This window comes from Mirounga leonina, unplaced genomic scaffold (genome assembly GCF_011800145.1).
Source record: "Mirounga leonina isolate KUSES-001 unplaced genomic scaffold, KU_Mleo_1.0 Mir_108, whole genome shotgun sequence".
NCBI classification, from domain to species: domain Eukaryota; kingdom Metazoa; phylum Chordata; class Mammalia; order Carnivora; family Phocidae; genus Mirounga; species Mirounga leonina.
This window is the reverse complement of record NW_023270237.1, coordinates 268,791-340,879: the sequence shown is the minus strand read 5'-3', so window position 1 is coordinate 340,879 and position 72,089 is coordinate 268,791. Positions and strand designations below refer to the sequence as shown.

The 72,089-nt window shown below is 38.1% G+C and overlaps 1 protein-coding gene and 1 pseudogene across 2 annotated transcripts; one reads left to right on the top strand and one right to left on the bottom strand.

The window, feature by feature from the left end:
• Positions 1-41,521: 41,521 nt before the first annotated feature.
• Positions 41,522-51,151, top strand: LOC118019325 (annotated as a pseudogene).
• Positions 51,152-52,998: 1,847 nt separating this feature from the next.
• LOC118019416 (transcription factor A, mitochondrial) lies at positions 52,999-69,807 on the bottom strand. Of its 2 annotated transcripts, XM_035018572.1 has the most exons (7): positions 69,559-69,807; positions 68,511-68,629; positions 66,982-67,052; positions 66,420-66,569; positions 62,741-62,836; positions 56,677-56,733; positions 52,999-56,182 (listed from the first exon to the last, which is right to left on the bottom strand). In XM_035018572.1, exons 1-7 carry the CDS (start codon positions 69,657-69,659, stop codon positions 56,036-56,038), a joined length of 741 nt encoding a protein of 246 aa, XP_034874463.1. In that variant the 5' UTR covers positions 69,660-69,807; the 3' UTR covers positions 52,999-56,035. The 2 variants fall into 2 exon arrangements, with proteins under 2 accessions (XP_034874463.1, XP_034874474.1); XM_035018583.1 differs by lacking the exons at positions 52,999-56,182; positions 56,677-56,733 and adding an exon at positions 58,376-58,795.
• Between the last annotated feature and the right edge of the window lie 2,282 nt (positions 69,808-72,089).

Below are 72,089 nucleotides of genomic sequence, written 5' to 3'. Positions count from 1 at the left end.
ACATGGTGGAGAGTTTTTATCAAGAAAGTGCTGTATTTAGTCAAATCCTTTTTCTGCATCTATTGAGAGGATCATATGATTCTTGTCCTTTCTTTATTAATGGGGTGTATTACATTGATTGATTTGCAGATGTTGAACCATGCTTGCAGCCCAGAAATAAATCCCACTTGGTCATGGTGAATAATCCTTCCAATGTACTGTTGGATCCTATTAGCTAGTATCTTGGTGAGATTTTAACATCCTTGTTCATCAGGGATATTGGTCTGTAATTCTCCTTTTTGATGGGGTCTTTGTCTGGTTTTGGGATCAAGGTAATGCTGGCTTCATAGAATGAGTTTGGAAGTTTTCCTTCCATGTCTATTTTTTGAAACAGTTTCAGAAGAATAGGTATTAATTCTTCTTTAAATGTTTGGTAGAATTCCGCTGGGAGGCTATCTGGTCCTGGACTCTTGTTTGTTGCTAGATTTTTGATTACTGTTTTAATTTCTTTGCTGGTTATGGGCCTGTTCAGGTTTTCTATTTCTTCCTGGTTCAGTTTTGGTAGTTTATATGTCTCTAGTAATGCATCCATTTCTTCCAGATTACCTAATTTGTTGGCATACAGTTACTCATAATATGTTCTTATAATTGTTTGTATTTCTTTAGTGTTGGTTGTGACCTCTCTTCTTTCATTCATGATTTTATTAATTTGGGTCCTTTCTCTTTTCTTTTTGATAAGTCTGGCTAGGGGTTTATTGAACTTATTAATTCTTCAAAGAACTAGTCCCTAGTTTTGTTGATCCGTTCTACTGCTCTTTGGGTTTCTATTTCATTAATTTCTGCTCTAATCTTTATTATTTCTCTTCACCTGCTGGATTTAGGTTTTATTTGCTGTTCTTTCTCCAGCTCCTTTAGGTGTAAGGTTATGTTGTGTATTTGAGACTTTTGTTTCCTTTTTTTTTTAAGATTTTATTTATTTATTTATTAGAGAGCAAGCGAGAAACAACATGAGAGGGGAGCGGGTCAGAGGGAAATGCAGGCTCCCCACTGAGCCAGGAGCTCGATGTGGGACTCGATCCCAGGACCCTGGGATCATGACCTGAGCCGAAGGCAGTCGCTTAACCAACTGAGCCACCCAGGCACCCAAGACTTTTGTTTCTTGAGAAAGGCTTGTATTGCTCCATACTTCCCTCTTATGACTGCCTTTGTTGTATCCCAAAGGTTTTGAACTTTTGTGTTTCCATTTTCATTTGTTTCCATGAATTTTTTAAATTTTTAATTTTTTAAATTCTTCTTTAATTTTCCATTCATTCTTTAGCAGGATGCTCTTTAACTTCCATGCATTTGTGTTCCTTCCAAATTTTCTCTTGTGATTGAGTTCAAGTTTTAAAGCATTGTGGTTTGAAAATATACAGGGAATAATCCCAATATTTTGGCACTGGTTGAGACCTGATTTGTGACCCAGTATGTGATCTCTTCTGGAGAATGTTCCATATGCATTCAAGAAGAATGTGTATTCTGCTGCTTTAGGATGAAATGCTCTTAATATATCTGTGAAGTCCATTTGTTCCAGTGTGTCATTCAAAGCCCTTGTTAATCTTCTTAGATGATCTGTCTATTGCTCTGAGTGGGGTGTTAAAGTCCCCTACTATTATTGTATTATTATCAATATATTTCTTTAATTTTGTTATTCATTGGTATACATAATTGGCTGTTCCTGTGTTAGGGCCATAAATATTTACAATTGTTAGATCGTCTTGTTAGATAGACCCTTTTATTATGATATAGTGTCCTTCTTCATCTCTTATTACAGTCTTTGGTTTAAAATCTAATTTCTCTGATATAAGGATTGCTACTCCAGCTTTCTTTTGATGTCCATTAGCATGATAAATTGTTCTCCACCCCCTCACTTTCAATCTGGAGGTGTCTTTGGGTCTAAAATGAGTCTCTTGTAGATATCAGATGGATGGGTCTTGCTTTTTTATCCAATCTGATACCCTGTGTCTTTTGATTGGAGCATTTAGTCCATTTACACTCAGAGTAATTATTGAGAGATGAATTTAGTGCCATTGTATTACTTGTAAAGTCACAGTTTCTATATATTGTCTCTGTTCCTTTCTGGCCTTTGTTACTTTTGGGCTCATTCTTTGCTTAAAGGATCTCCTTTAATATTTCTTGCAGGGCTGGTTTAGTGATCACAAATTCTTTTAGTTTCTGTTTGTCCTGAAAGCTCTTTATCTCTTCTCCATTCTGAATGACAACCTTGTTGGATAAAGTATTCTTGGCTGCCTGTTTTTCTCATTTAGTACCCTGAATATAACAAGCTAGCCATTTCTGGCCTGCCAGGTCTGTGGATGGCAGCCGTATGTTTCTACCCTTGTAGGTTAAGTACCTCTTGTCCCAAGCTGCTTTCAGGATTTTCTCTTTATCTCTGAAATTTGCAAGCTTCACTATTATACGTTGAGGTTTTGGCCTGTTTTTTTGTTTGTTTGTTTGTTTTTGAGGGCGTTCTCTGTGCCTCCTAGACCTGAATGCCTGATTCCTTCCCCAGATTAGGGAAGTTCTCAGCTATAATTTGTTCAAATAAACCTTCTGCCCCCCTCCTCTTCCTCTGGGACCCCTATTCTAATATTGTTCACTTTATGGTATTGCTGATCTCTAATCCTCCCCTCATGATTCAGTAGTTGTTTATCTCTCTTCTTCTCAGCTTCCTTATTATTCATCATTTTGTCTTCTATAGCACTGACTCTCTCTTCTGCTTCATTTATCCTAGCAGTTAGAGCCCCCATTTTTTTATTATATCTCAGTAATAACCTTTTTGATTTCAACCTGATTAGATTTTAGTTCTTTTATTTCTCCAGTAAGGGATTCTCTAGCATCTTTATGCCTTTTTCAAGCTCAGCTAGTATCTTTATTGTCATTGTTTTGAATTCTAGTTCCAACATCTTACTTATACCCATATTGATTAAATCCCTGGCAGTGAGTACTACCTCCTTTTTCCCTTTTGGGGTGAGTTCTTCCATCTTGTCATTATGTCCAGAAAAGAATAAATGAGAGAGAAAAATACAAAAATAGCAACAAGGACACCAGAAAAATATAAAGAAATCAGAAGAGAACAAAAACAAACAAAAAAAGAATTAAATCAAATAAGAAGTTGAACAGAACAGAAGAATAAAGTAGACCTTGGGTGTATTTGGGTCTGTTTGTTAGAAGAAGATAGATCCCAAAATACGAAAGAAAGAAAAACTTTATATATATATTTATATAATAAATACATAAAAATTATATATTATATAATAAATAAAATTGAATACAATGAAAGGAAGCCAAAAATGAAAAAAATATATAAAACATAAATGTAAAAATGAAAATTAAGAACGACCTAAAAAATAATTGATAAAATAAGAAAATCGCTGAAAAGGTAAAAAAATATAAAACTGAAAGATTAAGGAATAATTAGAAAAAAACACAAATTTTTTTTTGTGCTGTTTTCCCAAGAGCTGGAGTTTTGCAGCTCTGTATGATCAGTAAACTTGGTATTAGGTGGATGTTCCTGCTGGTCTTCTGTGGGGGGAAGGGGATTAGGGCCCTGTTACGCTCATTCTCAGGTGGCTTTACCCGGCAGAATTGAACTGCCCTTGCCAGGGGGCCAAGCTCAGCGTAAGTGGCTCTGGATTGTTCTGTGTGGCTTATTTGCTGCCTGAAGTCTTTCTGTACCAATGTAGGGGATGAAAATGGTGGCACCCTGATCTCTAGCTCCAGAGCTGAAAGTTCATGCCCCCCTCTTGCCTCCCTGGTTTCTTTCTGAACTCTGTGTTCACCCAGCCTGTGACCAAGCATTTTTATCTCAGGTTCACCATCTTGTTTCAAATCTCCAAACTTTACAGGCTCCTGTATCACACACCCATACCCAGGGGGTTCTTGCCTTTTGCTGTGCCCCTGCTTGGAGAGCTGTTGCCCGATCTGTCAGTGGCTCACAGTTTATGGCAACATTGAGGAGAAAGCTGGAGCCCGGACTCACTGTTTGCAGCCAGCTTCCCTGCTCCAATACTTGGGAACTCTGCCACACTCAGGCACCCCCATTCTTTTTGTGACCCCAGGTTTATCTTTTGGGGTCCCTTGGTTTATCTTCTGATATATCACCTCAGATTCACATCTCCACACCTCCTACCTTGCAAAAGTGGTCGCTTTTCTATTTGTAGAATTGTAGCAATTCTTTTCTTAGATCTCCAATTGATTTTGCAGGTGTCAGAATGATTTGATAACTATCTAGCTGAATTCCAGGGACCAGATGAAATTAGGGTCCCCTACTCCTCCTCTATCTTAACTCTCTCCAGTAGTGAAATTCTAGATGATTTTCTTCTACTTTTTATAGTGTTGTTACATGTGTAAGCAAAGTAAGATAAAAATGCTTGGTGACAGGCAGGAATATCCATCTAATACCAAGTTTACTAATCAGAAACTAAAAGAATTTGTGATCACTAAACCAGCCCTGCAAGAAATATTAAAGGAGATCCTTTAAGCAAAGAATGAGCCCAAAAGTAACAAAGGCCAGAAAGGAACAGAGACAATATATAGAAACTGTGATTTTACAGGTAATACAGTGGTACTAAATTCATCTCTCAATAATTACTCTGAGTGTAAATGGACTAAATGCTCCAATCAAAAGACACAGGGTATCAGATTGGATAAAAATGCAAGACCCATCCATCTGATGTCTACAAGAGACTCATTTTAGACCCAAAGACACCCCAGATTGAAAGTGAGGGGATGGAGAGCAATTTATCATGTTAAGGGACATCAAAAGAAAGCTGGAGTAGCAATCCTTATATCAGAGAAATTAGATATTAAACCAAAGACTGTAATAAGAGATGAAGAAGGACACTATATCATAATAAAAGATTTTATTATAACTATCCTCAAGAATGTGGAAGAAAACATGTTCATAATGTATGAAAAAGTAGAAAATCCTCCAGCAGAGAAATAGTAACTATTTTTTTAAATGGGAATTGTAGAATGAAAAAATATCTGAAAATTAAAAACAAGAGATTTTTCTCAGGAATAGATGGAATGACAAAACAAAATAAAGAGCCTAGAAGCAGACCCATGAAAGTGTAGATACTTGATATATAACTGAACTGACATTGAAGATCAGTGGGTAAAAAATATTCAGCAATTTATATGGGATAAATGGATATTCACACACACACACACACACACACACACACACACACAGAATGGATACTCTCACACCACATGTGAAATCAATCCTAGTCTAAAGACTTAAATGTAAAAGGCAAAACTTTAAAAATTTTAGAGAATAATGTAGTAGAAAATGTTCATGACCTTTGGGCAGGCAAGGAATTCTTAAGAAACAAAAAATACTAAAGATAAAATTATAAACTGACAAATTTGAAAGTATTTAAAAATTTTTAAAGCTAGATACAACAGAGTGTGTACAGAGTACACTACCATTTTCATAAGAAAGAAGAGAAAATAAGGTGTATATATAGTTATTGTTGAAAAAGAAGTAGAGAAAAGATAACCAACAATAGATGAAAATGATTATATGGAGCACAGTGGTTAGGAACTGGGTAGAGAGTGAAGAAATAGGAATCTGGACTTCTTTGAGTAAATATATATGCTAACAATTAGTAATTAATAATATATTTTATTATATATTGTTAATAATATGCAGTAAATATATATATTCACCTATAAACATGTAAATATGATAAGTATTTTTAAGGTTAAATAAAAATGGCTTTTTAAAACCCAAACTCTAAAATTGAATACAAACAGAAACATATGACTCTACCTATAAGTCAAATTGATAGAACACTTAACCACACAGGGAATATAATTAATTCAAGTAAATTTTAAACAGAATTCCCTGACCATTCACACTTAGTATGATAGAATGTAAGGATAAAAAAATTTTATCCTTAAAAAATAAAAAAAAAATTAAAAAGATAAATTTTAAATTCTATTTAGTTTTGTTTTGAATAAGGGTACTGGTTGTATTGCTCTAAAACTGTTTTGTGTACAGTATAGAATAGAGCAAATAAGTAAATATTGTTTGTGGTGTTGCTTGGGAAGCTGGGTTTTCATGATGAAAAAAAAGACATACCAAAATGGAATGGGAGAAAATAAGAAATAACCCTGTGATTTTGGATCTGAATTAGAAGTATCAGCAAGAATTCAGGATTTTTTTTTTCTTAAGAAATTTCTTGGGAGCTAGAAACAATGAGGCCCCAGTAACAATGAGCACACCTAGAGCCCATATGTTATATTCTAAATCTCATTCTCAACCAAAAGGAACAGAACTACTGGAAAAAAATGACTGATACTGAACCTAGGACAAGGAATATACAAAATAAACCTGAAACATCACACGGTGCCAGAAAGCAAGTGTGCTTAAAGACTAGTGGATTCCTGTTGTTAACAGCAATAGAGCTGTTTTCCAAATGAAAAATTATTTGCAACACTAATATGTGAAGGGGACAAAAGCAAAACTGGGTAGGGAGCTCAGATCCCTGGTCATTCACCCTCCGTCTTAATTCCCATCCTTATTTAGTGGCAGCCTCTGAGACCCATATTTTGAGAACCACTGGTCTGTTGAAAAGAGTCTATATGTAAATGTCTGGAGACCTGGATTCTAATCTAAATTTGGCCAAACACTAGCCACATAGTCTTAGGTAAATATTTAGTCTTTCTGGGCCATATTTGCTTATATGTAAAGCATGGATAAAGCTACTAATTTACCATTTCACACTTGTGAGAATCAAAGAAGAAGATAATTGTGAAAATTCTTTGAAAGGTTAAATATAATGGTTCTACACTTGTGTGATTTATTACACCCCATGGGGCATTTAGACAAATTTTTGTACACCATTGGACAGCTGTCATTCTTAGCTGTTGCCAAATAGCAGTGTAGCAGTAACAGATTTTAATACATATCAGGGGAAGATGGAGGTTCCCCTCCAGCCTTCCTTTCCTCACAGATTTACTAGTCACATATGTCAGGCACCTGACAGCACAAATACAGAAATGAAAGATTAAGATCTCTAAGCGTTCACTGTCTAATAAAGGAAAAGTAGCATAAATAAAATACTTGAATGTAGTATGAAGACAATGATGGAAACACTTATATTACATTTGCAACCAGAAGACAATGCAATTAGCCATGCCAGGATTCAGGTAGAGAGGAGTGGCAGGGAACAAACACTGCATAGAAGTGAAGGTGCCAAAATAGTAAATCAGCTGGCAAAAAGTAATGAGCACTAACTTGAAAGTAAATATGGCAGACTACAAACATGCACTTACTTTCAATCACCCTTGAAACTGCACTAAAGTGGCAATGTGCACCTGGCAGTATAGCAAAAGTATAGAAGATAAATCAAGATGGGTTTAAACCAGCAAATCAAGGAGACTTTAACAGTTAAAAAAAAATGATCAATATAATTTGTCATATTAAGAAGTTAAGGAGGAAAAATCATACAATCAGTTCAGTTGAGGCAGAAAAAACATTTGATAAAATTCAACTTTCTTTTGTGATTAAAAAGAAAAAGTTCAGCAAACTTAAAATAGAAGGAATCTTTTTTATAAAAAAATAATAAATAAAAATAAATCTTAACCCACAAGTAAACATAATTTTTAATGCAGAGACACTGAAAATTATCCTTTTGATATAAGGAACAAAATAAGGATGTTGTTGTCCCACTTCTTGTCAACATTGCCCTAAGGGTCCTAGCTAAAACTATAAAGCAAAATGAAGAAATATAATATATAAGGGTTAAACACAAAATATGTATCATTATATGCAAGTTATATGATTGTGTTCCTAGAAATACAAAAATAATCTACTGATAAATAATTCAGTTTAGCAAGGTTGCTAGATGCAACATCAATATAAAATTTTTTATTTCTACATATGAGCAACAAACATTTCAAAACAAAAGTTGGGCGCTTGGGTGGCTCAGTCGGTTAAGCGGCTGCCTTCGGCTCAGGTCATGATCCCGGAGTCCCGGATCGAGTCCCACATCGGGCTCCTTGCTCAGCGGGAGGCCTGCTTCTCCCTCTCCCTCTGCCTGTCTGCCGCTCCCCCTGCTTATGCTCTCTCTCTCACTATCTCTGTCTCTGCGTCAAATAAAAATAAATAAAATCTTTAAAAAACAAAAGTTAAAATAATATGCCATTTATGATATTATCAAAATATTAAGTAACTAGGAATAATTATAGCCTAAGATTTGTAAGGCTCGTATGGGAAAAGACTGCAAAATTTTAATAAAGAAAATTAAAGAAGACTTAAACAAATAAAGAGACTATGTACATGGATTGGGATATTATTAAGAGAACAGTTCTCCACAAATTTATCTAGAATTTCAATGCAACTGAATAAAAATCTCAATAGGTTTGGAGGAATACTAACAAGCCAATTCTAAAATATATATAAAATTTAAAAAAACAAGCCAATTCTAGAATATATATAAAATTTTAAAAACCTAGTATACCCAAGAAAAAATTATGGTAAGGACATTGGCTCTACAAAAAATAGAGACATTAAACTATAACACTTAAGAGACAGTGGTGGTGCAAGAATAGGCCAATAGATAAATTGAATAAAAGATATGTGCTCCAGAAACTGATCTACACATATATGGATACTTGACTTATGACAAAGGTAGTAGTGTAGTTAGAAGTGGGTGGGATGGGGGGTGGGGAGATGGGTTAGCCTGGTGACGCGTACTGAATGGAGTACTGGGTGTTATACGCAAACAATGAATCATGGAACACTACATCAAAAACTAATGATGTAATGTATGGTGATTAACATAACATAATAAAAAAAAGAAGTGGGTGGGCTTTTCAATACACAATGACAGGAACGTTGAGTATCATTTTGGGGAAAAATGATATTGGAACATTTACCATGCAATGAAATCAAAATCAATTCCACTTGGCTCATGCCACTAAGTAGGAAAGGCAAAAGAATAAACCCTTTTAGAAGATAATATAGAAGAATATTTTCAGAACTTCAGGGTAAGAAAATAGTCCCAAACAAAACACAAAAAAGGATAAGGTTAAGGGCGCCTGGTGGCTCGGTCAGTTAAGTGTCTGCCTTCAGCTCAGGTCATGATCCCTGGGTGCTGGGATCAAGCCCCACATTGGGCTCCCTGCTCAGTGGGGAATCTGCTTCTCCCTCTCCCTCTGCCTTTCTCCTCTGCTCATGTTCCCTCTCTCTCTCTACCTCTCTATCTTTCTCTCTCTCTCAAATAAATAAATAAAATCTTTTTTTTTAAAGGATAAGGTCAATATTAAGAAAAATATTAATAAATTTGACAAAATTTAAATACTTCTGCTCATGAACATACACCACTAAAAGAAACAATGACACCCCAGGAGTAATAAATGCCCCTAGTATCTAGACTGTAATCTCTTTATACTATTTCTCCAAAAAGAGAACCAGAGCACCGTTTAGAAATAGCAATTCCACATCTGTAACACAGAATGTACAGGATGAATCAGAGACATCTTGTCCAGCCTGAAAGCAAGAAAGTTATCAATGGCTACTAGTGTCACACTGAAAGAACACAGGAGCCAAGTAGAAGGGGGCTCATACTGACCAAAGATGGGACAACTTAAGCATCTCAAAAAATAATGGCTCCAATGAATTGAAGTATATCAAATATATACAAATCCATGTGTTCATAATGATACTCCAAAAATAAAAACTCATTGATTGCTTTAGAAGTTGCTACAGCATGAAATCCTTATCCTAAAAATGATAAATGAAAGGAAAGAGACTGCTTTCCCTGTACACTGTACTGTAAGCTAACAAAATAAGTGACCAAGGTAATTTATTCTTTATAAATTAACCACAGGTAGTAAATGCAAGAATGATAGTATTAGAAAATTACCAGTTTACAACCCCTAATGAAATGGTTCATCAAGGCAACATTAATGGTTCAGAAATCTTAAGTGAAATGTTGAAGGCGAACTTCTTAATGGATAAATCGTGTTGACACTATCTCAACTCAAATCTAAGCACGACTAAGAGTGGGAAAAGCAGGCATTATATGCCCCCAGACATGATGGAGAGGAACTATATAGTATTACACCTATATACTAAAACCAAAGATTTGGAAATTGACACTTAAAAGGATTACCACTTATAACAGCAACAAAATTATGAAATACGGTGATCTTGGGTTAAACAAAGATTTCTTAGACATCATGCTAAAAAGACAATTCATAACAAATTCATAAATTGGACTTCAACAAAATTTAAAATTTTTGCTCTTTAAAAAATGCCATTTTTCTTTAAATGGAAGAATGAAAATTATATTAAAGAATGAGAATGAAAAGACAAGCCACATACTGGGAAAAATCTTTTGCAAAGCACAAATCTGATAAAGGATTCGTATCCAAAGTATCCTTTGAATACTCAAAACTCAACTATAAGAGAAAAAACAAGACATTAAAAATTAGGTGAAAGATTTAATCAGATACTTCACCAAAGAAGACATATAGAGGGCACATGAAAATAAGTTCAATTATCATTGGTCATTAGGGAAATGCAAATTAAAAACACAATGACGTACTACTACATACCTACTAGAATGGCTAAAATTTAAAAGACTGACTTCATGAGTGTGGGTGGGGATGTAGAAAACCTGAAACAACTGCTGGTAGGAATATAAAATGGCACAACCACTTTGATAAAGTAATGAACACGGGGTGTTATATGCAAATAATGAATCATTGAACACTACATCAAAAACTAATGATGTACTATATGGTGACTAGTATAACACAATAAAAAAAATGAATAAAAATTTTTGGCAGTTTCCTTAAAAGTTAAACATATACCACTCCTGCCAATATGTTATTCTGGTGGCAGAATGGTGGATTAACCTGTACCTGGCAAAATGGAGCCTGAGGCCATGAGTAGATACACCAACCCAATGAACCTGGCTGTCTTCCCCCATCTGACATGGTGTTGTTGGCCACTGGCATGTTTTTCACCGACTGGTTCTCTGTTTATGAGGTTACCACCACTAGGTGCACTTGGGATATCTACAAAGAGCTCCTTATCTCCTTGGTAGCCTTGCTCTTCATGGGCTTTGGAGTCCTCTTCCGCCCAAGAGTTCCAACAAGGTGGCTTCCCTGAGTCCCTGTTTTTGTAAAATTAATTTTTTTACTATTGCTGGAAGTGTCCCACCTGCTGCTCATAATAGAGGCAGATGTGTGACCTCCCCCCAAAAAAGTTAAATATATACCTATAATTTTATCCAGCCATTTAATTCCTAGGTATTTACTCAAGAGAAAGGGAGACACATGTCCACATAGACTTGCACATGAATTTTTATAGCAGCTTTATTTTTAAGAGCCAAAAGGTGGAAACAACTCAGATTCATCAGCAGATGAATAGACAGACAAATTGTGGTAGAGCCATACAATGGAATAGTGCTCAGCAATAACAGGGAAGGAACTGGTGACAGAACAACTTGAATGAATCTTAAATTACTTATGCTGAATGAAAGAGTGCACACTGTATGATTCCAGTTACATAAAATTCTAGAAAATTCATACTCATTTATAGAGATACATAGAATATCAGTGGTCGCTTAGGGAAGAGTAAGATGGAAGGATTACTAAGGATCATAAGGCTAGTCACAGGTCCATTGCATGGTGTCAGAGCACCAGTAAAATGATGAGAGCATAAAAGTGGGGGAGGGGCCATCAGCAGTGATGGGATATTGATTGCATAAGAGGGATTGATCAGTTAGGTAAATCTGTTAAGGATAATGGGAATCAGTTTCCTAACTGTTGGGAGAAAAGGAGTAAAAGTGTGGAAAGAAGGAAAACTAGAATGAACCCTGCAGTATTGAAATAAAATTAGTTATTGAAGATTCATAGTTTTTAACTCATAGATTGATAGAGAAGTAAATCTGGATGTAAATGTGTACTGTTATGTGTGAATATTATATATGTATGATATATATACATATATACACACATTTATACATGTAAATATATGCATACACACACATATATTCTCTAGCTATGTCCATTAAGAGAATATGAGAGTAGCAATACCTTCAAAAACAATGAGCACACCTAGTAGCCAGATCTTATTTTCTAAATATCCACTAAGTGGAATCATAGAATTAAGTTTCTTGGAAAAATAGTTGGTTCCGGGATAGGAGCAGGAAAAGTAGAATATGATCCTGGAATATTGTTTCTTCCTGTGGCAGAAAATAAGGAATGGCTTAAAGAATGACAGTGACATGTCAAAAGGGCAAAGAACTGTCTTGTAGGGGATACCACTGGTCAAACCTGGATGATTCGAGCATCACAGTAAATAATATATTAAAGCACTATAATCCTTTGTGGGGTTTTTTTTGGTTTTTGCTTTTTTTAAAGATTTTTAAATTTATTTGACAGAGAGAGACACAGCGAGAGAGGGAACACAAGCAGGGGGAGGGTCAGAGGGAGAAGCAGGCTTCCCGCCAAGCAGGGAGCCCGATGCGGGGCTCGATCCCAGGACCCTGGGATCATGCCTGAGCCAAAGGCAGACGCTTAATGACTGAGCCACCCAGGTGCCCCTAAAGCACTATAATCCTTTGAATAAAATTGGAAACCATGCTCAAAATCAACATAAATTTAAAGATAAAGTTTCATGAGATGTTTAAATGAGGTACTTCAATATTATACAAGAATCTCCCCACAAAGTATCTATTGATTATAAAGGACGAAAGAGTAAATTTTCAGCTGAAAGCCTAGCAAACTTAATGACCTTAATAAAGTGATCAAAATAAACAACATCAATAATGGCACAAATAGAAATTATGTACCACCTGGTAGAATGCAATGAAAAGAACATAACATTACTTTTATAGTTTTCTTGCCAGAGATACATAAAGTAAATCTAATTAAGGATAAATGTCAGATAAGCTTAAGTGGAGGGACATTCTACAGAATAACTGACCTATAATCTGTAAAAGTTTCATGGTCATGAAAGCCAAGGAAAACTGGATGAACTATTTTGAATTTAATTGAAGGAGACTAAAGAGAGAGGACAAATAATGCAGTGTAGTGATTCTGAACTCCAGCTTTTTGAATTTTGGAATTGCAAATTAGGGATTAGCTATAAAAGACATTATTGGGACAATTTACAAAACTTGGAGTCTAAGGGTTAGATGGTATGGTACCAACCTAATTTCCTGCTTTTGATAGTTGTATTGAGGTTATACAACAGAATGTTCTTGTTTATAAGAAATACATACTAAAGAATCCCAGAAGTAAGGGACATTATGGAGAATTATATAGGACATATTAGCGATTTACTGTCAGTGCAGAAAAAAATTGTGTACTATATTTTCAACTTTTCTATAAATTTGAGTTTATTTCAAAACATCTTTAAATGGAAAAAGAAAGCCACAAAATATATACATAATATGTGATTTCATTTATCTGAAGTTCAAAAACAGACAAAAATACTTGTTTAGGGATGTGTAATTTGGTGGCAAACTAAAATGAATACCAAGGAAATTAATACATAAAAGTTAGGCTTAATGGTTACCACCAAAAGCATGGAAGAGGGTGATGATTGGGAAGGGAAGCCTGGAGCTTCTTGGGTGCTGGCCATCTTGTATTGTTTGACCTGGGTGATAGATAAACAGATATTCATTTTACAAATATTCATTATTTGTAATTTTATAAATATTCATTAAACTGTACATTTTTCTTTTATGCACTTTTCTGTAAGTTCGTTGTATTTCACGGTATAAAATTTTGAAAAGGAAATTTAATAAAGAAATAAAAATGAGACAATCACTTATATGAACACCTTAGAGAGGGATATATTTCAAATTTTAGATTTTTTCCAGATTTTAGAAATATGGTGGATATGGTATATATTCTATAACTCCCCAAGTAGGTCACTTACACACATCAAAATCTCTGCAGCAAAGCATCTAAATAATCATACCAGCTAGCATAAGTAAGAACTATAGGTAGCCAGATATGTTCAGGTCAGATGTTGCTGTCAAACGAATTTGCTGCCAACATAAAACTGTTTTGTTTTTGGTTTTGATCTTCCAAGCTCTTTGGATTTTGTAATTGCAAGTTAGGGATTGTGGATGTGTATTTACTTCAAAAAAATGTGCAGAAAGGGAATAGCAACCATTGTATTCTACACAGTTCAGCTGTGAGAAGCATTTATATACTAATAATGACATAAACAATGAATATTATTCAACTAAGAACAACGGTATAAACATATTGGGAAGACTGTCCTGGGAGTACACATTAATAATATAATTTTCATTTCCTGAAGATTAGCAATTTGTATGTATGTAAAGAGAGCTAAATGCCTATCTTCCCTACATAGACATTGTTTAAAACTGAAAAATCAAGAGGCAGCAATACAGGCATTATTTAGCAACATGGAGTTAAATACCAAGACATTCTTTAAAACAAGGTAAAAATGATTGATTCTAGGTTTTAGAAAATGGGAGAGTGGTAGGAGAGAATCATGTCTGCTACTTTTCATAAACCTCAATGATTTACTTGACTCTGTAAATTCTGTGAAATAAGTAAGTTTTTTTTTTTTTTAAGATTTTATTTATTTATTCATGACAGACAGACAGAGAGAGAGAGAGGGGGGCAGAGGGAGAAGCAGGCTCCCGAGGAGCAGGGAGCCCGATGTGGAACTCGATCCCAGGACCCTGAGATCATGACCTGAGCCTAAGGCAGACGCTTAACCATCTGAGCCACCCAGGCGCCCCAAGTAAGTTTTTTTTAAGTGATTGTTAAGTACCTATTATGTGCAGGGTATTGTACCTAAGTAAATTACAAAAACCATTCTCAAAGTAGTCTATCTGGGGTCAGCCATGTATCCATAAATAAAATGACCAGGACTACCAGATGTATATGACAAGAGTCAGTGGAGGTTTAGCCAACAGGAGTTCAGAAGCGGGCAGAGAAGGTTTACTGGAAGGTGTGCGCTAGAGCTGACATTTAAAAATGAGTAGAATCAATACTTGTGCTTATGCTATACCCTTGCTGACAAAAGGGCTTCCCCTCTAGTCTGGGATTTGGATATCTGAAATGAAGACTTGGGGAAATGATATTGTTGATGGGGCCTTCTATTGGCAAAAAAAACCAAAAAATAATAATAATAAATGAAAATGCCATTAAAAATAAACCAAAGGGGGGGCGCCTGGGTGGCTCGGTTGGTTAAGCGACTGCCTTCGGCTCAGGTCATGATCCTGGAGTCCCGGGATCGAGTCCCGCATCGGGCTCCCTGCTCGGCAGGGAGTCTGCTTCTCCCTCTGACCCTCCTCCCTCTCATGCTCTCTGTCTCTCATTCTCTCTGTCTCAAATAAATAAATAAAATCTTTAAAAAAAAATAAATAAACCAAAGGGAAGTCAAAGAACCACAACACAACAAAACAAAAGTATTTCTTTCTAACATAAACTCCAGAAATAGGTGGTTTCTACTTCATTCTACTAGAGCAGTGGTTCTCAACTGGGGGCTATTTTGTTGCCCAGAGTACATCTGACAGTGTCTAAAGATGTTTTTCACTGGAGAAGTGCTATTGGCATCAAGTGGGCAAAGGCCAGGGATGCTGCCAGACATCCTACAATGCACAGGACAGTGCCCACAACAGAGAATTATCCCATGCAAAATGCCTGCAGTGCTGAGACTGAGGAGCCCTGTTCTAGATCATCCAATCCTGTCTTCTGTGCAGTGGTGGCCTTAGGAAGAGGGGAACAGGAATTGGCACATGTATTATACCTTAAAAGATTCCAGGAAAGGGGCATGTGGGCGGCTCAGTCGGTTAAGCATCTGCCTTCATCTAGGGTCATGATCCCAGGGTTCTGGGATCGAGTCCTGCATTGGGCTCCCTGCTCAGCGGGGAGCCAGCTTCTCCTTCTGCCTGCCGCTCCCCCTGCTCATGATCTCTCTCTCCCAAACAAATAAATAAAATCTTAAAAAGAAAAAAAGATTCCAGGAAAACCTCCTAAGCATACTTGCTTCCAGGGGCTGTTTACTGGTACTCTAAAATTTGCCATTAAAAAGCATTCCTTTGGGTTAAAACATTGCATATCCAGAAGTCCCCAATTAAAAGGAAGAAGTAACCTACTAAAGCAGCTATATCAAATTAGTTTCATCTTAACATTAAATCTGATCAATTGGAAGGGGTTACCAAGAATATTATGTTAAAAAAGGATTCTGAAGACTCTTCTGGGTTCTGTATAGAAAAGGACCATGGTTGACTCATGTAAACAGACACAGGAAAATGAGTAGGGACATGTCCTGCATATTTGCCTTTAACATCTTCTATTGAGTTCAATTACCAGATCTATTTTTCAGCTTTGTAGGGAGTCATTGGAGAAATAAAAGAAATTTTTGATTGTAGGATTGAAGATGAGTATAGTAGACAGACTAAGGACCCCATAAAGATATCCATACCCTAATCTCCAGAACCTGTGAATGTGCTATGCTACACAGAATGACAGAGTGAAGACTGAAGATGGAATTAAGGTTGCTAATTGGCTGACCTCAAAATAGAATATCATTGTGGGTTATTCATGTAGACCCAATGTGATCACCAGGATGAAAAGTGAAAGTAAAAGGAGGAAAGTAAGAATCAAAGTGAAGTGTGATGACAAAAGCAGTCAGAGATATATGATATGAGAAAGGCTCAACCAGCCACTGCTGGCTTTGATGAAGGAAGGTGGCCACAGGCAATGAGGGAAGCTTCTAGAAACTAGAAAAGCCAAGAAAATTGATTCTCTCCTAGAGCCTCCAGGAAAGGAATGCAGCCCTGCTGACACCTCAATTTTAACCCAATGACACCATTTCAGACTTCTGACCTTCAGGACTGTCCAATAAAAAGTTTGTGCTGTTTTAAGCCCTAAGATTGTGGTAACTTGTCTGAAACAAAAGTAAACTAATGTAGTGGAGACACATTTGCAGGAAAATGTCAGAACTAATGTAATGGGGAAGCATAAAATTTGGAAGAAATTATCATTAGCAATATTGGGCCAAGTAGGGGGCGCCTGGGTGGCTCAGTTGGTTAAGCGACTGCCTTCAGCTCAGGTTATGATCCTGGAGTCCCGGGATCGAGTCCCACATCGGGCTCCTTGTTCAGCGGGGGTCTGCTTCTCCCTCTGACCCTCTTCCCTCTCGTGCTCTCTGTCTCTCATTCTCTCTCTCTCAAATAAATAAATAAAATCTTTAAAAAAAAAAAAATTGGGCCAAAGTAGGGCTCCAGTGTGGTGAACTTTAGGCCTCTGGAGGGCAACAGAAAGTTCAGAGGACTGGCAGATAGGAGTGATAGATCCCTGAGGGAAATGGTCCTGGGAGAAAACAGTCTAGGACAAACCTGACTTACTTAATTGTGATCCTAAACACAAACCCTGGAGTTGGGTCCCCAGGGAAAGATAGAGGGGGTTTTCCTTGTGGAGTCTGGCAGAAAGATCCCTGAAGGAGGAGTGGAGACTTGCTGAAAAGCCCAAGGGAATCAGTCACTTTATTGTTCCCATCAGGTACTAGTTTTTTGTTTTTCTTTTTAAAGATTGTATTTATTTATTTGACAGAGAGAGACACAGCGAGAGAGGGAACACAAGCAGGGGGAGTGGGAGAGGGAAAAGCAGGCTTCCCACAGAGCAGGGAGCCCGATGTGGGGCTCGATCCCAGGACCCTGGGATCATGACCTGAGCCGAAGGCTGACGCTTAACGACTGAGCCACCCAGGCGCCCCCAGGTACTAGTTTTATTAACATCAGCCTGGCCAGCATCTTACCTGAATTAACGAGAGGGACAGCCTTCCCAACTAGCTCATGAGTTGCAAATCTGGGACATTTTTGAGGTTTGACTCCAAGCTATTCTGGCAATCCTTGAATAATCGCCATCTCCACTCAAAGCAATGCATGTTTTATTTGGGTAAAAACTCTTAGCCAGAGTCCTTTATTACTCTCAGTTATGTGATTGATTACCTTAAACCACACTAGCAGTAGAATAAAGCACCAAAAACAGAAAAATCTGCTTACACAGTCTTTTGGATCTGAAAACCAAGTGGAAACATTAATACCTTAAAGCTGAAAGCAGTTACTGGATAAAACTCCTAAGGAACCTTGAACAACCTATTGAACCAAAACAACATCCTGTCCCACAAATGCTTTCAATTCATGTTGTGAAATAAAACAGACATCATGTTTCTACCCTTAGAACATAAAACACGGTATTGAGCTTCCAGTGCTATGAAACAGTTATACAATTTCCAAAAGTAGAATAAGTCTTTAGTTCTGTTGGAAAATAATTATGGCTTCATGTTTGTTATTTTCAGGTTGAACCTATTGCCAGATAATTATTTCAAAATGAATCTCTTTTCCAATCCTCTGGAAAAGAATGTTTGGTATGTTTTGACTGGTCAGTGTGCCATCATGCATTTTATGAGCTTTTTGTTTAATCTGATGTTAATGTATTCTTTTCAAAAGTGAAAGACTATGCCCAGAGGTGACAGTAGTAACACCTGAATTGCTCAACACATATTTACTTGGTTTTATACGCCAGAGGAAGGAAAGCAACTCTGTCCTCTTTTTTTTTTTAATCATATTCTTCTATAAAGCCTTCCCTGAATGAGTAGCTTGAAAACACCATGCACCATGCATCATAACTCTCAGTGTACACATTCAATATCTGAATGAGTAATAACCTGTTTAATATCTTCCCTGTTATATTGTAAGCTCCAAGAGGGCAAGGACCATGTAGGTCTTTTTTTTTTTTTTTTTAAGAAATAACATTTTATTAAGTACCTATTATATACCAGGTACTTTTCATTTACCCCATTTAATCCTCATGATTTTCAACGATCTTATTCTATGTCCTACTCCTAGTGCCTAATACTGCGCTTGCTACACAGTAAATTCTATTTTTTTTTTTTTAGATTTTATTTATTTATTTGAGAGAGAGAGAATGAGAGACAGAGAGCACGAGAGGGAGGAGGGTCAGAGGGAGAAGCAGACTCCCCACTGAGCAGGGAGCCCGATGCGGGACTCGATCCCGGGACTCCAGGATCATGACCTGAGCCGAAGGCAGTCGCTTAACCAACTGAGCCACCCAGGCGCCCAGTAAATTCTATTTAAACATATTTTGAGTTAATAAATAAGTGAACAAGCAATCACTTCCTTCCCTAAGAGTTGAGAAGTTTAATCCCAAGACATCTAGGTGCTTTCAAAATAGCACTTTCTAGACAAATATAAATGACATGGAAATTTTCTAAACATACTATTTGTTGAGGAAACATTTCTTTATTTGTTCTGCCACACTATGAAAACACTTATCCGGCAACCTCTTCAGCATGTTTACATTTTGTATGTCCTTAGTACTTTTTCTTTTCTAACTTTTTGTTTTATTTCTATCTTATCAAATCAGATTGTATATATGTTTTTACTTTGCATGCTCCTAGATTCCCTCTCTGCCTGCTCTAGTTTTTGGATGCTTCAAGTAAAGCACCTCAGCTCTGTCCTACTTCAGGTTCAGCATTAAATACTGGCATTAGACCATTTCAGTCCCTGGATAAGTGGAGATCAGATGCTCTTTGATTTTAACAGAGAAATTGGATCCCAATGAAGAAACTCAGGGATTAGATATGAAATAGCAGAAAAATGGCCAAATTTGACCTTAAATTCTGTTCTCTCCCTTGTAGGTTTCTTCTTCCAGTCAAATAACTATGGGAAAGTAGGTAAATTTCCAAGGGGATGGCTTATTGGTTTATGTTCTCAGGGCCTCCAGGGAAAAGTATCAGCGTGTGTGATGTCATCAGAGGTGGGGAAAAGGTGAGTCTAAGCAGAATTTTACCTATACTCAAAGTTGTTTCTCATCTTGTACCACATTTCAACTCTTTCCTTCCTCCAATCTTCAAAAATGTGGATTTTGGTAACTCTGTCAACCTTGCCCCTTATTGAAAAAAAAAAAAAAATTTACCATTTAGTGACCGGAAAATAATCTGTTAAAAAATGTACAAGTGACAATGCCAAAAACATGAGCATGTAAGAGTTCACAACTTTGCCCCTCTGTGACTGTGTGCTTACTTCTAGGGCTTCTGTGAAATCAATCAGATCAATGGATAGAAAGATCTGAACATTGGAAGATAACAGACAACCTGAGGATATATATTTTTTTTAATCTTAAAGGAGAAAAAACATTTACTTTGTTGTGGGAGCTAAAAAAAAAAAAAAAAAAAAAGAAGGTAGATGGGGAGAAGACCAGAACTCAGTGTATACAGGGATGAGAAAAGACCCCAACTAGCCAGAGGAATGTTGAAAATGAAAACCAGGGGCACCTGGGTGGCTCAGTCGGTTAAGCCGCTGCCTTCAGCTCAGGTCATGGTCCCAGGGTCCTGGGATTGAGCCCCGCATCAGGCTCCCTGCTCGGCGGGGAGCCTGCTTCTCCCTCTGCCTCTGCCTGCCTCTCTGCCTACTTGTTCTCTCTCTCTCTCTCTGTCAAATTAATTAATTAATTAATTAATTAAAAAAAAAGAAAATGAAAACCAAAGCTGGTGGCATCACAATTCTGGACTTCAAGCTATATTACAAAGCTGTGATCATCAAGACAGTATGGTATTGGCACAAAAATAGATGCATAGATCAATAGAACAGAATAGAGAACCCAGAAATGGACCCTCAACTCTATGGTCCATTAATCTTTGAAAAAGCAGGAAAGAATATCCAATGGAAAAAAGACAGTCTCTTCAACAAATGGTGTTGGGAAAATTGGACAGCCACATGCAGAAAAATGAAACTGGACCATTCTCTTACACCATACACAAAGATAAACTCAAAATGGATGAAAGACCTAAACATGAGACAGGAATCCATCAAAATCCTAGAGGAGAACACAAGCAGCAATCTCTTTGATTTCAGCTGCAACAACTCTTCCTAGACATGTCTCCAAAGGCAAGGGAAACAAAAACAAAAATGAACTATTGGGACTTCATCAAGATAAAAAGGTTCTGCATAGCAAAGGAAATAGTCAACAAAACTAAAAGGCAACCTACAGAATGGGAGAAGATATTTGCAAATGTCTTATCAGATAAAGGGCTAGTATCAAAGATCTATAAAGAACTTATCAAAGTCAATACCCAGAAATAATCTAGTCAAGAAATAGGCAGAAGACATGAACAGACATTTCTCCCAAGAAGACATGCAAATGGCCAACAGACACATGAAAAATGCTCCACATCACTTGCCATCAGGGAAATACAAATCAAAACCACCTCATACCAATGAGATACCACCTCACACCAGTCAAAATGGCTAAAATTAACAAGACAGGAAACAAAAATGTTGGCAAGGATGCAGAGAAAGGGGAAGTTTACTAACTTTTCTCTTTCCCACTGGAAACTTCCCCAAAATGACCAATTTCTACCAGTTTTGTTTATACTTCCTGAACCAGGACAAAGATTCAGTCCCTCACCCCCACAGCATTTATAGGCATTACTGCGGCCAGTTTTTTGGCCTCCTTTCATTTCTCTTGAGAAGAAAGCCCTGAATTCCAACCTCTGTTGATGGCTTTCATCCCGGGCCACACAACTGGCAAAACTCTGAGTCGTAAGACCTCCCAAAAACATGCTTAGGAATCTGAAACAGGTACCACTGATGATTCTAGTAGCAGAGGCCTTGTGTTTCATTTGCCACCATTACTGAAACAATTCTTTAGATGTGACTTTCAAGCCCTCATTTGATCTTTTTTCCATTGACATATTTACCCCAGTGCTCTCCTCCTCTTCTCAGGCTTTGGCTCTTGACATCTTTGCTAGCACTGATATCAACACAACGGGTGTGTTTATGTCTCCCCCCCACTGCCAGGCTCACTGATGTGGTGAGTGGAGCTCTGGGAAGTGGAGCCGAGGGGGCTGAGTCATCAGTCAGCCTCTCCTGTCTGCCTTGGTCTGACCAAAATGACAGAGGCTCCTCTCACTACAGTATCACTGGGAGACCACAGCCAAAAGGAGGTGGAGGTCTTCTCTCATTGGACTCTAACCACTTTAAGAAAGGATACATTTTTGGCACAGCAATGGAGAGATGTTAGTAAAGAAATCTCAGTGCAGCTTCCGCTTTCCTTTGTCCTTCAGGCTACAGCTTAAATGTGACCCTTTCTAAATGGGTAAACCATTTTGGAAAGCAACTAAAGTTAAACATATACATATACATAATCTGTGACCCAGCATTTCCACTTCTGACTACATATGTATAGGAATGTATATAACATGTTCACATTATATATTCATGTTATATACCATATATTATATATGCATATAAGTAATATAAATCCATTCTTGTGTTTACCAGAAGACATGTATAAGAATGTTCATAGCAGCACTATTTTAAATAGCTAAGGACAGAAATTACCTCAGTACCCCTCAACAGTTTAATGGATAAATTGTGGTATATTTACACAAGAGAATACTATAAAGGAATGAGAATTTTGAAAGCTATAACTATTTACAATATGGATGAATACCACCAAACATAATATTGAACAAAATAAAGCAGATTGAAAAATAGTAAATATTGTATGGTTTCATTTATATAAAGTTAAAATAGGCAAAGTTAATATATACTCTTAAAAGTCAAGACAGAAGTTACCACTGGGGGCTATGACTAGATAGGAGCATGAAGGGGTCTTCTGTGGCACTGGTAATTTTAGATTTCTTATCTAGGTGCTACTTACCTTGATTTGTTTAAATTGTGAAGGAGTTATCAACTTTTCTCTTTGCATGTTATACTTCAATTAAAAGCTCTTTAAAAAGTCATCTTCTCATACATGCTATGACATGGATGAACCCTGAAGACATGTTAAGTTAAATATGCCAGTCACAGAAGGACAAATATTATATGATTCCACTTTTATGAGGTACCTAGAATAGGCAAATTCATAGAAACAGAAAGTAGAATACCAGTTACCAGGGACTGAGAGGAAGGATAAATGGGGAGTTATTTTTTTAGTGGGTATAGAGTTTTATCTGTGATGATGAAAAAGTTCTGGAGATGGAAGGTGGTGATGGTTGTACAATAACGTGAGTGTATTTGATGCCAATGACCTGTACATTTTAAAATGGTTAAATGGTAAATCTTATGTGTATTTTACCACAATAAAAACAAAAGTCTTTTGGGCACCTGGGTGGCTCAGTCAGTTAAGCTCCATATTCAGCTCAGGTCATGATCCCAGGGCCCTGGGATCGAGCCCTGCAACAGGCTCCCTGCTCAGCAGGGAGTCTGCTTCTCCCTCTGCCTCCCCCACCCGCCGCGCTTGTGCTCTCTCTCTCTTGCTCTCAAATAAATAAAATCTTTTTTAAAAAGTCTTTTTCTCATTGCAGGCTTTCCTGATCACCTCACATAAAGAACCACATTCCCAATCATTCCTATCATGAAATTGTTTTATTTCCACCACAGCATTTTGACTACTTGCTACTATCTCATTCTTCATCTATTCTCAATATCCTATTGTCAATATCTACTAGAATGTAAGCTCCATAAAGATAGATATCTGTATTGTTCAACTCTATCTCCCAGCTCTTACACTAGTACTTAACATAGTAGGTTCTCAATAAATGTTTAATGAATCAACAGATTTTCTGGGTGATCTGAAACTAATTATGAAACACTTCTTCAAATATTTTATTTATTTTTCATTCATTCTACAGATTTTATTATTTAAATATTCATTAAGCATTTATGTACATATTGAGGGGATTTAAAAGTGAAATGAGGCAGCATGTTCCTACAGAAATAAAGGTAGCTGTTGCAAGTAAAATGCATTCCCAGTCTTTAGCTATCTCTCAGGTAAAGGCTAGATGATAATAGCACATAGATTTCAACTCAATGTCACAGATCAGATTGTTTAGTATTAGTTGTTCCAAAGTTTGTTGAAAAAGATTCTGAGGCCCTATATGGACTCAGCAGAGAAAGAAAAGTCCTAAAAAAATTAGTGATATCTACAATGAGAACTTAGAAGGAGAATGATGGCATTGGTATCATGGATTTTGTCACATTTGGGCTTGTTGATCTCTTTCAAGGGTGTTATAGCTGTCAATCAGGGATCAGGTTGAGCCTGAACTAACAAATGACTTCTAAATTTTTTCTCCAAACTGGGAGTCTATGAATCTAATAATGAGTCAGATTTGGGAAGTTATGGTTAGGGAGCATCTGATCCACAGTTCCTTAGAGTCCTATACAATATAGCATCTGATCAAGGAACCCACTAAAAGTAGGGGAGAGAGGAGGTAGGGTAGTGGGCCAAGACATAAGATCCACTGGCTATACCGCCCAGGAGCTGCCAATTAGTTAGCATAATGAAATGACCTGATGAAGTACTAACTTATAGGTAGTACTCTGTAGTACTCTGCAGAGATGGGGTACCATCCTCCAGGTTGAGGTACACACACTGAATCAGAGTCCTATATACAGTGCTGTGTACTCAATAGGAAAAATTCATGGGTCCAGGAACCAAGGAGTGGCCCCACTTAACATCATTTGCAATGACCCATTAGAGGATTTTATGTTTTAGTCCCAATTCTGGGATTTGAGGAATTAGAGGTCCTGGTTCCAAAAGAGACATAGCAAGATATCCATTAATCTATAAGACACAGCTGCCATCTGGCCACTTTGGACTCCTTACATCTAGGATCAACAAGCAAGAACAGGAGTCACTGCCTTAAATAGGTTAGGGGTTAGTAGGAGGTAGGGCTACTGGGCTACAACTGGGATGGTGGACTAGGTGTGGAACTCTGGCGATCCATTGGGGCACTTCCTGTTACTCCCTCGTCCAAATATAACTGTGAATGGACAAGTGCAGCCATCCTGACCTGAGAAGAATACAGTTCCCTAGGGCTCAGACTCCTCAGGAATTAGCTTTTGGGAAAAACCAAAACAGAAAAGCCACTGAGGCCAGAGAACTAGTAGCTGAGGGAGAGGGGGATTTAGAATGGTCCCTGGAGAGGACAGACAATGCATATCAGTTGGAGTCTATAACATTCCCATTAGGAAAAGAGACTCATTAGAACCCTGGAGGAGCTGCTGCCAAGAAGCATGAGGGGTAGACCGTGGCAGCCATGGATGTTTACCGCTCAGAACTTCCCTTCAAGAAAGAACTTGCCAGCAGCCTCGGCTATTAATGCTTTCAGGATCCACCTTAATTTTTAAGATAAAGCCACATTCTTCTAAGGCATCCCCCAGCCAACAACAGCGTAGCAGAAACACTAGTGCTGAGCCATCAATACATACTCTAATACTCAACCTTTGCGTTAGAGTTCCCCATCAGGTTGGCTGATGTTTTGTCAGATCTGAGGCTCTTCATACCCAAACCTGCTTTCTCCTCATCTCCCTTCGCAGGTGTCAGAGCTACATCAGAGTCTGAAGGTTCTCCCTGCCAAATCCCACGTCTTTCCCCTTTTGCCTTTGATAGATATTACCTCCTGATAGACCTCTTGCACTCCCAACTTTGTCTCAGGGTCTGCTTACTCTAGGACCCAACTGACACAAATGTTTTCAAGTATAAACTCTAAATTTAACACCACAAGGGCAACCACTGCAAATTACAAGCTTTCATTCACGGGGGGGGCGGGGGGGAGCTTATTTATAAGCATCAAAAACTCTATGTGGTGAGCTCCAGGTATGCATGTATGTATGTATTTATCATAAACAATTCTTTTGAGAAAAACAGGAAGGGCCATCCAGAAATAAAATCATAGTTGAAACCTACTGAATAGTTACTATGTTCCAAACTCTTGACATGCAATTTTCCACATATTCCTCACAATGCCTTATGAAGTGGGTAGTATTTTTATTATTCCCTTTTACAAATGAAAGCAAATAGAGATTAGTTTGATTGCCCAGTGACATAAAATTAGTAAGTTAAAGAATCAGAATTTGTACCAAGGAAAACCTAAGCTATTAATTCCTATACCATTTCAGTTATCCAGAGTTGATTTATATTGTTTATAACTAAAGAATCCTAACAGATAGGAACATTGATCCAGGGGGCAAATTGTAGGGTATTGACCATAAGGGAATTATGCACCCAGAGAAACAAATTTAGCTCCATCTAAAAGTATCATCTATGCTTCTGAACTAAGTAGCCTCAATATCTATTCCTAAAAAGATTGGTTACTTTTTTTGCTAGTATGAGTTTGCCAATTCCTGTGATGTTTTCAGAAATTCCTTTTGAAATGTCCAGTTTTGCACATAACCACAGGAAAAAATGGGATATGGTCCTAGTCTGCTGACAGTAGATGCAGCATGAGGGAGATTATTAGCCTCCCCCTGGAAGAGAGCTCTCAGGGTAGCAAAAAGAATAGTTTCTATGGACAAGGAAGACAGCATGGCTTCCTTATGCAATGAAATTTCAGTGGTGGTGTATTGTTGTTGTTGTTTTTCAAGAGGGATTGATTGCTTGGAAATCTCTGATTCTTTCTCTAATTCTTATAGTAATCTCAGCCCTGTAGTTATAAGAGTTAGGGATTCTTGCAGCATGCTGGTCATAAAAAATTAAGGAATTTCAGTTTGTGTCTCCTTGAAAATCAAGCTATGAGGTTGATCTTCTAGATTGTAGGTTGGATTTGTAGTCTTGTCAGTTATCTTATATGAAAAATATGGACATTTATTATTAAAGAGTCCATTTACTAGAGATTACTCAATATGCCAACAATGAGTAACAACGTCATTAAGAGTTGTTGGCATACTGGGGATTCATGTAAAGGGCTCTTAGAGTTTAAATACCCCAAGAGCAGCTATTGAAAAGCATGAGCAAATAGAATGTGTCTTGTTTAGGATCTATCCTCTGAGGTCAAATGGGTTTATATACTTCTCATGCTAGTGTGTGAATAGTGTCAGAGAACACAACCAAACTATGCCTCATCCAAAAGAAAGATATCTAGAATGGCTGAGAAAGTTGGCAGGCATCGTTAGATCTGTGGATTCCTCAAGCCAGTTATATCAGAATCCATCAGCCATGTGCCTCTGGGGGGCCAGGGAAGCTATACTATACTAATGTTAGTGTGGTTAGCTCCTGATAACCCTTTCCAAAGAATCTCACAGTCATCTGCATAAATGCTTATTGAATGATGGCTGTGAGCTTAATTGCCAACATGCAATCCAAGAGATCGCCACTGCATATCCATTATGTTAGTGGCAGCAGTAGAATCACACTAACTTACTTTAGAAGAGGGGCAAGGCACATGGGAAGAAGTAATTTGTTATTCCCTAGATTTCACGGTGGTGTTTCAGTTCTGTTTACCTGATGGCTACAAAGATCACAGACATACGGATCATGGTGCTGTACCTTTTGCTTACCTCCAGTTAATGTATCATTCAGGGGTCAGTTTTAGAAAACAGAAACCACTTTAACTATTTTAAGTAGAAAGGGATGTAAGAAATGCAGAGAATTGGGTGCATATAAAGTATTGGAAAAGATGGGGAAACAAATTTGAGGCAGGGCCTCCAGGAATGGCTCCCAGAAGACAGAACTGGCCTAACAAGGAACCAGCTACCGTGCCATAATCAAAAAGGTAGGGAATCAGGAAACTACCCTGGAACTCAGTCTAAATAGCAATCTGGGAATCACAATGCCCCACTGCTGTAGCTATTGTCTCTGAAGTCACACTGCTCCTGCTTGATTGGCATCAGCAAAAACTTGATGTCCAGCATCCCGTGCCTTGAGCTCCACAGAGCTAGTGACTAGATATTGTGATACTACTACGGAAAGCCCAACCCCTCCATACCATGCTTGCCTACAGAAAACAGACACAGCACTCCTCCATATACATATCTGTCTTCCAAATGCCCCACAAGTGCATCTGATTGGCCAAATTTAAATTACATTTGCAAACCTAACTCTACAAGGAATCAGGAGATAGAGTTTTTGGGTTTCCAGCCTATGTGGTACACACAGGCATCCTAAAAGGAGGGGGAAGGGATGAACTTCAGCCAGCTAGGTCTATTGGTGGAGAAAGGAGAGGGTAGTGAGTACTGAAAAGCCACAGGTGAAGGCATTTGCTGTCCTACAAAGAACAGAAAGGGAATCAGGAAAGAAGAGAAAAAGCATAGCTCAATAGAGCATTCAGGTAGGTTTGATGTGGAGAATTTTTTCTGTCTTTCTGGAATCCCTATCAAATGCTGCCCTCTGATGTTTGTAGAATAAACTACTTTTGAGAAACCTTGAAATGGAACCTGATGATAGAAAATGTATCTAGCTGTAGTTTTCTGGGATGAATAACTAGAGATGTCTGAACTTCTTGGAAACTGGGAGAAACCCACTGGACACCAAACTACTTCCAAATGATTTGGCCACTTGACATTCAAATCAAGTTTTGCCAAGGTGTTGCTGACTCAAGCCTCTAGGTATAAGTTATTTTTTCCACTATAATCAGAATGGGGAAACTATTCCTTGTGGTTTATGCAATGATTGAGAAAGCAGATGATCAATTAATTTATGAATGATTTACACAAATTATGGATCAAAGTGAAGACTTCCAATAAAATAACTTAATTCATTGCCAGTATCATTAATTTGACATTTCTTGGTTTATAATCTATCTTTACAAGGTCTTCCCAACCATAATTAGGAAAAGAATGACATCACTGGCTTTCAGAATTTCATATTCCAGTAGGAATAAGTGTATGTCAGCAGATCAAAACAAAGTTCTGAATAAAGTATTATTCATTGCAATGAAAAAATGAAGGCCACTATATTTAAAATTACTAAATCCGCAGTTATCAATTGTAATCCAAAACACCTGTGAGAATCATGGATTAAATAATAAAATCCATGGATCAGGGGCTGTCCCTTGGACATATCAAGCATGCTCCTACTTCTGTGCCTTTACTTTCTCCCTGCTTGGAGCATGCTTTCTTCCAGTATTGCATCCATAGAAGTGTGGTTCTTTTGTCTTCCTTCCAAACTGCTAAAGTGGTAAGGTCCAGGGTCCATGCTCAAAGGAAGTAGGTTGTCATAAACTCCTTCTCTTCTCTCTTCTTTCCTCATGGCTATCTTGTGGTAAACCAGAACTATGGTTTAGTTGTCTATATTGGGGTTGGGGGTCAAAAGCACATTTACCTATCAAGCCTTACTAAGTTTTCCTTTGCTAACCTTCCTTCCTTATATGCCTTTCTTGGCTATTCTTTAGTAAGATTTATTTTTTTAAAGATTTTATTTATTTATTTATTTGACAGGGAGAGAGGGAAAGAGCACAAGCAGGGGGAGCAACAGAGGCAGAGGGAGAAGCAGACTCCCCACTGAGCAGGGAGCCCAATGCGATCCCAGGACCCTGGGATCATGACCTGAGCAGAAGGCAGACTCTTAACCGACTGAGCCACCCAGGTGCCCCTTTAGTAAGATTTAAATATTCATGGGTCTCTGGCCAAAATAATTTCTAGTATCATCTCACTCTCGCTCTGATTTCTAATTGGATCCAGGCTAGAAGAGCCAAGGAGATTAATGAGAAAAGACCATCATGGCTGGAGTTGTAGCACTTTTTTCTGAGAACTATTTCCACTCCAAGACCACCATCTCTGAGAACCTCTAAATATTTGGGAACTTTTTAACAAACAGTAAGAAACCATCCAAGTTTGAGGCTAGAGCAGAACTAAAATATGAAAAGCTGGAGATGCTCAGCATAAACCACTTCTAATATTGCTTCATGTAGATAAACCTTTAGTTTCCAGGTGCCAGAGCTGTCCCCATTCTCACTTCTCTCTTTAGTCCTCTGACACTAAGGGAAAGAATTTGTTTGCAAACAAGTCACTGCAGAGATCAGAGCCCTCCGCATAGCCTGGGGGACATGCATCATGCTCTTCCTACTCCATTGTTTGCTTTCCCACTGGGGAAAAGTGGACTGAAGGATGCAGGGATGAAAGGCTGCAGAAAACAACAAGCTTGAAGCTGTGTGGGGTCAGGGCTGTGTGTAATTAGTCATTAGGGGGCCCTGATCTGCTGATCTGCTTCAAAGCTTTGGAATTTGACTTAAGGGATGTCATCCTGCTGGGCTCACAGAAGAAATTCCCAGGGGCTAGAGGTAAGGTCTGGTCACAAAAGTGAGATCATAGACGGAGAAACACTTAAGAGTTTGTAGAGCTGTTGTTATGATAATAACAACAGTAAGGACAAAGACCCTCCCTAGATTGTCAAATCCCCCATGTTGAGTAATTTAGTCATAGTACAATAAAATAATGTGGCTTCGAGAGCAAAATAAATGTGGGATAGAGAAACAATGTCAATGTTCACAAACAGAAGACAGATTAAACAAATTATGGTAATAAGGAGTCATTAAAAAGTTATGCACTGCCCACATATTGCTAGGGGTATGTAATTGGCACGACCTCTGTGGAAGGCAACTTGGTACCACAGATCAAAATTATAAATGCATATACTTCCAATCCAGCATTTCCACTTTAAGGAATTTATCTTAGATATATTCACAGAGGTGCTAAATGACATGTACATACATGTACAAGACTATTTATGGCAGCATTTTTTATAACAGCAAAAGTTTAGAAACAATCGATCATTAGAGAACCTGTTAAAAAAAATTATGGTATAGCCATTCAGTGGAATACAGCACAGGCTTAAAAAAGAAGAAGAAAGGAGAAGGAGAAGGAGAAGGAGAAGGAGAAGGAGGAGGAGGAGGAGGAGGAGGAGGAGGAGAAGGAGAAGAAGAAGAAAAGAAGGAGAAGGAGGAGGAGGAGGAGGAGGAGGAGGAGGAGGAGAAGGAGAAGGAGAAGGAGAAGAAGAAGAAAAGAAGGAGAAGGAGAAGGAGAAGGAGAAGAAGCAGCAGTTCTCAGGGCACCTGGCTCAGTCAGTAGAGCATGCAACTCTTGACTCAGGGTTGTGAGTGAGCCCCACGTTGGGTGTAGAGATTACTTAAAAATAAAATCTTTTTTTTTTTAAAGAAGCAGTTCTCTATGTCCTGATATACTGCTAATGTAAAACAATAATAATAACAACAAAATCAAGAATGGTGTGTATATTACACTGCTGTTTGAGGTTAACAAAATGAATGAGAGAGCCTGGGAAGAGTATTTACTGGATGAAAGAGCAAGAGTCTTGCTTCAGTCTCTATTGCCTTCAACATTAGCCAGCTGGGTACTGAGCAGTTCCTGTACGGGGCAGCCTGAGCTGAGGAAGCACATGTATGTACTCCAATGAAGTAGATTTTAAATTTTAGTGGGCATAAGAATCATCTGGGTTACTTGCAGAAAATGAAGAGTCAAGTGGTCTATCCTCAGAGATTGTGACCCTGTAGGTCTGGGATTGGGTACTGGAATTGGCGGGGGTTTTGTTTTATAAGTAGACTATTTTTAGAGCAGTTTTAGATTCATAGCAAAATTGAGAGGAAGGTACGGAGATTTCCCAAATACCTCATGCCCCCACATATGCACAGCCGCCTCCATTATCAACATCCCCCACCATAATGGTGCATTTATTACAACTGATAAGCCTACATTAACACATTATTATCACTCAAAGTCCATAGTTTACATTACAGCTCACTCTTGTACATTCTATGGGTTTGGACAAATGTATAATGCCATATATCTACCATTATAGTATCATACAGAGTAGTTTCATTGTCCTAAAAATCCTCTATGGCTGCACCTAATCTTCCCTCCCTCCCCACCTACCCCTGGAAACCACTGATCTTTTTACTGTTTCCATAATTTTGCCTTTTCCAGAATCTCATTCATGTAGTTGGAATCATACAGTATGTAGTCTTTTCAGATTAGTTTCTTTCACTTTAGTAATATGCATTTAAGTTTCCTCCATGTCTTTTCATGGCTTAATAGTTCATTTCTTTTTAGTGCTAAATAATATTCCATTGTCTGGATGTACCACAGTTTATTTATCCATTCACCTACTGAAGGGCATCTTGATTGCTTCCAGGTTTTAACAATTATGAATAAAGTTGCTATGAACACCTATATGCAGGTTTTTGTGTGGACATAAGTTTTCAACTCCTTTGGGTAAATATGATTAATGGATTGTATGGTTAAGAGTATGTTTAGTTTTGTAAGAAACTGTCAAATTGTCTTCCAAAGTGGCTGTACCATTTTTCATTCCCATCAGCAATGAATGGGAGTTCCTGCTGTCCCACATCCTCGCCAACATTTGGTGTTATCCATGTTCTGGATTTTGTTCATCCTAATAGGTATGTAGTGGCATCTTATTGTTGTTTTAATTTGCATTTCCTTGCTGACATAGGATGAGGAGCACAAACCATCTGCAAATCTCCTCTGGCCCATTTGTTATCTTTTTTATTGAGCACAAGAGGCCACTCTGGGGTGCCTGGGTGGCTCAGTTGGTTAAGCAACTGCCGTCGGCTCAGGTCATGATCCTGGAGTCCCTGGATCAAGTCCCGCATCAGGCTCCCTGCTCAGCAAGGAGCCTGCTTCTCCCTCTAACCATCCCCCCTCTCATGTACTCTCTCTCTCTCATTCTCACTCTCTCAAATAAATAAATAAATCTTAAAAAAAAAAAAAAAAAGAGGCCACTCTGATGCAGCAGATCCTTGGTCCAGTCTTTGAGAAACAGTGCTAGAGCAACCACAGAACTCACATCTGGGGTGAACTAAAGTCTTCTCAATGAGCGGAGGTCAGATCCAGGATCTATGAGAGGGGAATCCATACCAGTCAGCCTCAAGTTCAACCTCAAAAGAGCCCTGAAATTCAGCTCCTGTTCATGGGAGAGCTCCTGTTCACAGAAGTAAGAGGTCCCTCCACAAATACTCATATTTCGGTCCTTTTGAGCTTGAGGCTCTCTATATCATTTTTTAATAACTATAATGGAACTGCAATAAAGGTCATTGCTAGTCACCCAGAGTTATTCACAGATGGAAAGCTGGATTTATGAGCACAAAACAATTGGCTGCCCAGTTGATGACTTAAGAATGTTTTATCTAAGGGCATCTGGGTGGTTCAGTCGGTTTAGTGTCTGCCTTTGACTCAGGTCATGATCCCAGGGTCCTGGGATCTAGCTCTGCGTCGGGCTCCCTGCTCAGCGGGGAGCCTGCTTCTCCCTCTCCCTCTGCCTGCCGCTCCCCCTGCTTGTGCTCTCTGTCAAATAAATAAATAAAATCGTTTTTTTAAAAAAAGAGTGTTTTTGGGGCGCCTGGGTGGCTCAGTCGTTAAGCGTCTGCCTTCAGATCGGGTCATGATCCCAGGGTCCTGGGATCGAGCCCCGCATCGGGCTCCCTGCTCAGTGGGAAGCCTGCTTCTCCCTCTCCCACTCCCCCTGCTTGTGTTCCCTCTCTCGCTGTGTCTCTCTCTGTCAAATAAATAAAATCTTTAAAAAAAAATAAGTGTTTTATCTACTTCAATTTATATGGTGACACTTTTCTTCTCAGAGAACAACATGAGATAGATATCCTTTAAATAATAATTCATACCATTTTATACAATTCTATGTATTGTATATACTACATATTATATAGTTTAATTATACAATACATGAGTATTATAACTTCACTGGTTTGTCAATTATCTTTATTTCTTGTAGTCTATTTAGCCATTAGTTGTCTTTTGCCACTTATTTTTCATTTACTTCTTTTGTTATTTTTAGATGTGATCCGGGTAAAGTAGAAGTACAGATACATGTGCAACATTCACACAATTTTCTTATACCACTATTTATTATTCTTTTCATCAGCTCTGCAACATTTTTCAAACCCATCAATATTGTTTCATTTGCAATTTAAAAAGTTTAAATTACTCAAGAAATTTCTAAATTTATATTTTATTCAAGAAAGTACAGCATAATCTTTGTTACATATCAGATGGGTGAGAACTTAGGCACTGCATTTTCCCCAAATTTTGTCCTATTGTAAGATACATCTCCTGATATGTAGTGCTTACTATGTAAGGTACTATTCTAAATGCAGTATAAACATAACAAATTTGATCTTCAAACAAGACTATAAGGGAAGTGTTATTCCCACTGTGCATGTTGATTCTCAATATTACTGTCAAAGTTAGACTTCTGACCCTAACTGAAATTCATCATGAATTGCAATTTCCCTATCCTACCTAGATTCTAAGAAAACCTGAATGCTCTGTGGCTTCCTTGGTGCTCTCAGAAGAGAGTTTCCCCTGCATATTGTACTGCTCCAGGTCAATCCCGGCAATTGCAAGGTGTCTTGATAGTTCCTATTGGAACTGGGGTTCTTGCTTGCACCCTGCCCTTCTTGACATATTTCCCAGTCTTTGCATAACAAACCCTCTCTTTTTATCTACCCTAGCCTCTGCCTGCTTCCCGAGGCATTACTTGCTTCTACTTGTCTGAGCAATGTCTGTTGTCCGCATTCCCTCTGAACATAGCACATTTCACCTTCACCCCATCCTTAATTGATTGGGCCACTGGACTGGACATCCTAGAGACTACTGTCTTCTTGATCTACTTCAGAGTTCAGCAGGCACTTTAATTGCTGAAAATAACCCCACAACTGGGCCAGTTTCTTCTGACTCAGTTCTGACTTTCTACTTCCATTTGTTGGGTTTGGGTGCTTAATATATGTAGTATAAAAATCTACTTAAGCTTTGACACTTTTGTATCAAAAGTAGACATTCTTCTGATTTAGAAATGATAGAGGCTCTGAGAAACTAGATTTCAGTGATGTGACTGAAAACATAAATCTGTCATGTTATACAAGGAAGGGAATGTAACAGAATCCCCATGGGGAGGTAAACATCCTTCCCCTACCCTTCCTGCTTCACAGTTGTCTCCTACTTCTTTACATCTGGTCTACTCTTTCAGTTTATGTAAAGAACCATCTATTTAGAGGATGTAAGAGTTTTGTTCCCCCAGATAATGGTTCTATACTTCAGGTTGGGCAAGTGAATACATCTATACAACCATCCTAAATTAACTTTCCCTCAAATTTGTTTTTCCTCCTAAGTCTGGCATTCTCATTGTAAGGAAGAAGAGTGAGTGCTAAGCTTTAAAGAATTCTGCCTCATATTCAAGACCCTATATCATGACTGGAGTTAGTTCACCAGTGACTACACTTAGTACTCTTGAATTCCATAGTATTTATAACCTGCTAGTTTTGTCTCAAAAATCACTGAATCGACCTCCTTGAATTGTAAGTTTTTTTGTTTTTGCTTTTGTGTCTGACAGGGTACCCTTATAAAAATCCCTAGAAGGGTTTAAAATGTTTAATGAGGGATCTTGTTGACTCAAATATACACTAACTTGGAAAGTCTTCAGTTTTAAATCCACTTTCATTCATCTTATTCAACATTTAATGAGTGCTGAGTATATTCCAGGCACAGTTCTAGGTACAACAGAGAACAAAACAAAATTTCTGCCCTCATGGAGTTTACATCCTAAATGGCAATAAACACTAAACATAATGAGTAAATTATATACTTAGAAGATGTTAAGGTCTACAGAATAAAGAAAAAGAGTAGAGTAGAAGAGACCAGAGTATAGTGAGGGAGATATAGGTTGCCATTTTAAAGAGTGTTCAGAATGGTCTTCATTAAAAAGATGATATTTGAAGAAAGACTTAAAGGAAGTTATGGAGAGAAGCATGTCCAAGAAATGGACATATGGTCTGGTAGGTGAGAAGTGGATGGAATGAGATGCGTTAGGGATAGAATAGGTCATATACGGGGGACAGGGATGAATCTACAACAGCCCTATTAGCTTTGGTTCAAAAATGAGAGAACAGACTTTTATTACTTTGAGTAGAGATTTATTCTTCTGTATATTCCCAATAAGATTTTACTTTTTAATATTTATAAAAACTTAAAACATATTTTATCAACTATATTGATATATAAACTGTACAAGTCAATGAATTTTAATAAATTACACCTGTGTACTCACCACCACATGCAAGTTAGAGAATATTTCCATTATCCCTATGAGTTTCCCTATAATGCTTTGCAGTCCATCCCTCTCTTCACTGCTAGCCCCAGTCAGCTACCAGTCAGCTTTGTGTCACTATAAATTGGTTTGCATTTTCTACAATTTTTATATAAATGGAATCATACAGTATATACTATTTTATGTCTGGCTTAACGTGACACTTTCCTTTTTTTTTTTTTTTTAAGATTTTATTTATTTATTTTAGAGGAAGGGGCAGAGGGAGAAGGAGAAAGAGAATCTCAAGCAGACTCCATGCTGAGTGCAGAGCCCAAAGCAGGGCTTGATCTCACAACCCTGAGATCATGACTTGAGCCAAAACCAAGAGTCAGATGCTCAACTGACTAAGTCACCGAGGCACCCCAACACGATGCTTTTCAAATTCATCCACGCTAATGCATATATAAGTATTTCTCATTCCTTTTTATTGCTGTGCATTCCAATGTATAAATATACCTTATTGACTTCCAGGGAAGATGGCGGAATAGGATGACCTAGACTCACCTTATCCCACAGATAAAACTAGAGAACACTCACAGCAGTATAAATAACTCAGAAAATGACCAGAAAACTGGCAGAATAAGCTCCACAACTAAATATAGAGAGGAGGCCACACTGAAAAGGGTAGGAAGGACAGAAACATGGATGGTCAGGAGCTAAATGGTGTCACAGGGCGGTCTGTGGCAGGTGGGGGAGGGGGAAAACTGCAGGCATGGAAGTGAGTTCTTACAACCAGTGGGACTTAAACCCTGAAATAAAAAAAATAAAAAAAAAATCAGCTGGTTCAGATCTGGGAGAGCAAGGAGGATGAGAGGAAACTGAGTCCCCACCCTTAAAGAGACAGTACAACAAACAGTCCCTAGAGATACAGCACAGAAGCAGCGATTTGAAAGGTGCCTGGGGCATAGGGGCGGGAGAGTCACTTACTCAGAGAGTGTCTGGAGGCGCAGAAATCACTGAGGAAGTCCTCCAGGAACAAAGGAACTGACAGGCGCCATTTCCCTCTCCCTGTCCCCTACCTAACTTTTTTTTTTTTTAAAGATTTATTTATTTATTTGAGAGAGTGAGAATGAGAGAGAGCACATGAGAAGGGGGAGGGTCAGAGGGAGAAGCAGGTTCCTCGCCGAGCAGGGAGCCCGATGCGGGACTCGATCCAGGGACTCCAGGATCATGACCTGAGCCGAAGGCAGTCGCCTAACCTACTGAGCCACCCAGGCACCCCCTACCTAACTTCCTAACACTGCCACCCTGCCCTGCCACCCAGCCTCAGTCCACTGTGGCAGGGCCCCTTCCCCAGAGGAACCAGGAGCGCAAAGATCACCAGCACCGCCACCCTGCCAGTCTGCTGCCTGCACTGTGCTTCTGTGGAGACTAATGGCCCCTTCAGCGCCAGTGCTGCAGGGCCCCGGCCATGGCCCACAAAGCTTGCTGGCATCACCACCCCACCCGCAACCCCAGCCCTGCCCTGTGCATCCGGGGAACCACCCTCTCCAAGATGCTCTCGGCCAGAGCCCATACAGGGCAATGCGGCAGGTCTGGCAGCGTGCAAGCAGCGCCTACAGTGGCCAGCACCGCTCCAAAGTGACTCCTGCCTCAGAGAGAGGGAAAGAAAACCACACACACACCTGTCAGATAGAGGCCTCAGCAGTGGGCTGGAGGCAGACAACTGGTCTGTCTATAGGCTCCACCCACCAGTGAAAGCTTCTCAGGGTACAACATAGGGAAAATGCCCTGCATCTTGGGCAAACACCTGGTACGACTCAACTCAAGCCCAAGGAGTCCCCAGACTGGCCCATAACACCACAGGGAAACCATTACAGATAACTGCACTGAAGGAAAAAGCAGCTTAGCCATAATAGCAGGGCATGTGCAACACACACAGGCGATCTTCCGAAAGCACCAGGTTCTGATGAACATGAGATCCTACACAGCAGGGCACACAGGACCTCATCTTCAAAAGGCCACTACTCTCCAGTGTAGGAGACAGAGCTGATCGTCCTAACACACAGAAACAGACACAGAACGTTAGACAAAATGAGGATACAGAGGAACATGTCCCAAATGTTGATTTCTATACACAAATAATGAAACAACAGAAAGAGAAATTTAAAATACAATCTCATTTATAATTACGCCAAAAATAACAAAGTACCCAGGAATATACTTAACCAAAGAGATGTAGGCGCCCGGCTAGCTCAGTCAGTAGAGCATGAGACTCTTAACCAAAGAGATGAAAGACCTACACTTTGAAAACTAAAACATTTGAAAGAAATTGAAGACACAAGGAAATGGAAAGACATTCCATGCTCATGGATTGGAAGAACAAATAATTTTAAAATGTCTATGCTAACCAAAGCAATCCACACATTTAATGCAATCCCTATCAAAATACCAACAGCATTTTTCACAGAACTAGAACAAACAATCCTAAAATTTGTCTGGAACCACAAAAGACCCTGAATAGCCAAAGCAATCTTGAAAAAGAAAAGCAAAGCTGGAAATGTCACAATTCCGGACTTCAAGCTATATTACAAAGCTGTAGGGAACAAAACACTACGGTACTAGCACAAAAACAGACATATAGATGAATGCAACAGAACAGAAAACCCAGAAATGAATCCACAATTATATGGTCAGTTAAACTTTGACAAAGGAGGAAAGAATATGCAATGGGAAAAAGTCTCTTCAACAAATGTTGTTGGGAAAACTGGACAGCTACATGCAAAAGAATGAAACTGAGCCACTTTCTTACATCATACACAAAAATAAATTTAAATTAAAGACATAAATGTGAGACCTGAAACCATAAAAATCCTTGAAGATAGCACAGGCAGTAATGTCTCTAACATCAAGTTTAACAATATTTTTCTAGATATATCTCCTGAGGCAAGGGAAACGAAAACAAAAATAAACTAGATGATGAATGAAGAGGTGGTAATATATACAATGGAATATCGTTCAGCCATAAAAGAATGAAATCTTGGATCTTTATCCATTCATGTATCGATGGACACTTGGGCTGCTTCCATAATTTCTTAGCTATCATAAATAACACTGCAATAAACATAGGGGTGCATGTATCCCTTTGAATTAGTGTTTTTGTATTCTTTGGGTAAATACCCAGTAGTGCAATTGCTGGATCATAGGGTAATTCTAGTTTCAATTTTTTGAGGAGCCTCCATACTATTTTCCACTGTGGCTGCACCAGCTTGCATTCCCACCAACATGCACAAGGGTTCCTTTTTCTCCACATCCTCTCCAACTCCACATCATATATATATCCATATTCACACAATGTAATATTATTCAGCCATTAAAAAGAATGAAATCTTGCTATTTGCAACATGGATGGAGCTAGACAGTATAATGCTAAGTAAAATGAGTCAGAGAAAAATACTATATGATCTCACTCATATGTGGAATTCAAGAAGCAAAGCAAATGAGCAAAGAAAAAAAAAGACAAATCAAGAAACAGACTCTTGACTAGAGAACAAACTGATAGTCACCAGAGGGAGAGGTGGGGGGTTGGGTGAAATAGGTGATGGGGATTAAGGAATACACTTGTCCTGATGAGCACGAGGTGTTGTATGGAATGGTTGTATCACGATTTTGTACACCTGAAACTAATATAACACTGTATGTTAACTATACTGGAATTAAAATAAAAACTTCATAAATAAAAAAATTTAAAATATTAAAAATAAAATAAAAGATTTGGCTTTTAAGCTTCAATAACTGCAAAGATGCCAAATAAGCAAAGTCCTCCTATACCCATCAGATTATCTGTTCAGTGTTCATTTTATCAAAATAAATCATGAGCTCAAAAAAATATATATTTATATATCATATTCAGTTTATTATTAATATATTAATGTTGCATTTATTAATTGTGTTCTAAAAGTAATTATAACGATCCCACAATCCGGATTTAAGTACTTAAAGCCTATGGACACAGGACATTTAAAAGCCCAATCCAAATTTATATCCATATGTTTGCTCCATTCAGTTATGATAGAGTAATAAAAGACATTTAAGGATGAGACTATGTTACATTAATAGGATGAAATTCTATGGAGGGTATGGAATGGAAAGGAATAATAGGAAATTTCCCAGTGATAATGAAGTTATCATGTTACACTAGGGTTTTTAGCCCCCATTATATACATTTAAAGAAATGATGTGACTTTTATATTTTTAAATCAGTATTTATGATATGCTAGAAATTTAATACTTTACAACTTTTTAAAATTATAAAATTCTATATATATTAATTTTAAAATGTGACAATTAAAAAATAAAAGTAAAATGTTTGTGTATCCCTTCTCTCAGATCCCATTCCTAGAGGTTGCTCTTTAATTGGCCTTTAATTGGTGCAAGAATGTCACACGGTTTTTAGAGTTCCCCAGATTATTCTAGTGTGTAGCCAAAATTGACAATAGCTGTAGTCTAAAAACAGTAGTCTCTCTCAATAGGATAAGACTGGACAAGGAGCAGGAAAAAATGAAAGCTGCATTGTTTACCACTTACCTGAGAGTGTTAGTTGTCTGGCAAGTAATGGTTTGCAAGGTTTAGAAAAATACCAAATCAATAGTCCTTATAGAACTTGAGCACAAAAATGTTAACCGGTACTATGGCTGATAACTATGGTGCTTTGCAATGATGAAATGCTATTATTTGCTAGGCACTGTGCCAACTATTATAAGTAAATGACATTATCTCACCTGTAGATAATTCCAGGCCTGGAACACTAAACCTCAGCAGGTATGGTGAAAAAGAAAAACCCCAGGTGGTAGTAATTCAATTATACATTAACTGACCTTTGCCCCTGGGCTCATCTATTAGCCTTTTTTTCATAGCAGTATTTCTTTTTGCTTACTGTCCCAAAATTCAAGTCTGCAATTTAACTGTTTTCTACTTCCCTATTCTCCTCTATTCTCATTTTCTGCCTTAGCTGTGTCTTCTTCTCTCTCTTATTTCTTGTTATGATTTATAGTACAGTGTTAAAAGATGGGACTAGCATTTAACCTCGAAGGCCAAATTCCACAATTCATTAACCAAGTGACCTAGTAAAATAATGTAAAATGAGGGTCATCATTACCTTGTGCAGTGGGCCGAATGGTACCGACTCCAGAAGAAAATGCTCACATCCTAACCCCTAGAACCTGTGAATATCACCTTACATGGTAATAGATGTGATTAAGTTAAGTATCTTGAGAGGAGAACCTTATCTCAGGTTATCTGAGTGGACCTAAAATGCACATCACATGTGTGCCTGTGAGGGAAAGGCAGAGGGAGTTTTGAGACACGTACATAGAAGAAAAGGTGATAAGAAGACACAGCAGAGAGATAAAACCACCACAAGTCAAAGAATGCCAACAGCTACCAGAAGCTGGAAAAAGCAAAGAACAGATTCTCCCCTTCAGCCTTTGGAGGAATTACAACCCTGCTGAACCATCGATTTCAGATGGATCCCAATACTATTAGGGAATAAATTTCTGTTGTTTTAAGTCACAGAGTGGCAATTTGTTACAGCGGCCATGTTGGTTACCTCCCAAGCCAAAGAATAAGCTCAGGAACGTACAAATGTTTTGTGAACTGAAGTGCTATGCGAATACAAGCTCTCCTTACTGGTCATTTTTACAAGGACCTCCGAGGCCGTGCAAATAGCCATCATCATGAATCAGTCTTCATGAAACAGAGGTAAGAGTTGTTCCTGAGGCTTTCCTGTGTCTTTGTATACCTTTCCCCTTAATCCTTCTCTTCCCCCATAAAGCTTAGTATTTCTTTTGGTGGTTGTGTGGATATTGCTAATAATAGCAACTTCCAAAAAAAATGAATTAGAACTACCTTAGCTGTGCCTCTTAAATCTTGCTAGCAATACTCTCTTTATTCCAAGATCTTATGTTAGTCCAGGATTTAGAGCAGGTTTTCTCAATAGCAGCAAGATTGACACTTGGGACCAGACAATTCTTTGTTGTGGGGAATATCCTGCATATTGTATGTTTAGCAGCAGTTTTGTCTTCTATACATTAACTGCCTATATAGTATTGCCCCATCAAAATGCCTCCTGACAAAAAAGGCCAAATATTCTGAGGGGCAAAATGCCAGCCCTCCCTCCTATCCCCACCAGGTCAAGAGCCACTTGTTTAAAGAATGATCACACAGACTGGCCAAAGATCTAGTAGGGCTCTACTCCTGGTAGATAACCCCAATCTCCATTCATAATAATATTAAGATCTGTCTTAGATCTAAAGAAAGGATATATCTCCTAGTAGCCTACTGATTGATCATTAAGTTAATCTTTTTGATAATTTCATCAGTGTTTTTCAAAGTATGATCAATATTCCATTTGTGGCAGAATCATTTGAGCTTCTTGTTGATCTACTGAGACACCCAGAAATTTGCATTACATGTTTTGCAGATGATTCTTTAATTTGTTAAAGACTGGTTTTGATGAACTTCAGACTCTGGGTGGATGCTGTTCTTTGTTCCTCTTTCTTTGTTCTAGAACCTGATTCTGGTTCCCGCAAAAAAGTTCTTCACACTTATTGTCAATTGAACCCCAATTTTAGATACTACAACCTAGCCTTTGCCTATAGTGACATCTCAGATCCTATATCCTCACTCACAGTACTGATATATCACCTGTCTGTCCCCAGTAGTACAGTCTCCTTAGGTGTACTCTCAGATTTCCTTAGATGCACATTCAGACCTCTGTATTAAGAGTTAGCTCAACTACTGCCTCAGCAACCTTTTGGTGTGGCCAAGTGGCCTCAAGCTGACATTAGCCCCTACCTTAAGCTCTTGCCCTCGAGAGTTAACAGCCCACAGAATCACAAGTAAATATAAATTCCTGATATGACTCCCTCAACCACTCTTGCAATAAGCATTCTCCTCCACCTCCTAGGACCTTCCCCTTGTGTGCCAAGACTCCCAGAATTTTACCAAAATCTACCCTTTTCTGGTTTGAGTTAACCAATCTGAACTTAGCCTAGGAACCCCAAAGCACTCCATCCAAGTACCCTAATAGAAGTATATGCCCAGATCCTGCCACGCTCTCTCTCTACCTGCACTCGGCCATGACCTCCCTGCATGGCCCCTCTAGGCATGCAGAGTACCTCCTCTGGGACCTGTGAGTAATAAACTTCTCTATTTCACTTTCTCTTAGAGTCTTTTGTTGAACTCTCCAGGCTTATCATCTGACAGCCCAGAGCTATACTTAACAAATGTTAATTTAACAAAGTCACAACACTATGATTATCTCTATACAAATTAACCCTTGACTCTATCCAATGTAGCAACTCTCAATCCTCCCAGTTTCACCATTTTTGTGTATATGCCTACAATCTAAATCCTGGCCTTGTCTTGCCTCTTTAACTCTGAAAAACGATAGCCTAGAGAGGCAAGAAACCCACAGATCTAGCAGAGAAATGGCCAAGTTGAAGGAAACAGATCCTTCAGTATTCCCCATCTTGGTTGCCCAAAGAAACTTGGGAATAATCTTTGATATCTTTTTCTGCCTTATCTCTCATATACCATCAATTATCAAGTCCTATGAATTCAACCTCTTAAATATCTCTTTAATCAACCTCATTCTCGCCATCCTATATAAGGCCTTTGGATGTGCTGTTTCCTCTGTCTGGCTGCATTGTAGCCACTTCATTGTTAGGTTAACCCATAATCATGCTCCAAAATGCATCAAGAGCAAACTTACATATCTGCCAAATGCAAGTTAATATGAAGATGTCACTGATAAGACAAAACAATGGAAATACCAAAAGGCACCAATTTTACCATAGATTCAGTGCAATCTCTATCAGAATCCCAGCTGACTACTTCACATAAATTGACAAACTGATCTTAAAATTCACATGGAAATGCAAGAGGATCCAGAATAGCCAAAACAATCTTGAAAAAGCTGAACGAAGTTGAAGTATTCACAGATCACTGTTATAAAACTTACTACAAAGCTATAGTAATTAAGACAGTATGGTACTGCCATAAAGACAGACATACAGATCAATCTAACAGAACTGAGACTTCAAAAATAAACATATGTATCTATGGTCAATTGATTTTTCACAAGGATATCAAGACAACCCAATGTTGTCCTTTCAACAAATAGTGCTAGAACAACAGATATCCACATGCAGAATGGGATTATATATCTAAATGTAAGAGCCAAACTATAAAACACTTAGAAGGAAATATATGGGGGTAAATCTTCACAAACTTGGATTTGGCAATTGTTTCTTAGATATGACACCAAACGCATAAGAAACAAAAGAAAAAATAAACTGGGCATCATCAAAATTAAAACTTGTGCTGCAAAATGATATCACCAATGAAGTAAAAAGACAACTCCCAGAATGGGAGAAAATATTTGCAATTCATGTATCTTACAAGGGATCTGTATCTAGACTATATACTCTTCATAATAAAAAGATAACTAACCCAATTTTATATAGGGCAAAAGATCTGAATAGACATTTCTCTAAAGAAGATATACAAATGCCTAGTAAACACATGAAAAAAATGCTCAATATCATTAGTCATTATGCAAACACAAGTTAACAACACAAGGATAGACATTTCTCTAAAGAAGATATACAAATGCCTAGTAAACACATGAAAAAAATGCTCAATATCATTAGTCATTATGCAAACACAAGTTAACATCACAAATAAGTATTATAAAAAGAACAGATTGGGTGGGGGTGGGGGTAGGCAAAGTAGGTAAAAGGTAAAAACTTCTACTTATAAAATAAATAAGCCCTAGGGATGTAATGTGCAGCATGGTGACTATAGTTAATAATACTGTATTGCATACTGAAAGTTGCTGAGAACAGATCTTCATATCACAAGAAAAAAATCTTTGTAACTATGTATGATGACAGATGTTAACTGGACTTATTGTGGTGACCATTTTGCAATGTACACAAATAACAAATCATTATGTTGTACACCTGAAAATAATGTAATATTATATGTCAATTAAATCTCAATTTTAAAAAAAGAAAAAAGTGTTAGCAGGGATAGGGAGAAATTAGAACCCTTCTACGTTGCTGGTGGAAATGTAAAGTGGTACAACCACTTTGGATAACAGTCTGGAGTTCTTGATGGGGTTAAAAATAGGTATCAAATGACCCAGCATTTCCTAGGTATATACTCAAGAAAAGCAAACATCCGCACAACAATTTATACACAAATGTCATAATAGTGTTACTCATAATAACCCCAAAGTGTTATTCGTAATAGTCTAAATGTGTCAGTTGATTAATGAATAGATAAAATGTGGTATACCTATGCAAGGGAATGTTATTTGGCCATAGGAATGAAGTATTTATACAAGCCAAAACAGGGATGAATCTTGAAAATACTATGCTGAGTGAAAGAAGCCTGTCACAAAGGCTACATATTTCATAATTTCATTTATATGAAATGTTCGGAATAGACAAATACACAAAGTAAATTAATGGTTGTGGTAGCCTAGGGCTGAGGGTAGGGGATGGACAGGGTTTCTTTTGGGAGTGATGAAAACATTCTAAAATTAGATTGTGATAGTTGCATAACTCTGTGATATACTAAATAAAAACCTCAGTTGTATGCTTTAAATTATATAATATGTAGACTATATCTCAGTAAAGCTTAAAATGCATCAACCAAAAAAGTGAGATTTAAATTTCAAAAGTGCATCAACTTAAAATATGAACATTCCTTCAAATATGAATTCCTCCTATATCTTCTGATAGCTGGATGGTCAACTGTCAGCATCTCAGATGTATCTTTGACCTCCCTTCCACAGACCATGTCTCATATTCTCCAGGTTATCTGGTGCACTCCAGCCACACCATTCTCCTGTCTATTCCCTAAATGCACCACCTTTTTTTCCTGCCACCATTTTAAGGAATCAGTCATAAGTGTACATGCAGACTTGTGAATATCGCAAGGGTGAGCTCAAAGAGAAACATATTCATATGGTAAAAGAGAAAATTGTAGATTCCTTCGGGATATAAAATATTAAAAGTGAGTTCTGGAATAACAGATAAGCATACTTGTGTTTTGAAATTTTGTAGTTTTATTTAAACTAATTATTGGCTTCTTGAAATTTTGTTCTTCAGATTTCAAAATGATACGGTAACTAAGAGCGAGGGCTCTTATCCCAGTATCTAGATTCAAACTGTGGTTCTGCCACTTCTTAAGAAAGTTACTCAATGTCTGGTAACTCAGTTTTTCTCATCTGCAAAAAATGAAAATGATAGTACCTACCTCATCAGGTTGTATTAAAGACTAAGTAAGTTCATATAGAGTGCTTACAATACCTGTAACAGTAAGTATTCAATAATTAACTAAAATGGAAGACAGTACAATATAACGGTTAAGAGTCAGATCAAAAAGTGTTTGAATCCTGGCCAACCTCTTAAGAGCTCTGGGAATATGAAATCTTGTTCATAGTGTTCTTTTCCTTTCCTCAAAATATCTGTGCATATTTCAGTTCTGCACTTAAAAATTACTTAAGGGGCACCTGGGTGGCTCAGTCGGTTGAGCATCTGCCTTCAGCTCAGGTCATGATCTCAGGGTCCTGGGATTGAGCCCCACATCTGGGCTCCCTGCTCAGTGGGGACTCTGCTTCTCCCTCTCCCTCTGCCCCTCCCCTCTGCTCGGGTATTCTCTCTGTGTGAAATAAATAAAATCTTAAAAAAAAAAAAAAAATTAGCTGAGGTCCTGATCTCAGGGTCCTGGGATGGAGCCTGCTCAGCAGGGAGTCTGCTTCTCCCTTTCCCTTTGCCCCTCCCCAGTCCCTGCTTGTGGTTGCTCACACTCTCTCAAATAAATAAAATCTTTAAAAAAATTATTTAAGTAATATCTAGAAATCAAAACATCGGAAGGGTAAGAGAAGTCTCACTTCCTACCCTCCCACCTTCGTTTCTATCCCTCAGGCTAGCCACTCCACTTTTCAGGTTTCAGTTTTGGTTATAGCTCTAAATAACAATTTTACCTCTTTTATTTACATATAAGTAAAAGATGAAAATTTTAATCACTCCTTTCCTCCAATTTTATAATTTTAGCTCTTCTACTGCTGAATAACTTTAAAAGACACTTAAAAATATTTTTCTCAACCAACCAATTTTAGAAAATACCTTCACTTCCTTCTGAATTATCAGTTATACTACTACTTTAGTAGTTTTCTTTCTAGAAATTTGTCCATTTGATTTGTTGGCATAAAATTGCTCTTAGTATTTCTTTATAATCCTTTTTATTTCTATACAGTCATTAGTAAAGTTCCCTCTTTCATTTCAGATTCTAGTAGTTTCAATCTTTTTTCATAGGTTGATCCAGACAAGTTTGTCAATTTTGTTGATCAGTTCAAATAACCACCTTTTGGTTTCATTGATTTTTCTCTATTGTTTTTCTATTATCTACTTTATTTTCTGCTCTAAATCTTATTTCATTCCATCCACTTGCTTTGGGCTTAGTTTGTTCTTTTTCCAGTCTTAAGGTGAAAGGTTAGGTTGTTGATTTGTGCTCTTCTATAATGTAGGCAGTAGAAGCTATACATATTATCCCTCTGAAGCATTGCTTTAGCTGTATTCCCTTATGGTACATTGTCTTCATTTTCTTTTTTCTTTTTTTTTTTTTTTCCTCCCATTCCCCGCCGCACACAAAGCCCTTCCATTGTCTTCATTTTCATTCATTCCAATGTATTTTCTATTTCTCTTGTGATTTATTTTTGACACATTGGTTATTTAGGAACGAATGTTTAAATTCCACATATTTATGTATTTCCCCAATTTCCTTATTTTTTCATTGTGATTATTTTGCATGATTTTAATCTTTTTAAATTTACTGAGGCTTGTTTTATGACCTAACATATTGCCTAACCTGAAGAACGCTCCATATGCCTTGAACAGAAAGCAAATATGTCTGACTATACATGGCATAAAGGGAAAACAGTCCTCAGCTTGATTCCATGATTCAAACAGCATTAAGCCTACTGGCCAAGGTTTAATTTGGGGATTCCACACCAGCAGAGGTCCTATCTCTTTCACAGGAAATTCACATCTTACTATATGTGTTAAAAGTAGCCTGGGGTTAGCTAGAAACAGTATTTATCGGCCTTTTTCAAATCATGGCATTCAAAAAGTGGTTTTATTCACAAGGCATACTGGAGTAAACAGAAGCAGCTCCTGACTCTGGTTCTTCCAAGCAAAAGCCTAACTACACAGAGGTGAAAGGAATACGTAAGCACACTCATAACTAGAGTAACCATATGCTCCAGGTTGCTTATTGTCCAGGTATGACTACTAATTCCTGCTTTTTCAAAAAACCTCCCAGCTTGGATAATGGACTATAATTACCCTGCCTATAACCCACTCAGAGTAATACCAGCCCCTACTACCAGGTTGGGAAGCCACACTACAGTACTACTCCCACCAAACAGTTCTCAACCCCAGCTGCACGTTATTTTACCAAGAGAACTTATAAAAGCCAATGCTTAGTTCTACCCTCCAGATTTTGACTTTAGGTATCTGCATGTTTAAAAGCTCTAGGGTTGATTCTTTTGAGTAAGGGTTAAGAATCATAGCACATAGTTTGGATAGAGCCCACCATACAGTATCATATCATTCTACTTTCGTTAGCTGAGGCAAAATAAGGAGAAACAAACTCTAGCCTGTCCATTCTGACTCCCCTTCTGCTCCACCCAACCCCAATTTCTCTCCAACAACCTTAAGGGATAACGTTGTTACCAGCCCCCACTACTCAGTACTGGTGAGACCTCGATGTTTTTCACTCACCTTACGTGGTTTGTTTACATTGGCACCAGTGAACTCCTATTAATCCCTACCCATCCCCTATCTTCCAAAAATACCTAGAAATTACTGCTCTATTGATGGCACGGTTTCTTGTTTTCTAATATTGCTATATTTGTCTACTTGTTTTGCATTTCTTTAGCCACTTTAATGAATTTTGGAAAAGGAAAAGGGAAGGCTTCATCTCACCATTTTCAAACTTTTTTTCATCATTTGGTTTTTATAGAGAGCAATGGCTAGTTCTAATTATTTTCTTCATGTACATTTTTTTGTTCTTAATATTCAGCAACAAACTTCATCAACAATCAATTCCCATTTTCCATTGAAAAAGAGGGACACTTCCCTTCTGAATCCAAGATAACCCTGTCAATAATAGTAATGGCTAAATGTTGTGACATATCTCACCATCCATTCAAATTGTCATTCAGGCTCTTATTACAGTAGACAAGTAGGAGCTTTGCAAAAGTAAAGACTGAGGGTGAGGAGATAGCTTTGGGTAAATATCCTGAGTTGTTTAGGTCTAACTTATATCTGATACTAAGTTTACACATAATCATATGTTGTTAATGTCAAAATTAAGAGAAAATTTCTATGCCTTTAACAAATCTCCACTACCCTCACCTAAGTACTTTTGTAGTCAAGGCATAAATTCCCAAATGGTAAAAAATACTGGCCTCAAAAAGCATAAAACACAAACAAAAAAAAAACTACTGGCTTCTACCACCAGTAAAACTAAGTACCTGCCACCAGTAAAATTCTTGTTCACCTTAGTTACACAACTACTGAGGACCTGTTCTACTGGTGACTGAGGAAAAAAAATCCAAAATTGGTAGCAAATGCTCATAATGCTTCAACAATTTCTGAAGGATTAATAAACAAATTTGGACCCCTCCTCTCATCACTTAATCCCACCCAATTCAATGCACAAAATTTCCAGTATAAACAAGTAATTTAAATAGAACCTTAGAGAGCATGGCCTGGGAGCTGAGCAGAGGCAGAGGAGATGGCTTCCCAGCCGCTGCCTCCCCACACCCCCCACCCTCCCCCGGAAACCCTGGGAGACCCGCTGAGTTCCTGGGGCCAGGCCAGGACTAGGACCTGGCCCCACTTTGCAATCTGCTGATTTGGGTCCTACTTTACTGACGAGCCCTGGCCAACCAACACTTACCAGAGTGCCCCCACCTATTCTTCCAAGGCCATCCCAGCAGACAGGAAGCAGCAATGTAAGTACTTTCAGACCTGCTTATAGCTCATTTTCTTCAGGATATGGTACTTATGGACATTCATTTTCTGGAAGCTATAGCCCTTATAGTTATGGATATAATGGGTTGGGCTATAACCGTCCCTGTGTAGATGATCTGCCACCTAGTAGATTTGTTCAACAAGCTGAAGAAAGCAGCAGGGGTGAGTATCGTGCATGCATTTGCCTCTGTCGGTATGATGATGGATGCTACCTTTTCAGCTGTCTATAAGTTTCAGGGCTGTATTGGATGTAGCAAATCACTTTTCCCGATTAAAAATACATTTCATAAAGGTTTTTTCAGCTTTTGCCTTAGTTAGGTCTATAAGGTATCTTTAGAGACAGTGCAGTGGATGATAGTTTAAGAGGCTCTGAGAATGAGGACCTTTGGGCAGAAAGTGAAAAACTGTGGCTTGCCTTGGTGATAAGGACAGAGCAGCTAACTCAGCAAAATCTTGGCCAATATTCTTGTTTTTTGCTCTTTTTTTTTTTTTTTAAAGATTTTATTTATTTGACAGAGAGAGCACAAGCAGAAGGAGAGAGAGGGAGAAGCAGGCTCCCTGCTGAGCAAGGAGCCTGATGTGGGACTCGATCCCAGGACCCTGGGATCATGACCCAGGCCGAAGGCAGCCGCTTAACCGACTGAGCCACCCAGGCGTCCCTTGTTTTTTGCTCTTATCCTTGGTGGTGGTCCTTACCTCATCTGGAAACTGCTGTCTACCCATAACGATGAAGTAACAGACAACACAAACTGGGCAAATGTGAGGATGACCATATAGCTGATTTTGCTGCTGTATCTGAAGAAGAAATTTCTTTCCACGCTGGTGATATGCTAAACTTAGCTCTCAAAGAACAGCAACCCAAAGTGTGTGGCTGGCTTCCGGCTAGTCTTGATGGTCAAACAAGACTTATACCTGCTAATTATGTCTAAATTCTTGGTAAAAGAGGTGGAAAAGCAGTGGAGTCCAGCAAAATTTCTAAGCAGCAACAATCTTTTACCAATACAACACTAATTAAAGAAGCCACACCTACTGATTCTTTGGATGAACAGGAAGCTGCCTTTGACTCTATCTTTGTTGAAACTATTAAGGTTCCAGTTGCACCTGATTCCACTGGGAAAGGTGGAGATAAACAAGATCTTTGGTATCTTTCATGTTTGCCTGCAATTGAACTATACTTTTAAAAAATTACTTCTAGGGGTGCCTGTGTGGCTCAGGTGTTAAGCGTCTGCCTTTTAGCTCGGGTCATGATCCCAGAGTCCTGGGATTGAGCCCCGCATTGGGATCCCTGCTTGGCAGGAAGCCTGCTTCTCCCTCTTCCTCTCCCCCTGCTTGTGTTCCTTCTCTCGCGTTGTCTGTCAAATAAATAAATCTTTTAAAAAAATTACTTCTAGGGTGCCTGGGTGGCTCAGTTCATTAAGCGACTGCCTTCGGTTCAGGTCATGATCCTGGAGTCCCAGGATCGAGTCCCGCATCGGGCTCCCTGCTCAACAGGGAGTCTGCTTCACCCTCTGACCCTCCCCCGCTTGTGCTCTCATTCTCTCTCAAATATATAAAATCTTTAAAAAAAATTACTTCTTACAAAGAAATTAATCTACAATCCAATGAACACATTTGTTAATGGCTATTCCAGGTATTTTCCTGCTAGAAATTATTAAAGTTATACACTAGCATGTTGGTCTAGTCACCTGGTTACATTTTACAAGTTACTGGACCTCACAGTCCAATTTATTTCACCTAGATTTTAAGATTATGGAGATTGCTATCATTTTCATCTGTTATTTGAAAGTAAGATTGATGAACTATAGAATACACCATTTGCTACAGTAGGGCTCTTTAATGCTTTTTAAAGTTAGAGCTTAAGGGCGCCTGGGTGGCTCAGTCGTTAAGCAACTGCCTTTGGCTCAGGTCATGATCCCAGAGTCCTGGAATCGAGCCCCACATAGGGTTCCCTGCTCGGCAGGAAGCCTGCTTCTCCCTCTCCCACTCCCCCTGCTTGTGTTCCTCCTCTCGCTGTATCTCTCTGTCAAATAAAATCTTTAAAAAATAAATAAAGTTAGAGCTTAATTGATTTGGAATCCTCAGAAATCAAGTGATATATAAATATGAGAACAGGCTAAAGCCTTTTTTTTTTTACAAATTTAAACGGAATAAAAATTTTCTGATCTGTGTATAAATAAATAAATAAATCGAACCTTAGAGATGGCTATAACCAAGTTTTTTAAATTAAGGCTGGTAGTTGGCAGCCTATATAATAAAAGGTCACTGTGTCAAAACTATACACTCCCTTCCTTCTTCCCACATTTTATACAGGATTTGTGGGGAAGGAGAAATGAAACTGGATAAATTCTAAATTCAGTCAATACAAGCAAAAAAGAGTAAATTCAAATACTTTGTTGCACATCACCTAAGTAAATCAGAAACCATTTTATAGAAGGGTGTTTCAAACGATGTTAAAATGAAAAAAATGTTTAGCTTATTTAAAATTCTTGCTTAGGGTCTATTTTAAATATTTAGTTCCTTAGCCAGTAAAATTTTTTAAAATATTTTAAAATGTATTAAATGGTTTTGTATCTTATTTGCCATTAAATATAATAAATGATTTAATCAATTATCAAAAGTACTTTGTGAACAATGTGAGAGTCTGATGAAAGCAGCTTTGTATAATTATGCTTTGTTTTTCAAATTCAAAGTAATAAATGTTCATTTTATTCTTTCCAAAGACTCAATTTAAAAAATATTTTTAAAATATTTGGCATATTACTGCTTTAAAATTTTAAAACACAGTCTGTGCTTAATAACAGTTTCAAATTTGTAAGAGGTTGCTGCTATGTAGAGGAGGGAAAGTGGTTGGGGACAGGAAAGAAAGGATGAGAATATTCTTAAAGTGAATGTTGATAAAATTAAGAGAAATAATGGATATCATCATCAGTTAACTATATAAAAACTTCCTGCTGTTTTAGCACAACCTGGTGATGACTGTTTTAGGTACAGCAAATGTCAGAAAAAAATCAATAAAATTTTCTAGTTATTTTAAAACCACTTCGAGTAATATCCTTTTAATTCACAAATTTAAATATACACATTCAGAGCAACTATAAAAACATATGCCTTATTTTTAAAATGGCATTTCCAAAAAAGGAGTTAGCCAAATACAATAGCAAAATTACATGATTACAGTAGGCTGAATGTGCAAGACATCCTTTAAGTAAATATCAGAAAGTAAAATAATCACACAGCCCTCTATTCTGTCATCAAATTATTTCAAAAACCCTAATATTGGTACTCCTATGAACAAAAGTACAGAAATCTCTTTATGACAAATGGCTTAGAACAGCGTAACACTGTTTCATTTCTTCAGCATCTTCCCCTCTAGCACTCTTTTGTACTTCCTACAGCAATTACTTTGTTGGGGCAACTTAAGAAACATCTAAAAAGCAAGGCTTTAAGTGAGTGGTCACTGGCTACTGATAAAAGTTCTTGTTCTATATAACAGAAACTTTGAGTATATTGTTAATCAAGATGGCATTTGGTATATGGCATGCCCATCTTCAGCATGTACTGGTTTATTAAGAAAGGTGTGGAATCAGATTATTCTAATATATAAAGTATTAACAGTAACATTCTCTTACAAACAAAGCAAACTCAATACAATTTGATATTATAATCTAGTTCTGCTCTAGCTCTTTCCACTGTTTCATACTTCTTTTTCCTATATGAGGGTGTAAATACTTGAGAACTTACCAGATACTGAGCCTCCCGATATATGTAGGAAGATCTGATTTGAATGTGTTGATTATAAAATAGCATCCATAGGTAAAATGCTAAAAGAGTGCAGAAGGTAATTGCAAAGATGTGTTTTGTATCTTTGTCAGGTGTTTACAAAATTCATTTCTATCTCACCCATTCTACAATACTCACTACCAACATTGACGCCTATGTGCTCCCTGGGCTCATCTGAAGCACAGGACACAGTAAATTATTTGACTAATGACTTTCACCGTTCTCCTAAAGATGGTATATAATCAGTACCATTCTAGATGCCACAGGGAGTGAGGGCTTAATTCTGGAAACCGAAATAAGAAAGACTGATAGACAACAGTGCACCTCCTCTTCTTCCCCAAAACACTCTAGCCTCAGAACCATGGTGTATCTATTTTTTTTTTGCATGGTGTATCTATTTAACTAATGGCAGACTGTCCTGTATTCATAACCACAGGGGAAAGTTGTTTGAAAACACCCAACTTTATACATTTAAATCTTATTCTTCCTCTTCAGTCCCTACCTTTGTCAAGCTCAGTATACATAAGTCACCTTTTTGTGACTTTTGACTTATTTTCTATCCAGAAACAACAAAAATCTTCAAAGCTTTTCTGGAGATTTAGAAACTACCATTTCTCAATATTTAGCATAATATAAAGCCCATATAAATTTTGAGTTATCCTGTTCCTGAACTGATGATGAGAGAGATGAATGATTTTGATCAAAAAAGTGGTATGGATTTTGAAAACCTTTGCTTGACTCTCCTAAGAGGATAAACAAATGCTAAAAGTTGGTAAGGTTTTGGTGGTATGTGCTAGCCGGAAAGTTCTTGAAGTTCATTTTACTAAGGCAAATACTTCAAAAGAATCTCATTCCATACTATACAGACCTTTTTTTATTATACTGCAACATAATTTGAAACTAAAGATAATTTTCCTTGCTAACACTGTGGAGCAAATTTGCTTAGCTTTTTCAGTGGTCTGACTTCTTTTCTCTTAAGGTAATGGTGACAAAGATTCTAAAACAAGAACCTCTGAAAGAGTTTTAAAGAACTACCCCAAGACATTTATACACTGGAACACTAGTCAAACTACTCTGTACTATAGACCATAGGCTGACAAACTCTTTGTAAGGGGTTGGATAGGAAATATTTTAGGCTTTGCAGGATACAGTCTCTGAAACTACTACTCAACTGTCACCGTTGCACAAAAGCAACCATAAACCATGAGTAAAAGTATAACCATGTTCCAATAAAACTTTATTTATTTATGGACACATAATCTCATATTAATTTTCATGTGTCTTGAAATTTTCTTTCTAATGACTTAAAATTGTAAACTCAATTCTTAGCCCACACGCCATGAAAAGCAGGCATTGGGCTCGATTTGGCTCACAGGCCAGAGCTGGGTGTGCCTTATACATGGGCTTATATATGTTATACAAAACGTTTAAATTCCAAGCCTAAGACTTTGGAGACTTGTTTTTAGATCTCTCATTTTAAAATTTATACCAGACAAATTATCTACTCTGGATAAATATACTCACATGAGAAAGAGAAAATAATTCAGAATACATATCCCTATTTAAAAAACAAAATCTGCAAAATGAATGTTTCACCTTAAAACATATAATTAGGAAACACTTAAAATTTTTATTCTATGCAGTATAAAACAATATGCATAGATTTGGTACATAATTTCTTGGTTTTTACTGTGGGGAAAAAGGCAAGTAAAAGGTTTATAAATCTCTCCATCCCTTTTATAAAAACTGCAACTGAAATCAGCAATTCCTTGCATGTACAACCATCAACTCTGAATATATGAATTATACCTAGGGATTGGAATTTACCTAGATGAGTTATGGGTGCTCTTCTAAAATGTACAATTATATCATAGAACACTATGACTTGTACAATTTGGGACAGTTTTGAATATGAAACTCCTGCCTCCATATATATATATATAAGGAAACAATACTCTTTGCAGTCATCAAGTATAAAAAAACTTCACAGTCTGATTTACCTTTATCAAAGGTAAAATGATTCACTGCTGCATTTCATGGATTATTTTGATCCTCAGTAGTTCCTTAACAAAATAAATTTCACATGAACTTTTTATCTGGGTTTCCCAAAGCAAGATACTAATACAAAATGTATTGAACTGGCAGAAGTCCATGGGCTAAAGAAAAAGGAATTAAATATAAAATGTTCACCAACTTTATCCTTTCTAATTTTCAATAGCTTCACGTATTGACACCTAATTGGTTTCTTGTGTCTATCCATTATGAACATAACTCAATCTTCTATTTTAATACTCCTCAGTGTCATCTTTTCCTTGGTGCTTTACTGTGCGACGTATAAGATCATTTCGTCCAACTTCCATCATTTGTTCTTCCCAGGATTTCATTTCATTATAATAACGAATTTTATCATCATTAGCAAGTTGAATATATACCTGAGAAAAAGTGTAACTGTTAAAATGATTTCTTTAGAAGAGTCCTTTACAATTAATTTCTAGAATGCTCCATATACTCTAGAAATCACCTTACTGTTCTACATGCATAAAGGGGGACTGAAGAAGGAATGTTTTTTGAGATAAAAGATGAGAAAAGAGGCAGAGATAAAGATTTTTGTAAGAATTAATAAAGCTGGTACAATTTTAGGGCTTGGGATGTGGGAGAGGAGCAGAGGTAAGGCGTAACTGTCACTGGATAGAGTGAGTACTCTAAGTTATGAGTAACATTGTTTTAAAATACCAATTTTATTTGCAATTAAAAACTACCAAAAGAAAAAAGCCACACTGTTTCTAAGGATATAAAAATAATTTTAAAATATTTTAAAGTGTTATTAGTGATATAAAATTGTTTTCACATGAATCAAGCCTTGCCCTAATATATTCTCTCACAGCTATTCTAACTAGATACTGGAAACTAAAACCATACTACTTACCTGTTTTTGAGAACTAGAGAGATTTTTCCAGTTTTCATTTATAGTCTTCAGCTTTACCTGTAAAACACATATGTTTAAGTAGTAGATACAGAGACTTCAGTGGTTAAAGATCTTTTTTTTATTATTCATTCGAACAATAAAATCTCAGATGTCAAGAATCACAGGCAGTCTTATCAATTCCTACCTTTCTTTCTAAATAAAAACTATTAAACTGTTGAAACATACAAAAAATGAATAGGATGAAGATATTTACCTTTTTATTGAGATATAATCAACATGTAACATTTTATTAGTTTCAGGTGTAAACTTCGATTCATTATTTGTATATACTGTGAAATGATCACCACCGTAAGTCTAGTTAACATCTGTTACAATAACACTGTTACAAAAATTTTGTTTGTGATGAGAACTTTTAAGATCTATTCCAGGCAACTTTAAAATATTAAGTATAGTCACTATGTTGTACATTATATCCTCAAGACTTATTTATTTAAAATTAGAAATTTAGGGCGCCTGGGTGGCTCAGATGGTTAGGCTTCTGCCTTCGGCTCAGGTCACGATCCCAGGGTTCTGGGATCGAGTCCCACATCGGACTCCCTGCTCGGCGGGGAGCCTGCTTCTCCCTCTGCCTCTCTCTCTCTCTCTGTCTCTCATGAATAAATAAATAAAATCTTTAAAAAAATAAAAAATAAATAAAATTAGAAGTTTATACCCTTTGACCATTCTCACCCATTTTGGGCCACAACCCTAACCTCTGGCAACTACCAATCCATTCTCTATAACTATGAACTCGGTTGTTTTCAAGATTCCACTTATAAGAGAGATCATCCAGTATTTGTCTATTTCACTTAGCCTGCTCTCAAGTGCCATCCGTGCTGTTGTAAATAGCAAGATTTCATTCTTTTTGATGGCTGAATATTCCATTGATAAATAAACCACAGTTTCTTTATGCATTCATCCATTGATAGACAGCTGGATTGCTTCCACGTCTTGATTATTGTAAATAATGCCCAATGAACACGGGGGTATGCAGATATCTTTTCAAGACAGTGTTTTTGGTTCCTCTAGATAAATACCCAGAAGTAGAATAGCTGGATCATATGGTAATTTTATTAATTTTTTGAGGAACCTCCATACCATTTTCTATAGTGAGCTGCAATTTACATTCCCATCAACACATGCACAAGGGTTCCCTTTTCTCGGCATCTTTGCCAACACTCATGATTTTCTCATCTTTTTGATAACAGCCATTCTTTTTGATAATAGCCATCTTTTGATAGTATCATTCTGAGGTGATATCTCATTGTGGTTTTGATTTGTATTTCCCTGATCATTACGGATGCTGAACACCTTTTTATGTTAAGCTAACACCTGTTAGCCATCTGTATGTCTTCTTTGGAAAAATGTTTATTCAGATCCTCTCATTTTTTTTAAAGATTTTATTTATTTATTTGTCAGAGAGAGAGAGAGCATGCAAGCAGAGGCAGGGGCAGGCAGAAGGAGAAGCAGGCTCCTCTCTGAGCAAGAAGCCCAATGCGGGATTCGATCCCAGGACCCTGTGATATGACCTAAGCCAAAGCCAGACACTTAACCGACGGAGCCACCCAGGCACCCCCTCCCCACTTTTTAATCAGATTGGTTTTTTTTTACTATTGGGTTGTACACGTCCTTTACATATTTTAGATATTAACACATATATGATTTTCAAATATTTTTCTCTCATTCAGTAAGGCTGCCTTTTCACTGTTAATGGTTTCCTTTGCTATGCAGATGTATCCTTTTTGACTCAGCAATATTAATATCCAAGTATAAATCTATATTCCTATGATAGACTAACTTCTAAGATTGTTTTTATTTCTTCCCTGTATCTTAATGTTTTATTCTAAAATCTGTGCCAAAGTGTTTAGGTGTAGTCGTAGGAACAAAACAACACTAGTCCTTAATTCTACTTAGCTGAACTTAATTATATGACTTGGAAAAAGTCATTATTATTTACCTTAGGCTTGGTTCTTCATTTATAAAATTAAAAGGATTCAGGGAACCCATGGCTGGAGGAAAGGCAGAGAGGAGAGTCAGCACACCTCATAGAGCTTGTGCTGTTGCTTCCAGAAAGCAGAGACTGAAGGAATAAATGGGTGGGCGGAGAATGAGGGGCAGAGGGAGACAGACAGGGATAGGAGAAGGCAAGTGTGAAGGAGACAGGCAAATGGTCTGAAAAGTATCTGTTTAAAGCTAAGAGGAAGTCATCAGTGATTTTAAGGAGAAGCAGAATAAGAATAATGAACTTTACTGTTCTGAACTCTTAAATTTTTTCATATCAACAAAAATGGAGGTACCCGATAGTATCTAGGGCTACATAACCATTACGTTTTGAACATTTTAAAACTTACCTTTATAAACACATCTAATATATTCAGGGACAGTTACTAAATAACTGCTCTCTTAGCTTTGGAAGGAATTGCTGTAATGCTCTCAATTCTTTAAGTTTTTTGCTTTATTTAATCCATAAAGTTTTGTATTCACTGAGTTCAACAATAATTTATGAAGTTGCACACCTAAATAATCTGAGCTTTCACCTAAATAAAATAATTCATTAAAAAAAATTAAAGAGATGGAAAGGTATTTACTTTTGCTCCCTCCTAAAACCCATTAAACAAAGCCCTTCCACCAGGTGAGAGGAACAGTGAGAGGATGCCAGCTATGAACCAAGAGGGACCTCACCAATAGGCAACCATGATGATGTCTTGATCTTGGACTTCCCAGCCTCCAGACTGTAAGCAATAAATTTCTATTGTTTATTTTTTTTTAAAAAGTAAATGAATAAACAACATTTTTTTTATGGCATAAGCCCACATGGAAAAGACAACAGGAGAGGGCACTACCGACACAAAATTTTAGAAGCTGAAAAGCAGGTGGAGAAATGGTGACTTACCTAACCAACAAGGCAAATTCCCAAGCTGGCATTGGGGAAAGCCAAAAAAGCACACCAGTTTACAATGCAGAATTCCCAAGTAGCTCAGGAATTGGCAGCATCAGATAGGTAGAAAACAGCGGTGAAAGTTGGGCTTAAAACAGGAGACTGACCGAAATTCTCTTGAAAAGGAGATTAAATCTCCACCATGGGCAGATTCTAGGATTTATCCTCTCAAAAGGGTAAAACAGAGCTACTCTGTGGATACCAGGTACAGTTGGGGCCAGTGGCAATTAAGTAAAAATGTATATAGTCTCCAGAAAGAAAGGCAAAAAAGGCTAAGAGAAAATAATACAGAAAAGAAAATGAGAGGACCAGCTCAGAAGACTCTCTCTCTTAGAGAGAACAGAGGAAAAAAAGAGGGGAAGGGAAGAAAAATGAAAGCAGATCACATTCAAAGGACTAATAATCAAAATGGCTTTATACTTCTCAAAATGAATAACAAGAAGCTACAAGGGGCACCTGGGTGGCTCAGTTGGTTAAGCAGCTGCCCTCGGCTCAGGTCATGATCCTGGAGTCCCGGGATCGAGTCCCGCATCGGGCTCCCTGCTCAGCAGGGAGTCTGCTTCTCCCTCTGACCCACACCCCTCTCATGCTCTCTCTTTCTCTCTCTCTCAAATAAAATCTTAAAAAAAATAAAATTACAAGAAGCTACAAGAGAAAGAAGCAATATTTTTAAACTTTTGAAAGAACATGATTCCTACCCTAGAATTCTATGCCTAAATCATCAAACAAATGTAATGATAGAAATATTTTCAGACATGCATAAACTCAAAAAATTGATCTTCCATGTACTCTCACTGGGGAGATGCTATAAACCAAGAAAGACAACAGAAGAAGCAAAAGCACCACAAGGATGAATGTCAACTGTGCACTAAGCATAAAAGGCCACAACCAAATTGGAACAAATCAGAGGCACCAGACTAAAACTGACAGAATAGCTAATGCATCTAAATGCACTGAAAGCTGGTGAATATATTTAAGAGTTTAAGGCTAAATTACTGATAGTATATAATAAGCTAAGGAAACAAAAACACAAAACATAATGAACTTCAGTGGAAGTGAGTTTTGTAAGAAAGGAAAAATAATCATAGCAAATGGCACAGCTCAGCTATAACTACATTATCATAGTAACATACTCGATATTGAACTAACCAAAATTATGATAACTACACTGGGAGGCAGGTGAGTGGAAACATGTTGAACAGTGGGATGAGAAAGTGTTAAATGTTAGTCTTAAATAGTGGGAGGTAATGCCTAAAATATAGATAATGCTTAAAATTGAAATAAATCAAGAAGTAACAATATAAGGTATTACTTAGAGATATGGAGGTAAATACCACAAGAATGAGCTAACAGTTGAAGGTATTTGCTTCTGGAGTAAGCAGTATGACAAGGCTGTGAAAACTGGTACCTTTCATAACAAGTCTTATTTTGATTCTTTTAACTATGAGGATGCATAACCAATATTTTTTAAATGATTAAAAATGACAGTTGCATTAATTTTAATTTCCCGGGATAGAGTCCCTCAGCCATTAAGCTTTCTAGGTGATTCCAAGATTCCAAGTGGTTGAGAACCACTGATTTAGGAGGATTCTCTAGCATATAACTTTCTTATACTGATAAAACTAAATCCAAAGTAAGTTAGTGACTGAGTAAATTCCAACTAAAAAAATAAATAGGCATGCATTTTAGTAATGTAAAGACACAGAAACTGAATTTTTAAATCCCAAGGAGTGGGGCGCCTGATGTCTCAGTCAGTTAAGCATCTGGCTCTTGATTTTTTTTTTTTTTTTAAAGATTTTATTTAATTTTTTGACAGAGAGAGAGATAGCGAGAGCAGGAACACAAGAAGGGGGAGTGGCAGAGCGAGAAGCAGGCTTCCTGCCGAGCAGGGAGCCCGATGTGGGACTCGATCCCAGGACCCTGGGATCATGACCTGAGCCGAAGGCAGACACTTAACAACTGAGCCACCCAGGCGCCCTGGCTCTTGATTTTAACTCAGGTCATGATCTCAGGGTCCTGGGATCGAGCTCCGCAGTGGGCTCCCTGCTCGGCGGGGAGTCTGCCTGTCTCCCTCTCCCTCCGTCCCTCTCCTTGGCACGCATGCTCTCGCTCTCTCTAAAATAAATAAATAAATCTTTTAAAAAAATAAGATAAAATCCCAAGGAAAAAATCAGTGAAAAGTATACAGCCAGGGAAGACTACGTCACATATACATTATTTAATCATACGTTAAGCAGATTTACGAAATGATCCAAATAACCCAAAATGTGGCAGAGTGGCAAAAACCATCTCAGATTGACAAGAGTTAGGGATCTGAACACATATCATATTATAAAAGGAAAAATATAATTGCCCATTTGGAGCTTCTAAGAAGGAAATAAAGGAAAAAATAAGCCACAGCAGGAATGACGAGCTTCTCTTTTTCTTTGACCCATTCATATGATGATATTCATGTGTATAACACATTCCCACAGGCATAACCAAAATTTTATTAGAGGATGTAAGATGAAGCAATAGGTTATACTCAAATCCCAGTACAAAATATTGTAATTCTACTCTCATTCTTTCCCAGTGACTGCAAAACAGTTAAGAACTGCCAGATAAGGGGCGCCTAGATGGCTCAGTTGTTAAGCATCTGCCTTCGGCTCAGGTCACGATCCCAGGGTCCTGGGATCGAGCCCTGCAGTGGGCTCCCTGCTCGGCGGGGAGCCTGCTTCTCCCTCTCCTACTCCCCCTGCTTATGTACCCTCTCTCACTGTGTCTCTGTCAAATAAATAAAATCTTTAAAAAAAAAAAAAGAATTGCCAGATAAGAAGTCTCCAGAACTTTGACACCCCTATAAATTTGAAAATGTTATTTTTTAAAATAGAAAATAATTGAATATACATATATTGGCCACTAAGGACTCAATCATATGTGGCAAGAAAAAGGGTTTTCCTTTAAAAGAGACACAAGAAAGAGGACCCTATTTGTATTAATTTACTACTTTTCTTCACCTCCTAACATGTGGCACCCCTATAATTTTGTCTAAATATTTAAAAATCAAAATAAACAAAAATTTAAAAAACAAATGCTGTTCTGTTTTACCTGTGATGTACCATCCTTAGTTTCCTGGAACCTTTCAGCTATAAAAATGTTATAAGCTGAGCGAGGTCTTTTCGGTTTTCCAAGCATTGTTAACTCCTGAGTAACAAAAATGAAAAAAGTTAGATATAGTTTTAACTTCTGTGAGACTTAACTTTATCTACAGAAACTTTATTCACTACTATGCACTATGGAAAGTTCCTGTAAGTGAATGTTATAATTCTTACACAAAGTGACCATTTGGGGATGAGAATTTTTTTGATAGCACTAAGTTTTGAAAATTATAATAGATTTTATGAGTTATTTTCCATATAAAAACATTTCCTTTACATATGATTTTCATAGTCTCCACAAACTGAATGAGCAAATATGTACAAAATCTTTTTTAAAGGTTAAAACAATCTCAGCTTCATCCTTACAGGACACTACCATCTCCTAGTCACTACATGGCTCCACCACAACTCATGAACACTACACTATCTGTTTAATAATCTCTCATTTCATTTCCTTCTCTGATAAATCTCTCAACTTTTAAACCTCAACGATGTGTTAAATTCAATTCTTTTAATTGGACACCAAAGAGCAGGGGATGCAGGAGATGGAAAATACACATATCCCTTGCTGTTTAAATCAGTTTAGTTTCTGACTTTCAGAGAGTAAGGGATACTGCATTATCCTACTTAGTTTCTGAATTTGGATAGTAGTACTTGTAATTTATAAAAGTATATGGCTTTTGATGGTAATTTGGTTAAAGTCAATAACCCAATTTTTATTCATAAGTAAAAGAAGGACCCCTGTGATTTACTACCTTCTCCCTGAACTTCTCAGTCATAAAACTACCGTAGACTCCAGGCACTTTATAACTATTTCTTTTTTGTTTCTATAGCTACTGCTAGGGATTTCTCTCCCAGGTGCTCTACTTGTAACTTCCTGATCCCCACACTTCTCACCTGATTTCTAACTGGTTGGCACTGGGAATTTTCAATAGAAAGAAAAATTCCAACAGGGAGTGAAAATGGAAGTCTGAGAGAAAAAACCTTCAGGTTTCAAGTTTCTGGTTCTACATGCAAGGAGTTTGGAAGTCCTCACTCCTTCCTAACAGTAAGTATAAAGCTGAACAGACTGAAAAATCAACAACCTTTCTTGGATCCAAAAGAAAGAGGACGAAACAGGGCGAACTGCTGTCCCCTAGACTGAAGAGACATACAAGTGAATATAGGGAGTCGAGGCAACCCCTGCTGGAACCAGTGCTGGGGTAGGAAAACCTCTATTGTAATAAATGAATTGCTGGATGCTCTGTGTGGACAACTCTTAAGAGTTTAAAAACTACAGGGGGACCCAATCATAGGAGGGTCCTCACAGTTTTATGAGATTTACCTCCAGGAGCTAGACCAGATTTCTACAATAAATACTGGAAAAAATCCCCTCCTGCTTCTGTGAGGGGAAGAGGAAAAGAAACTATTTTGAAATGCCTGAGCACTCAACTATTAACAAGGCCTGCCCTCAGGGTTAACTAGTTAACGAGAACCTAACTGACCTCAGTGAAGGGAAATACCCAACTCCTGCACACTCTAGCCATCCTGTCCCACACCTAAGGGGGAGGCAGTGTGTGCAGGAGTGAACTGAGAAACTCTTGTGAAGTTCACAGACCAGTGGCAAAGGCTCACTAAAAGATCAGGACCTAATCATAGGACTACAGAATGCTTTTCTTGCCCCCACACCTCATCACATTATGAAGGCCTATTTACAGTAGTTCCTTCTACCCAGTACCTCACGTCCGTCTATCAAGAAAAAACTTCCAAGGCATACTAAAAAGCAAAAAAACATAATTTGAAGAGACAAAGCAAGCATCAGAACCAGATGAGAGGGATGTTGAAATTATTAGGCCAAGAATTTAAAACAACTAGATTAATATGCCAAGGACTCCAGACTGCATGCAAGAACAGACTGGCAATAAAAAACACAGAGATGGAAAACCCAAGGATGAACCCCCGCCCCCCCCCAAAAAAGTTAGGTATCAAAAATGCTGTAATAGAAACAAAGAATGTCTTTGATGGACTTATTAGACTGGACATGGCTAAAGAAAGAATCTCTGATCTAAAGGACATATTAATAGAATCCTCAAAAATCCAAAAGCAAAGAGAAAACTGAAAAAAAAAAAAAAAAAAAAACTGAACAGACTACCCAAGGCCTATGGGACAACCTACAACAGGTGTAACAAACATATAATGGGAATACGAGGGGTGCCTGGGTGGCTCAGTCAGTTAAGTGTCTGCCTTCGGCTTAGGTTGTGATCTCAGGATCCTGAGATTAAGCCCTGTGTTGGGCTCCCTGCTCAGCTAGAAGTCTGCTTCTACCTCTCCCTCTGCCCCTCATGCTCGTGTGCACGTGCTCTCCCTCTCTCTCTTAAATAAACAAAATCTTTTTTAAAAAAATAATGGGAGCACGAGGAGAAAGAGTAAGGAACAAAAGAAACATATGAAAGGGAAATCCCATATCACTGCCCAATCCTCATTTCTGGTCCTCTCCACTCTTAACAATGAATGGGTGCATTAAAGAGGAAGGGAGAATAAAAGTGGGACAATAAACTTTAGTAATCACACCTCCAAATACTATCCCTAAGTAGACACAGTATTTCTCTTATTTTCTTTTCTGGCTCCCTTTTACTAATTGGATCAGAAGACTAGATGACTATCTAGATTACTGACTTTAAAATGGGTGAGTCCTCAACTCTGGTGCTAGGAGGGCTTGACATTAGGGTCAGGGAGAGAAATGTTGGCATCTCACATCAAAGTCTCAAATCTACTTTTCCAAAGAAATAGTTTTAACTCTGATGACCATTTTCTATAGTATATGTATTGGACCAGCAAGCTGACTACCTCTTACCTAACATTGGTTCTACAGAAAAATGTAGTCTTTCAAGCAATAGAATTTATGTGGATTAATAACCTTAGGCTGGGAGCTACAAATTTTGAACCATATGGGATTTTTAATAAGGAAAAATTAAATTTCATCCTATGGGCACTTCCTACTTGACTAGATACAATAAGTCACTTCTTCCCAATGTGTTAATGAATTCAGTCTATCTAGCAACATTCAGAATCAAACTCACCATAACCTATAAAACAATTCAAATCAGGAGGTTATTCTAGACAAGACCCAGAAGCAAAGATTCTTGTTATTCCTGATTTGGCTGTTTCATAACTCTGTTCCTACAGCTTTCATGCTAGTCCTAACTACATATCTTAAATACAGATACATATGAAAATAATAACAAGGGTTTCCGAGACAGACTCAATGCCAAGTGGTACTAGTGGCAGAAAAGAGCTATCTCGTTATTTTTTTTTTTTTTTAAGATTTTATTTATTTGACAGAGAGAGACACAGTGAGAGAGGGAACACAAGCAGGGGGAGTAGGAGAGGGAGAAGCAGGCTTCCCGCGGAGCAGGGAGCCCACTGCATGGCTCGATCCCAGGACCCTGGGATCATGACCTGAGCCGAAGGCAGACACCTAACGACTGAGCCACCCAGGTGCCCCTATCTCCTTATTTCCTAAATGGGGTACTCCTGATGACATTCTACCATTTAGCCACACATATTAATATAAGAAAAACTCCCTATATTCATAGTTATATAAATTTCAGTCCTTTGCCATAGGGAAAGAATATTTCAATAATACTCACTCTTTTTTTTATTAATGCTTTCTTTTTTAAACGTTTTTGCAGGATTTCTTTTTCCAAAGATATGATCTGACTTGGAGTTAACTGTTCGTGAATTCTGCTTATCTCTTCTTTGTATGCCTGCCAGTCTGCCCTGTAAGCATCTTCATATATCTATAAATAAAAAGCCCAAATAAGAAGTCAATAAACTACTGCTGACAAATTAAACATAGCACACCTGCCAGGGAAAGACAACTGCATGACTTCAGATAAAGACAGACTGAACCACCAAGTGGAAAATGTGCTCTGGAATCACATGTATATGGATTAAAAACATATATTTTTCATATACATGCTAACCAAGGTGAGAGTCTACCAATTAGTCTTCAATTTCAGAATGCTGCCAACCCTTCGTCACCACTGCGATACATTCATATTCTAATCGTTTATGTGAATCAGAAGGTATGAAGTTCCTTTATAGATAATGGGTATTAAATATAATTTGTTTTGGTACCTTAAAGGACATGACTATTGTTTTTAACTGCAGAATAACTGGTCAGCAATGCTGAAAAACCAATATGCTTACTTTTTTCTCTGAATCAGGAAGTTCCCTCCATAGTTGGGCGATTTTTCTAATTAGTTCTGAATTTTTCGCATCTATAGATTGGAATAAAATGAAAAAAAGTCACAATTTTATGTCTCAGGATTAATTCTAAAGACTTCTAGGAAAGCATAATCCATTAGCTCTAAGTTTTATTACAGATGCCTCTCTACCACACACAACTCAATACAATGATTTAGGTTTTCTTTAATCAACTAATTTAAATTTGATAATTTCATATTTTATTCAACATTGTTAAAATCTGTTATCTAAAAATTAAGAAGTATATCACATACCCCCAAACAGTCCTCAGAAATTATTAGTTTAAGCAGTTGGGTAATCAACTTCTTCAAGCTTTTTACTTCGTATTTCAAACAAAACTTTTTTCCCAGTCTTTCAGGAATTATTAAGTTCATAAAGCCTGACTAAACAATAAAATATAGTCTTGATTCATATAACATCACCTTGTATTTCAATTACAGAAATACTATTTGCAAACAAACTATTCTAAAATCAATTCATTATTCCCCATTTCCTTCCTCATTTTAACTGGAACGACCGGGATGTATGTAAACATTTTAACAAACCACTGAGTTTGAACTACCATATTTTAAAAGATGTGAGTACTTCTGAAACATGTCTCTTAAACCAATTCTTTATAATGTGAGAATTTTCATTTCAGCTCATTTGGTTTGCACAAGCGCCCTGTGAAAGGGCTTTTAGAAATCATAAACAAAGTTGACTGTTATTAATTTATTATCTTTACACCACTATAACCCCAAAGGCAGGCCCACAGCCTTTCTAGGGAGTCAATAAACATACTACCTGGAAATCTCTTTTTTCAGGAATTCAACCAATTTCCAGTGAAAAAGCTCTTGAAATTAGCAGTAATTTGTATAGAGCTTTAGAGTTTATAGAACACATCCACGTAGGTTATTATTTCATTGCAACTTCGTTAACAATTCCCTGAAGTAGGAGCTAAGTAAGAGATAAGATGATTTATCAATGGTGCTCCATGCCAATGGCAACCAAATCCCCTAAATTCAGCTTTTTCGTCCTCTTCCCTGGATGCTTTCCACTCCACATGCAGCTATTTTTAAAATACCTTTCATTAAATGTCAGGAGGATAAAGTCAACGATACTGTAACAGCATTGTATGGTGACTGTTAGTAGCTACACTTGCGGTGAGCACAGCATAATGTAGAGAGTTGTGGAATCACTAGAGTCACTATGTTGTACACTACCATAACACTGCGTGTCAACTATACTTCAATAAAATATATATATATAGTAATAAAAAAGTAAAATGAAAATAGCTTTCATTACCTCGTAATTTAGGCATTTCTACTTGGTAAAAAATATGTCCTACTTCCTATTTTACGGACCACTAAATGTAATGGTTGTGTTTCCGCGGTCAATGGATGCTTTGAAAATGCAAATCAGGTTTGAAGTTTAACTGTTTTAGTGTCCTCTTTATTACTTCAGAAAAGAGTAAATGCTCCAAAACTCCTTACCTGGGTTCTGAGCTTTAAATATGGGTAGCTGTTCTTTAGAAAATCGAACGTATGAAGTCAGAGGCTTCTTTGGATAACTATTCGCGGTGGATGAAAAACATCTCGGTACGTACGCAAAACTACGTATAAAGAAAATAACCAATATCAAGTATTTAATTGACAATATTCATTAGTATATGAACACAGATCCCAAATGAGATGTCATCAAGACGCTACAGATGACACCGTGTTTGTGACAGTTAAAACCCTTTCCTCGGGCGCCTGGGTGGCTCAGTCGGTTAAGCGACTGCCTTCAGCTCAGGTCATGATCCTGGAGTCCCGGGATCGAGTCCCACATCGGGCTCCCTACTCGGCAGGGAGTCTGCTTCTCCCTCTGACCCTCCTCCCTCTCATGCTCTCTGTCTCTCATTCTCTCTCAAATAAATAAATAAAATCTTTAAAAAAAAAAAAAAAAAAAAACCCTTTCCTAACCAGGGTGGGAGGATGGGTTAGCCTGGTGGTGGGTATTGAGGAGGGCACGTTCTGCATGGAGCACTGGGTGTTATGCACAAACAATGAATCATGGAACACTTCATCTAAAACTAATGATGTAATGTATGGGGATTAACATAAGAATAAAAAAAAAAGAAAGAAAGAAAACCCTTTCCTAACCAGAAGGAAGACCTGCAAATCTGAAGTCTCAAAGCTCTATCTATGCCTGCTAGGAAGGGCAAAATGGAGGAAAGCATCTGTACTTCAGCTCCCGGCCCCTGCCTCCTTAACGCCTATACTGATGGCGGGAGGCTCGTGGCGCGACTTCGCAGAGAACTCTGGACGGGTGCTACAAGGTTGGACAGTGCGGCGGGGCGGGAAGGAAGGGGAAAGGTGGAGGGTGGCCGGAAAGACTACTGGCGTAAGGCCTGGTCTCAAAACCACCTAGGCAAAGTCGAGGTCTGAGTCAAAGGGCCATAGGGGCCCGGACCTCGTAGGAAGGACAAAAAGTATACATTGCAATCGCAGAGCGTCCTGGGCCGTGCCACCTCACGAGGTGGCACGCGAGCGGTCCCACCTGAAAGAAGAGCGCAGTCGACTTCCACAGCCCGCGCAGAGGTCCGATCCGGACTTTCCCAGGGCACTCAGCACGCTCCACACGCCCCGGAAAAGCGCCATTGCACCAGCCCACAAAGCAGCGACCGGGCGCCAATCTCGTAGAGCCCTGCGGCACAACAGAACAACTCCAACAATGACTAGAAGAACCCGCTGGCGACCCTCTGCAGTTTACTCTCACGCCCGCCACTCGCGAGGCACCATGGGAAATCCGCTAGCATCCGGTTGGTAGTAGGGGGCGGGGCAAGGCAGAATTGACGCAGGCGCCGTAGTGGCTTCCCTGGTGGCCGGGGCTGCAAAGGAGGAGGAGCTCGGGGGCGGAGAAGGGAAACCGCAACCCGGCTCGCCTGCGGAGGGTCCTGGCCTCAAGGGGGCGCAGCTGAGCCGCCTCTGCCCCCGGCCCCCACCCTCCGCAGTCGTTTCCGCCGCGGGGCCAGGAGGTTGATGGAGGCACTGCGGCCGCCTCACGCGGGTAGGGCAGTGCTGGCTGGCGTCCGCCTGTGACGACCGAAAGGGCTAGTACGTAACAGACAATTTTACAACGAGGACGCGGGATAACTGTGCCGTCCGGGCTGCTGCGAGGCGAGGCTAGCGGGTGCTGCGCGACGAGCGGAGCCGCTCACTTCAAGCCGGAGCCGGAGCTCTAGAGCCCAACGATACTGCTGGGGCGGGGGTGGGGAGTGGGAAGTAGGGAGTGTTTTCAAACCTAAAAATGCAGGTGTCCTGGCCTTGCCGCAGTGCCTGATTAAATATGTCTGTGTGAGGCCCGTGAATCTCTGTTTTCAACAAGTTCCTCACGGTTTAACAAATTCTGATGCCAGGGGTCATGGGACCGCATTTAAAGCAGTACTGATGTAGACCGTCCTCCCGTCCATTGCAACTATCCCAGACCCAGTCTGCAAGCCTGACTTCCAACCCTGCTTAATTTCTAGGAAGGAGACTTTGGCTAATTAGCCGTGCAGAGACACCATCTAGCCCCAGCGTTAATGTTAAAAGTCTTGATCCCGAAATGTTGCATCCTCTAAGATTCAGTTTTCCCCATTGCAGATGAGGATGTTGGACTAGATTAGTTTTCCCAAAGTCCTGAGAACGTGTGACAAAGGCATACTTGAGATATTGAGTGATAGGCTGTACAACCATTTTCTGTGTAGACAATGGCTTGAAAAAGATTGGGAAGACCTATACTAAAACTATCTAAGGATCAGCTTTTACATTACAAATTATTTCCAAGATAGCCACCTCCTGAAACAGCCTCTGTTGGGTAGCTATAATTGTTAATTCTTAATTGAATAATTGAAAATTCCGGGCGCCTGGGTGGCTCAGTCGTTGGGTGGCTGCCTTCGGCTCAGGTCATGATCCCAGGGTCCTGGGGTCGAGTCCCACATCGGGTTCCCTGCTCCCCGGGAAGCCTGCTCTCCCTCTCCCTCTCCCACTCCCGCTGCTTGTGTTCCTGCTCTCGCTATCTCTGTCTCTGTCAAATAAATAAATAAAATCTTTAAAAAAAAAAAAAAATTCTTACCACTGTAATATTAAGCTGAGAGTCAGCTGCCTTTCTGTAGCTTTGAAACATTGGCCCTTCGGTGCTACCACTTTTAAGTGGTAAGAAACTAGTACTTTTTCTATTTTTTTTTTTTTTTCTATCCTTTCTATTTCTATCACCTACTCATAGACTCTCAGGGTTTGAAAGGAACCTCCCAGGTAAATCTGTTCAAACTTCCCATCTTGTCATGGAAGAAACAGGTTTTTTCTGATTATATAACTATGGACGAGGCCCCAAACTTGGGTAAAAGACACAACATTCCCCCACTCCCAGTAAAGTCAAATGAGAGAAGCAAAGAAATAAACAATTAAAATACACTGCCAAGATAGAGTTAAGTATAGGATACACTTCCTTATAATTACATTTTTCTCTATATTTTCTAGAATGTTTCTGTTCTTTCAGATGGTTGATAAAAGTTAAACTTCTTTTGGATATTTAAAAAATCTTTTTGTTGTTTTAAAGTGTCATTTTGAGGGGCGCATGGGTGGCGTAGTTGGTTAAGCCTCCGACTCTTGTTTTTGGCTCCGGTCACGATCTTAGTTTCCTGGGATCCATCGAGCCCTGCAACAGGCTCCATGCTCAGCATGGAGTCTGCATGAGATCCTCTCTCTCTCTGTCCCTCCCACTCGCTCTCTCTCTCTCTCAAATAAGTAAATAAAATCTTAAAGTGTCATTTTGATAAACCTTGTACAGGTCTTATAAATCTGATCTATAATATTTGTTTTCATCAGATACCAATATTCCTTAACATTCATTTACATTGCAGTGTAATTTTATTCTGAATGCAGCATTTACAAATATAATCCTTCCTACTTACTCAACCTGTCTTTAAACAAAAAGGATATGATTTCATTTATATTTACTTTATGAAATGTGAAGACTTGCCACAGCCTTTCCCAGGGTTCTGTTACTTTGTTTTGTTTTAAATGTTTATCTACTCCCATGACTTCAAC

Coding starts and splice junctions, on each gene's coding strand:
- LOC118019416 (XM_035018572.1), bottom strand. CDS start 69,659: ATGGCGCTTTTCCGGGGCGTGTGGAGCGTGCTGAGTGCCCTGGGAAAG. Junction 66,570..66,981: donor TTCCTGATTCAGAGAAAAAA/GTAAGCATATTG, acceptor TTTTATTTATAG/ATATATGAAGATGCTTACAG. Junction 62,837..66,419: donor AAGCATTAATAAAAAAAAGA/GTGAGTATTATT, acceptor TTTGTTACTCAG/GAGTTAACAATGCTTGGAAA.